At 38.4% G+C, this 72,089-nt stretch overlaps 3 protein-coding genes and 1 non-coding gene across 4 annotated transcripts; 1 reads left to right on the top strand and 3 right to left on the bottom strand.

The window, feature by feature from the left end:
• Positions 1-41,906: 41,906 nt before the first annotated feature.
• On the bottom strand, positions 41,907-42,967 carry LOC143552282 (uncharacterized). The gene is made up of 3 exons (XM_077042548.1): positions 42,813-42,967; positions 42,560-42,751; positions 41,907-42,504 (listed from the first exon to the last, which is right to left on the bottom strand). The coding sequence occupies exons 1-3, from the start codon at positions 42,965-42,967 to the stop codon at positions 41,907-41,909; spliced, it is 945 nt and encodes a 314-aa protein (XP_076898663.1).
• Positions 42,968-46,185: 3,218 nt separating this feature from the next.
• Positions 46,186-47,196, bottom strand: LOC143552281 (uncharacterized). Its single transcript, XM_077042547.1, has one exon. It carries the CDS (start codon positions 47,194-47,196, stop codon positions 46,186-46,188), a length of 1,011 nt encoding a protein of 336 aa, XP_076898662.1.
• Positions 46,706-46,810, top strand: LOC143552288 (small nucleolar RNA R71). The gene has a single exon (XR_013138624.1). It is a non-coding gene; the product is annotated as a small nucleolar RNA R71 (small nucleolar RNA).
• Positions 47,197-53,043: 5,847 nt separating the features above from the next.
• On the bottom strand, positions 53,044-53,553 carry LOC143552280 (uncharacterized). The gene has a single exon (XM_077042546.1). The coding sequence runs from the start codon at positions 53,551-53,553 to the stop codon at positions 53,044-53,046; it is 510 nt and encodes a 169-aa protein (XP_076898661.1).
• Positions 53,554-72,089: the final 18,536 nt, after the last annotated feature.

Below are 72,089 nucleotides of genomic sequence, written 5' to 3'. Positions count from 1 at the left end.
ATGGATATAATAGGCGTTCTCAGATCTTGTAACTTAGGTGGAAAAAGTATGTTAATTTTAAAATCACCCACCTGAAAGAATTGCACTTACATTATTTGTTAAATCAATCTGTTTAGGGATCTTTCGGTTCCGTTTCTATGTGCATAAATCTTTCAAGTACTTCACATAGGTGGGAACTTGTTTTATGGCATCTAAAAGAGGAATGTTAATTTTAACCTGTCTAAACGTTTCCCACATTTCTTCCTGCTGTAGGCCCTGTTTAGTTGCCATATTCGCCTTTGATGGTGACAACAAGGCATCGGGATAGGGGACGGTTTTAACCTTCCCCTTATCCTTAGCATTGTTGTTACCATCCTTCAGAACCGGTTCATTTATTTTTATTTCACTTTTATTATTTTCAATTAAAACCAGTTCTGGTTCGTCATCGCTGACGACTGTCTCATCAATATCTTCCACCACCCCATCAACCTGAGATGGTGGACCCCCAACCTTATTATCATACTTTTTCCCATTTCTTAAAATGCTTACCTGATTGACGTTTTTCTTTGAACTTGAACTCGAACTGAAGTGCTGCGGGTTCACTGTAGTATCACCCGGCAACTGACCCGCGTTTTTCTGCAACTTTGCCATGTCTGCTGCGAGCTGACCAATCTGCTTTGACATTGCTTCTGCTGACTTGTCTCTCAACTCGAACTGTCTCTGCGTTACCTTCTGATTATCAGTCACGCCTTTCAACAACGCATCTAAATTTGAATGTATTGACTCGTCTGAACTTCCCAAAATACCCTTCTGCTGATCCTGATTCTGATTACCCGAAGAACTATTACCTCGGTATCCATCTCTGTTATAACCTCGACTATTACTCTGACTGTTCGAACCCTGCTGATAACCGCCCTGGCGGTAGCTGTTTTGTTGTCGGTTCTAACTGGACCCTAGAAAGTTTGAATTCGACTGACTCGACGCGTTCCCATATCTGAAATTCGGGTGATTCCTTAGGCCCAGGTGATATGTATTTGAATTGATCCCTTGGCCCTTAGAATCCCCGTACGCGTAACCAAGGTTGTAAAATTCGTTAGGCCGTCCTAGGCGGTCGACTGGGGAGTTGCGAGTACTCGGGAGTAGTTGGGGATTACTCGGAAAATACCTACGGAGTACTCGGCCAAGGCGGGAGTACTCGATCTAGGCGGGGAGTAATCGAGGAGTACGTGGCCGCCTACTCGGGAGTTTTACAACATTACGCGTAACTGACTTCCTCCTCGTCGGGGTACTCGTCATCATCATCAAAACTGGGGCAATTTTCTGACTTATGCCCCAACTCGCCACAATCTGCACAAACCGGGAATTTCACACCAACCTTACCAACCTCTTTCTTCTTCTCTTTTCGATAACCCGCGAGTTCTCGTTCCAGCTCTGCAATTCTGTCTGACTCGCTCGTGGCTGATTTAACCGATCTGGTAACACTAACTTTTCATCTTCGTTCAGCAGCTGCTTCTGACTTGGAATCCTCACACATAAACTCAAGGAAATCCCAATAATCCTCTTCTAATTGGTTCAATAACATACCATTACACAACGATTTCAAATATTTTCTGTCTTCATAAGTCAACCCGTCAACAAAGCACTTAACCAACTCCCACAACTCAATCTGATGGTGCGGTCACTTCCTGATCATCTCCTTATAACGAATAAACGCCTCATGAAAAAACACATCCGGTAACTGTGAAAAATGTCGAATCTCCATCCGGGCTTTGTTAGTCTTTGACTGCGAATAGTACTCGTTGAGGAAACCCGTTGCATCTCAGCCCAGCTCTCAATACTGTGCATCGGTAGCGAGTTGAACCAGTGTTTTGCTTTGTCTTTTAGTGAAAACTAGAACAACCGCAAACGAACTTCATCCTGATCATAAGTACCATCACCGATAGACCCGCAAATGGCTGAAAAATCTGACAGGTGTGAATACGGGTCTTCCGATCCCAGTCCATGAAAATAGGGAACTATGTTGATGTAAGACGGACAGGATTTAAATGTCAGTTGTCCCGACTCGTGAACCTGTGGGACAATCGGTGAAGCACCATTTGAAATGGCCGGTCTGAACCGACTGTTAACACCCTGAACCGGAGGCTCATAATTCTTTTGTCTGGCCCTCGGTTCCTCAAAACCTCCTCGATTAACCTGAATCGGCTGTCTTCGTTCCTCCCGATATCTTCCAATACCACCTCTATCTTGATCTCTCCTCCACCTGTTACCTCTCACTCTAATCGGTTCCTGAACCTCTCCAACCTCTTCAAATTCTTCAATCCGAATACCCTCATCTCCATTTCTTGGTTCTCGTTCCTCCTCACCCCCCTCTTCTTCATCTTAAGTGTGAATACCGACATGATCAAAATCTCTAATAATCGGTTGTTCGTGACGAGGGGTGGGGTATTGTTAGGGGCTGATGGCCCGGGTCTATTAAGGTTTCGGTTTCGGTTTCTGGATTGTCTAGCTGAATTTTGTGGTTGTGGATTGGTGTTTATCGGTGGTGGCTGGTCATTAATTGGTGGATTTTGATTATTTGGTGGGTTAGGTGCGGGTTGGAAAACTTCGGGTGGTGGGTTTTGGTTTTAATTCTGGTTCTGGTTCTGGTTCTGACCTTCCATATCTGACTGTCTGATCTGAGCTCGGTTCTCCGATCTAAACGTTCAATCTCTGGCTCGTAAATCAGTAGAGAACCTCTGCCTGAATTGCAGGTGTGCATAAACCTGTTACATGCACAAACAACACTCCCCGCGTAAAATGGGAAAATAAAACTAAACTAAAATTAAAAACAAAAACTAAACTAAACTAAACTAAACTAAACAAAGAAATCAATTAATCACAAAAACACTAAGCGCACTAACTCCCCGGCAACGGCACCATTTTGGTGCTAGACTGTCGCTATCTGGTAAAAAACAATTAAATCAGTGTTCTAATCACCTTAAGCTAGTCAGGGTAAGTTGGGTGTCGAACCACGAGGAGTATGTGGTCAGTGTAAAGGGAAACCGATTCCCAACATTATGAAGTAGTTCAATTAAAAGTGCTGATCACACTAGCAAATGATTTAGTTTTAATATTGATTAAACAAGTAAACAACTTTCAACCAATTAACAAAGACAAATCACACCTAGGGTTCAAGCAAGTAAACTATCAGCCATCTCATGCAACTTACATATTAACTATCAATAATCAGCACAGATTGACTAACTAGATAAACCTTAGGCATCCACGCTCGCTAACACACGGCACTGGTTATCAAACGGTCTCTGCCAGTGTGACTCAACTAAGGGCAAACGTATGCTTCATCATATTCAACTAGTCAAAACAATCTTATAAGCAATTATCATAACAACTGGCACACTAATCGTTCTAACCGAAATAAACCTAACCTGACTGAGTGCACAATAATACTAGACATCAATACTCATAGATGAATCAAAGATGGTTACAAATAATTCGTTCTTAATACATGAGAAAAATTGTTAAATACAATACTCTACATCCCGGGCATGACTCGAAGGATCTAGCCACGTCTCGGCATCTCTCGGGCTTTGGTTATGATGTGGTAGAACATGTATGATGCCTTGATATGATTGGAAGTGATAGTTCTCCTCCTTGCTGCTCTAAAAATCGCCTGGAAAGTGAATCCTGGATCTAGGGTCGTCCAAATATGATATATAAAAGAAACCCTAACTTTCACGATTCTGGGGACCATCGTGTAGCGCGATGGTCTCTTGTCCTGGTCCATCGCGCTACGTGATGGACCAAAAGTCAACGCCTGGTCATAATTTAATGGGCATCTCGTAGCGCGATGCCCTGTCTTCCACACCCATCGCGCTACGCGATGGGTGGCTTCACTCAGCTAATCCATAAATGTGCCTTGGTTTGCGTGCTGGACATCCTGGGTCTTTATTTCGTGCTCGTACAGGTCCAAATTAAGTGCATTAAGTACCTGTGACCTGAAACACAATAAACACGTATGAAGTACCAAAGTTCCTAAACTAAACGAATAAAATGACTAAGTTAACATACTAATACATGTACAAATAAACCAAACGTCACAGCACTCCATCATCCCAGGTTATCTAAAACCACCGTCTATCATCAGCTGATATACATAAATTCGTATATAAAAATTTCGCAATAAATGACCAAGCACAACGAGTAACAAAAACTTAGAATACCCTAAACCAAACCACTAGCAGCAGGCAAGTGAACCTATTGGGTGTAGTATTGCTATGGGAAGACCGGGAATATCGAACCCTATAGACACTTATTAAATTAACGAGACTTGTTCTAAAAGCTAATTAAATTAATAATTAAGAAAATATTGTTTTTAGATTTTTATTTATTTTATTTTAAAACTAATAATTAATTAAACTAATTACTTAATTAAATTAAAGTAAACTAGAAAATTAAGTTACCAAATAAAAGATTTTAATAAATTCAAGTATGAGAAAAGCTTACCTAGGCATGGAATCCAAATTGTGTCGACTCGGGCTTTTATCGGTTACGGAAAAATGCTACAAGAACTATGATCTAAAAATACGAAAGCCTAGGAAACCTAATGGATCCCTAATTACCCTCAAGGTGTCACCTAAGAGGAAATCCTAAACATTGTGTAAACACCGGCTTATTGGTTCATCTATCAGTTCACCAACTACGATTAATTACCCAGAAAACAACTAATTCATCCGTTTCACTATCTCAATGCACCTAAGTACATGGGGTGGTCTATGAGCATTCTAAAGGACACAAGTAAACAATGAAATTAAGGCAAAAATAGGCAAACCTCATGTCAGATAATTTAACCAAAAACCCTAACAATGGAAACAAACACGACAACTTATCACTCATCGGATATTTAAGCAAGTATTCAATTAAACTATTAATTATTAATCAAAATCAGTTCCTGTGATCCACGAGCTCAACAAATCATAAATGAGTCATAAACACAAAGTAAACGGCCTAACATGCAATCTATAATCAACAGACAATTAACTAGAAAGCATGTGAAACATTCAAGTGATAATAAACCTGAAGTAAAAACACATGAACACATCTGTCACACTCTGACTCAGGGCCTAGGCGTGACACCTGTAGTTGGTACCTGTTTTGAAAATGTATCAGAGTTGCGGGTTATTAGCGGAAGTCTTTGATTATAATAAAATATTAATTTATTTTGAAAATCTCTTGGATAATAAGTATCCAAGTATTTTTGGTTTACAAGCCTTTATTATTGTTTGCAATATTTTATTTATTTAAAACTGAGCCATCTCCATCTGTGAGCATCTAACTCCCCGAATGACTAATATGTCTTGCTATCCGTACTATGCTTGCTTTCCTGTAATGAGGGGAAATATACGTCAGCGATATGCTGGTGAATCGTTGACTCTGAAAATATTTGACTGACAAGATAGTTTTGGAACAAACTCAGCAAAAACGTCTCTTATTTCTGGGAACTTGTGCCACTGCCATACACACACAATTATGGTTCTCCAAGAACTAATTCCCATTGGAGAACTTTCGTTATGACTGTTTAGCCTGCGGCCACGTAGCCATGATTGTAAGACTAGACAGTTATGTTTGGATCCAGACACATGTGTACTCGGTCTGAGTTGCTTTTATTATCTACCTTGTGACTTAGGGATCATGTAATCCCTTAAAATTTAAAGATCAAGCAACCTCATATTTGACTGACTGTACCTGTTTATCTTAATGACTGACTGAAAAAGGTTTAACGTATTCACCTGTGATTGTCTTTTCTGAATGATGTGGTGATCTCGTTTGAAAACCTTTGTGAATGATGATTGACCTATAATAAAATTTGTTTGTATAAATACCTGGATCATCTTTTGATCCAGCTACAGACCTTTAGTCTGGTTTTGATAGCTTTAAACCTTGACTGATCATTTGTTTGAATAAAATATTTAGACCCGTAGTCTTTTCATTTATTTACAAATCATGTGCTAAGTTTCTTTTTCATAAAAAAATATCTATTGATAGGTTTCTTCTTCAAGAAGAAACATTAAACGACTATAATTTTTGTATGCAAAACTTTGCGTTTCTTAATCACGAATAAAACTATATCCCTTACATGTGATGTTTCTTAATTGTGAAGAAACTATTTCTGACTATATCTTCTTATATGTAAAAGCTTATGTTTCTTAATTATAAAGAAACATTATTTTATGCATAAATCTTTTGTAAGCATATTTATGATCAAGGTTTGGGCTATACCCCTGACTAGGGTCTAAGCCAAGTATAATAATAATAATAATAATAATAATAATAATAATAATAATAATAATAATAATAATAATAATAATAACAACAACAACTTAGGTAGAATCCCTACCTTATACTGGTATTTGGAGTTAAACGCCTAAGACTGATCGAGCAGCACTTCTATTATACGTCGTCAGTTGCCGGGGAAACTAAACTTTAGAACTCTGAAGCGGAATCCAACAAATAAATTTCAAAAGCTATGGTAAGCCACTATCACTACCATTAGTCGATAATCACTACCACAAAATTACTATCACCACCACCCTTATCTTAGGGAACTTTTTACATAATCCACCACCCTCATATTTTTCTGTTTCTTTATATTTGTATTCTTTGATAAAACCTTAGGAAGTGTATCTAAATTCTATATGGGAGATCATGTGTTTATATATGATATGAATTGTGTACAAGTGTGAATCAATGAATGGTGGCAAGGGTAAACCAAATCACGTGGCAGTAAACAAACAAATGTGGCTCTCTCCTAAACTAGTTTCTTCATTATTAAGAATCTACATATAATAACTATAAAATATGGTAAATTATTATTCTTTCAAATGAAAGAATGTGACGTACAATTGGCCAGTTCTTTTTTTTTTAGCATGGTTCACAAATTTTAAACTTCATCATTATCCATTATTTCATTATAAATTCATATAAGATCAATTGTATACGTGATATATATATTAATTGATTATATATTTATTTTATCCTAAGTTTTTAAACGATGTTTGATTTGCTTGAAAAGCCTAAACAGTTGTTACTTCTAATACGCGTTAAAGTAAGAGTAATATAAACCAAAACAATTGTATTTACCATTTATTTATACCCACTTTCTTTTATTTTTCTTTCCAAGTGAGATGGAATTTTCCTACTTCCTTTATATGAGATGCTTAATTTTTCTTATCTCATTTTTCCCATTACTTGTCTTGTGAATATTTTTAATACTTCATCTTTCAAAGTTGGCATTTTTAGCCCGAAATATTATGAGATTTTCCGAGATGTTACATCCTCCCCACCTTGGAATGAATCTCGTCCTCGAGATTCGCTGTGGGTATCTTCTTTCTTGCTGTCTTATGATTAGATCATATCTAATCCGTTTCTTGAGTTTAACTCTAACTGTTGAAATTCCTTGATTTGTTGAGTTTAACTCTAACTGATTACATCATTCAAGATTATAATCTTGAATGATGTAATCAGTTAATGGTTCAGAATATCATTAGTAATTGTAAATTGCTAAACACAGTGGTCAGTTGTGTTTAATTATTTACCTTACCTTTTGTATTCTAAACATTTTCTGATGTTAACTAAAATGCCTCTTGAATTCAGTTTTTCAAATCCTTTCAACTTAATAACTTTCAAGATACTTCTACTTGTTTCACGTTATCCTTTGCTTTATGATTTTAATGGATTTCTTCCGTTTATATCTAACGATTATTTATTTGATATTTTGAAATTCACTTAATTGATTTTCTTTGAATAAAGATATACTCCTTAATGCATTCTTATCTTTATTTCATTTTTCTATAGATGATGGGCTATATTAACTATACAGCCTTTCGAATCTATCTTTTTAATGAATATAAGCATTCTTGTGCAAAGACACAATCTGTATGCTAATCTTTCTTTATTTACATTAGGGATTTAAAACCTTATTTCCGTTACAAAACTTCTCGTTTAAAATGAGTTTTACAAGAAGTTTATAAGAGCTAACTTAACTATTAGTTATTTCAAATGCCTTAGAATCTCATCCATTCATTTAGCATACTCTTATCTGCTTCTATTCTTGACCACCAGATGCTTCTTGCACGTTTAACATATTTATTCTGGCGTTTCCTTTCTTGGTTCTGCTTCCACTTGTATTATTTATCTTTTTCAGGCACTCTGTGCTAAAATGTCCACTCTCTGCACAGTTGAAACATACAACTGTCTTTCTTCTACAGTCTTCTTTAGAATGACCAACTTTCTTGTAGAATGTGCATGTGGCTAATGGATAAGTTTTGGGGATATTAGTTGATCTTAGACATCTCCCATTGTGTCTCTTTCCACAGTTCTGGCAAATTGGTCTTGTAAATTTAAATGACCCTTTCTCCTTTTCTTTATTTTTATTCACTCTCCTTACCTCCATTTCTTTTTTCCTTTCGCTTCTCATTCTTATCTTCCTCCTGATTTCTGATAAGACCATTCATGAGATACCAGCCAATTACATGGCTGAGTCAACAGTTTGAGGCAGATTGGATCTCACCATGTCTCTAATCTCTCGAGGCAGTCCCCATATGTATCGGGTCACTTTGTTGTATTCAGGTGTTACCATATGTGGTACCAGTCTACAATACTCATGAAACTTAGTATTGTATTCTCTGAGATTAGTGCCTTCCACTTTGTGATTTAAAAACTTGGTTTGTATAAGATCTCTTTCATGCATGGGACAAAATCTTCGTATTACAAGCTCTTTGAATGCTTCCCATCCCATTTGGTACAAGATTTCTCTACCCTTTGTCATGATTAGGTCATTCCACCATTCTAGAGCTTCACCCTTGAACAGTTAAGATGCGTACTGAATCTTTTGAATCTCAGTACATTGACTTATGATGACGATAGACTCGAGCTCCTCAAGCCATCGTAATGCTAATATGGCACCATGATCGCCATAGAATTCTTTTTGTCCATAAACTTGGAAATTCTTGAAATTACAACCTTGAATAACTAACTTGTTCTTGAAATTACGATTGAAATTGTTATCAGCGCTAGAACTATGAACGCTTTCTTCATGATCAGCAGGATTTTGGTATGGATGAGGTCTAACAGTTTTGTTTGAATGCAGAGATTTACTTTTATGTGATCCCCCTTTCATTGCATCGACGAGAGGAGGTGATTGCATTATGAATCATTTCTTATACTTTGACCATAAATTGCTCAGGAATCTCCTTTGCATGTTCTGATACTATTCTGTTGCTTCTTTGATTTGAAGCTTTATCATTGTTCTCTTGATTAATTGGATTCGACATTTCTATAAACAGAATTTATTTAGTATGAAAGAAATATTTTATCGATAATAAACATTCGTAATAATTGTGTGATACTGAAACAGACGATATAAGTATGAAATATCTATTAATGTTAATATCATAACGATTTTGTCATATTTCGAGAGGATTTTTCTTTTCATAATCAGCTCCTTTTTTTATGTCATTTTTCTCATATAAAGCACAATCTCAATGCTTTCTCTTTGATTGAAGAATGATGTTAGGATAATCGGGTGAATGACAAATTCATGTTTCTCATCACCACTATGTGATTTTCTGAATATCTTTGTTCTTGAATCAACAGACTTTGAGAATTTCTCTTAATTCTCTTTCTAAGTCTTGTCTTATTAAAATATTTTATCTGTTGTGGACTTGGAGCAAATTATCTTTTGAAATCTATCCACCTGGACCTTTCCTTAATCCCATTGATGGATCTTATTCTACTTCCAATTATATCAGAGATATTACTAAGAAAATTTGTGCTTTCTATTCTTGACATACTACAATAAAATTTTAAAGACAAGTTCAATATTCGGGGAAATTTAAAACATATCTTTTATTCATATTATTGTAGTTACAAGAGTACACAAAATTATTATAGCTATACTTGTTTATAGCTACTACCCTTCTTATTATTTATTTCTTCCAGCGGATAATCAATTTCTTGATCTTGTTGTCCTTCCTAGCATTCTTGATCTCTATTTCGTTGAGCATTGATTCGGCTATTTTTAAAACATCGACTTCATAACATGTTGAATCATCTCTGATGTACATTCCTTCATAATCTGTGCTTCGGCGTTTGTTTTGAGGATGAGCAAAGTATGGATCCTGATTCGTTGGGTAACTATAATATTCCTGACCCTGAGGATTTTCTTCCTGATTGGTCATTATTCCTTTTTTCCTTTGACTTTATTGATTTCTGGAATCTACTTGATCCACTTGATCTTGTTCCCTGCACATCTTGTCTTCGAATGATATGGGCTAGTAGAATGTTGGAATCGAAGGATATGAATTTTCCTCCATTGAGGTCTGATATGAGTCTTCACTACTAGATATAGGGATTGGAAGTAAGGCTGTCCCTATACACCTTTTTCCTTTACCTGACGGAGGTCGAAATGATCCTTGGCTGGATTGACGATCAGACATCTGTACGATGTTAGATTGGGAATAGGATTGTGTTCCTATTTTATCCGTCTAGTTTATTATTTAGTGATTGTATGTAGATACTTTTAATCAAATACCTATCAGTATCGGTATGATAAGATTGAATCTTATGTCTAATTATTCAATAACTATATATGTTGATATTCTCAATTGAATACCAATGCCTTGATTATAATCTTAATTCTTTTCAAAGCCTAGGTACAATCAATACCTAATTCGCTAAGAACGATGGCTCTGATACCAACCTGTCACACCCTGACTCAGGGCCTAGGCGTGACACCCGTAGTTGGTACATGTTTTGAAAATGTATCAGAGTTGCGGGTTATTAGCGGAAGTCTTTGATTATAATAAAATATTAATTTATTTTGAAAATCTCTTGGATAATAAGTATCCAAGTATTTTTGGTTTACAAGCCTTTATTATTGTTTGCAATATTTTATTTATTTAAAAATTGAGCCATCTCCATCTGCGAGCATCTAACTCCCCGAATGACTATTATGTCTTGCTATTTGTACTATGCTTGCTTTCCTGTAACGAGGGGAAAAATACGTCAGTGATATGCTGGTGAATCGTTGACTCTGAAAATATTTGACTGACAAGATAGTTTTGGAACAAACTCAGCAGAAACGTCTCTTATTTCTGGGAACTTGTGCCACTGCCATACACACACAATTATAGTTCTCCAAGAACTAATGCCCGTTGGAGAACTTTCGTTATGACTGTTTAGCCTGCGGTCACGTAACCTTGATTGTAAGACTAGACAGTTATGTTTGGATCCAGACACATGTGTACTCGGTCTGAGTTGCTTTTACTATCTACCTTGTGACTTAGGGATCATGTAATCCCTTAATATTTAAAGATCACGTAACCTCATATTTGACTGACTGTTTAAGATAAACAACCCGTTTATCTTAATGACTGACTGAAAAAGGTTTAACGTATTCACCTGTGATTGTCTTTTCTGAATGATGTGGTGATCTCGTTTGAAAACCTTTGTGAATGATGATTGACCTATAATAAAATAGGTTTGTATAAATACCTGGATCGTCTTTTGATCCAGCTACAGACCTTTAGTCTGGTTTTGATAGCTTTAAACCTTAACTGATCATTTGTTTGAATAAAATATTTAGACCCGTAGTCTTTTCATTTATTTACAAATCATGTGCTAAGTTTCTTTTTCATAAAAAAAGATCTATTAATAGGTTTCTTCTTCAAGAAGAAACATTAAACGACTATAATTTTTGTATGCAAAACTTTACGTTTCTTAATCACGAATAAAACTATATCCCTTACATGTGATGTTTCTTAATTGTGAAGAAACTATTTCTGACTATATCTTCTTATATGTAAAAGCTTATGTTTCTTAATTATAAAGAAACATTATTTTATGCATAAATCTTTTGTAAGCATATTTATGATCAAGGTTTGGGCTATACCCCTGACTAGGGTCTAAGCCAAGTAAAATAATAATAATAATAATAATAACAACTTAGGCATAATCCCTACCTTATACGGGTATTTGGAGTTAAACGCCTAAGACTGATCGAGCAGCACTTCTACCATACGTCGTTAGTTGTCGGGAAACTAAACTTTAGAACTCTGAAGCAGCATCCAACCAATAAATTTCAAAAGCTATGGTAAGCCACTATCACTACCATTAGTCGATAATCACTACCACAAAATTACTATCACCACCACCCTTATCTTAGGAAACTTTTTACAAAATCCACCACCCTTATATTTTTCTGTGTCTTTATATTTGTATTCTTTGATAAAACCTTAGGAAATATATCTAAATTCTATTTGGGAGATCATGTGTTTATATATGATATGAATTGTGTACTGGTGTGAATCAATGAAATGGTGGCAAGGGTAAACGAAATCACGTGGCAGTAAACAAGCAAATGTGGCTCTCTCCTAAACTAGTTTCTTCATTATTAAGAATCTACATATAATAACTATAAAATATGGTAAATTATTATTCTTTCAAATGAAAGAATGTGGCGTACAATTGGCCAGTTCTTTTTTTTAGCATGGTTCACAAATTTTAAACTTCATCATTATCCATTATTTCATTATAAATTCATATAAGATCAATTGTATACGTGATATATATATATTAATTGATTATATATTTTTTTTATCCTATGTTTTTAAACGATGTTTGATTTGCTTGAAAAGCCTAAACAGTCGTTACTTCTAATACACGTTAAAGTAAGAGTAATATAAACCAAAACAATTGTATTTACCATTTATTTATACCCACTTTCTTTTTTTTTCTTTCCATGTGAGATGGAATTTTCCTACTTCCTTTATATGAGATGCTTTATTTCTCTTATCTCATTTTTTCAATTACTTGTCTTGTGAATATTTTTAATACTTCATCTTTCAAAGTTGGCATTTTTAGCCCAAAATAATTATGAGATTTTCCGAGATGTTACAACTTCCAACAAACTAATCAAGAGTTTTATTTAACCAAAATCCAATAAAAAATTTTTGAAAAATGTTTAAACCCTTAATCAATCAACAAAACATCAATCCAAGCCTAGATAAAGTAAGATTTAGTCAACAATCATGTCTAACAGAAAGAACTCAATGAAATCAGTAGCAAACATTCAACCAAAACACATGAATATGCAAAAGAAAACGTTAAACCAAACCCGGGACTCGCATAAACTTCAAACTCAAGCTCCGGCTTCAATCTCACAAACTCCAAGCTCCTCCTTCTACAAAATCACCCTAGAAGTTGTGACGGCCGGAAGACTTCGTATATTTGTCTAGGGTTGTAAAAATTGCTTAAATAGGAGTTTCCAAACATTTTGCCGACATAAGGGTCCCCCCCCCGCATGGCGGGGAACTAAGCTTACTCCCCTGCAATTCGCAGCCGACAAAATAGTTGGGTTGGGCATTTCCCTTCTTCTAGGTTCCCCGTGCATGGTGGGGATCTTGGCTTACTCCCTCGCAATGCGCGAGGGGATTCTTTACCAGATTTTTTTTATTTTTTTAATTTGCTTTCCCAATTTTCGTGCTAATGATATAATCAGTTGTTTCAATCCAAATTGATCATGCCAAGCGAGACCAGAAATTCGAATCGGCATGATCGATGGCTTTAGTGAAAAGGTCAGTAAAGCTATTGTCGGATGAACTATCTTAAGCATGCATCATCACATTGTACAACAAAGTTGAAAAGATTCAAACCGAAACTCGACAGCTGATGCTGTATCCATCACTTGAGAGAAGTAGTTGGACGAGGTGAGTTTGAGAAACGCTTGACAAGTTGTGGTTGAGCCATTTGAACAAGGTTGGCATTGTTGAAGCACAAAGTACCATATGAATCATTTCCCTTGAAGTTTGTCCTCCCATGTCGCTTACGAAAGACTCGAATCCGCCATCGAATGGTTTAACATCAAATAGCAAAGGCTCTTCTCCAGGGTACAACCACTATCTAGGTACCTAATACTATTGATACACCTCCTTGATTGGCCCTCATGCACTAAGCGTTTAATTAGACATGGGTTCCCGAGATATTTTTGTCTCGGAAAGGTCAACCGTAATTGACAAAACTTGATTTTATTTCCTGAAAACAGTTTATTTCTTGTTGAATCATCACTTGATAAAAAAATAATCCTTAGGAATCCAAGTAAAAACTTATACCTTGGTCTTGGCAATTTTGAACTTTTCTTTTCTTGTTTTTAGAAATATTTTTGGTGAATCTCAGACTTTACAGTCTTAGGATCCTTTTTGATTTTATCCTTCTTATTTTTCCAAAAAGGTTTATTTTTGAATTTTACTTTATTAACTTTGGATCTCACATTTACTTCACTAGGTTCACTATTAACTTGATCAGTCCTTAAATCTATGCTACTAAAAGCTCCTTTTGGAGACTGACTAAGCTGCCTTTGAATATCAAGTTGTTGCTTGAACCAGTGCTTGAAATGCCTTGCAAGGTGAGAAGAGTAACCATAAACAAAATAACACTTTCTCTTGGGATAACTGCAATAGTTATCAGCATTGTATGACTGACTGAACTGTGGAGAAGAAAATGGATTTGATAAGTGATATTGTTATATATCTTGTCTAAATTGAAACCTCTATCATTAAAAGCATTTGCATAATATGTTTCAATATTTTCATAACACCCATAATACTCATCAGAACTATAAGAATGTGGATAGCATGGTAGGTGATCTTTGGAAGAATGAATCATGATTATGAGTTACATTAAATTTTTTACCATGATCATCAAAAGCATTTGTGTAATAGGACTCAACATTTGCTTGTTTTCTATGACCATAGTAGTTACCATATGCAAAGTTGTAAGAATGGGGATTCTTTCTTTGATTAGTTGTTTGAGAAAATGATTTTTTGCAATATGGAGGAACATACTTACTAGAAGTACTAGTCTGATTTTCATTTTCAAATACTTTGTTTTTAAATGTATCGTCATTAGTCTCAGAACTTGATGATGAACAACTTGGTGCGTTCATATCAACAGGGTCACTGAAATGTACACTATTTTCAACACAAGAATCATTTAACAAATTAACACAATCATCATATGAAATAATATCAACATTTTCATCCAAATATCATGAACGATTCCAACATCAACATCGTCACAGTCAACATTAACATCCACACATGAGTTTAATGTATTTTTCATGGAAACAGAATTATTATCAGTACAAACATAGTTGACATTAGATTTTTTTGAATTTACGTCACACTCAAAAAGTTAATTTAAAACGCCATTTTTATCACAACTCATGTCATTCTCCAATGACCCACTTTCTTCTACACCACCTGCTGAATAAGATGAAGTACTATTAGAACTAACTGGCTCACTTATTGGATCAATGGCCAAAGATACTGTAGGGACGAATATGTTAGTCTTTGGTACATGATGAATTCAATAGACCATTTCGTCTTCGGGTGAGGTGTTGTGATTAAAGTGGGGTAGGGATGTATAATTATCATTGAAAGGTGGTGGAATTGCTGCATGCTCATATCCCAAACCCGTCTTTTGTTTCACACCCATTTGTGCTCCAATAATACCTATCAGGCACATTTCAAACTTGTCTACGGTTATCTTTCTTTGTGAAAGATCTAGTTCTAGTTTCTCAATTTTAGCATTTAATTTAACTATTCGTTTTTCGTGAAACTCAACTAGTTTATTAGACTTAAATAATTTTATATTCAAGTTTGCCATTTCGTCATGATGAGTTTTAATTCTAGTAGAGTATATCTTATCAGCTTTCTTGTATTCATCATTCTGATGTTTAAGGCATAAGTTTTCTCTAATTAATGTGGCAAATGAGTTCTATAGCTTTCTACTCTATCTATGCAAGCTTGAGAGTAAAGATGTGTGTACCTCGGGAGGGGACTCGATTTTCTTACTTTTATTTTCTTTACCACCTGAGATCACGTCTTGAACAAATGGCATTTTAATTTTATTATTATTATTATTATTATTATTATTATTATTATTATTATTATTATTATTATTTGAGAGAGGGAAAAATCGCGTTTTTTTTCCTATGAACAATAACCCGACTACTACAGTATTTTTCTTTTTTTCTTTTCTACAGTACATGCGACTCTATTTGCTGTAGTTGACGTGATTCGAGTAGCTACAGTACGCGCGACTCAAGTTGCTACAATATGTGCGACTCGAGTTGCTATAATGAATTTTTTTTAATTTATTTTATTTTATTTTTTTTTGAAAAGATAGCACCTAAACTACCAATGAAGTCAAAAAAAATTTTAGTCTAAAAATCACTAAATCGGGCTAGATCTGAGTTTTTTTAACCAAATCTGAAATATACATAAAACTTAAAAACACCAAAACACGATTTTCGAGTAGATCTAAGGTGTAAAGTACTCAAAAAGTAGTGAGTAACACGAAAAACAACTTCAATTCTAACAAAACTAAAATCAAAATCCAAAGAGTATCCAAAAACCACAAAAAGTTGAGCCGAAAGCTCTGATACCAAATGTAGGTCCTATATAATGGATCTCACAACTTACCCGGATCAATCTGTGTTGTTAGTTTGTAGAAATCACTAACAACACTCGGATCTTGGATCTTAGTTTTCAAACACACAAAGAGAGTGTATGCCCCCCCTCCCCAAAAACCGGATCTAACAACAATATTCTTGGATCAATCTCTCTAGGGCTAGCAGAAATCACACTAGATGAACCGAGTCGGATCTTGCTTGAGTTGTTTATTTCGGCTTAGAGAGAAGGTAAAAAGGGTGAGAGTTGGTAAAGAGATAAGATTCTGTAAAAGGTTATATTTTGCATGTCCATGCTTCTCTATTTATAGGAGAAGCATGGCATGCTATCAATATATTATTCACAGCCCAATAGGCTTTTGTTCAAAAGGCCTCGGGTCCAATACATGAGAAGTTACAAAGATGATAAAATACATAACATGGACAATACAAAAGACTATAAATATATAAAATAGGGCCTAACAATCTCCCTCTAGTCTTTAGTATTGTATCTCATATTTGTCTCTAGTCGGTCTCGTACTCCAGAGCGCCGTCTTAAGGTAGTGGAAGTTCAACAAGCTTTGTGGACGAACTTGTTGAAGGCTTCAACTATCTTGTCGGTATTCTATTTCCCGTGATCCTTCAGAGTGCACAAAGGAGAGTTGTGTAGCTTCAGGACATCCTCCTTGCTGAGGCCCATCAATTTATGTTCATCAAACACACGTAGTGGAAGCATGGTTCGACAATGGATCACGGCTTCGCCTGTTTTATTGTCGAATACCCAGCAAAGGAAGTCGTGAAGGAGATTTAGCTCGAATGGCTCTCCATGATAGACCGCACGACCTTCCTTGGGCATCTTGTATCTCCACATTCTTCTGTGCTTGCCCATTACTGGATCAATTTCTATTGGATGCTTGTACATCCGACCTTTGTTAAGCTCAAAGTTGGCGTACCTCCTATCCTCGATTCTCGATCCATGTGGCGCTTGAACCAGCCCTCCAACTTCTTTTCGCCAACACCGTCACCTATAGCCCGTCTAAAGTAGTTCATGTCGAGCTCGAGTAGTGTATGCATTTCAGTTGAATGCAAGTAGTTAATGTCCCCGTTTACCCGTCGCAACACCCACGACTCGCTATCAACATGATATTTGGCATAAGCGATGAACGCATCGTCGTGGTAAGAGTAGTTGCAGCAGCGAGCGCTTCCACGACTTGTTACACAGTGCCATTTCTTATTCATTGATTTTGGCACATGTAGCAAGTCTACTACAGGGGCAATCACGGGTTCAGCTTCAGGAATAGGATCTCTGACATCTTGTACAGGCGTGTCAGGACGAGAGGAGTAGTTGATTCCATCGTCCTCGTCAAAGAACCCCTCAGGAGATGAAATGGTACCTGTAAAGTCACCTGTATTAAACAAAGCATTAAATTCATCCACCAGTGCAACGTCCCGATCTCTTACTCCTTTTGAAGCCTCGGTAGTAGAGGGGTCTTCATGTGGTTGATCATCTTCTGGAGAGGTTTGTGTATCCGCTCCATTACCACCTTCTACTCCAGTACCACCATTTCCTCCTTCACCACCATATCCTTCATCATCATCATCATCATCATCATCATCATCATCATCATCATCATCATCGTCGTCGTCGTCGTCATCATCATCTTCATCATAACTATCATGAATGTTTTCATCATCATCTTCCTCATCATCCTCGTCATCTTCCTCCTCCTCCTGTTGTACCGTGGCCCTTGTAGTAGACCCTCCAACCTCCAGAGGGACAGGATCGGTTTCTTGTGGCACAAGTATCCCCACAGTTTCTTGTCCTTCTGAGGCTGCCCCTATCTCTAAATCAACTACAACACTCGGACCAGCAGACGGTTGCTGTCCTTGAGTATGCTTCCCTTCCCCTGACCTCTTCCGACTACAAAACATAGAATCAAGACGGTCCTCGAGCATATTAAAATCATCATCACGTATACCGATCAACTCCAAGGCCGCTTAATATTTGCTCATTATTTCTTCATTTATCTTTAGCTATAACTCTTTCAAACGTTCTTTGGCAGCAAGTTTGGTCTTCAGGGACTCAATCTCGGTTCTGAAATCAACTTTTTCATAAATAAGCATACCGAGAGTTTAAGATGACCCTTGTTGGCTCTCCAACATTTTTACTCGAGCATCAATAGCTCCTACTCAATCCACCACATCCACTGTCGTCTTCAGATTGGTATCTAGTATTGTTTGAAGAACTAAGGCAGATGGTAAGCTTCTCTCCTAGGTCGTCACCCTATCCCCGACCTTTGACCCCTCCACACGATGACTAGCAAGTGACAGTGATTGATCATTCAACAATTTTTGTTGAATGTCAGCTCGCTTTTGGAGGGTCTCGATCCACCCTCTTTGACTCTCTATTAGGGCATTGTCCAAATCCCACTCCTCCTCCAGCTTGGAAACACGCGCCAACAAACTCATTTTCTCCTTTCCAGCCTCCACTTCTTTCTGATTTTGAGCCTTAATATACTCAAGCAATCCACGTTCATGCTCTGCACATTTAGCATTTGATTCCTCTAGTGCAACGATCCTGTCGAGGTTAGGATCAGCGTATACTGGGGACTTCTTGTACTTCCCGCTCGATAGGGGTTTGGGTGTGAAGAATGTGGGTTTAGAAATGGTAGGAGGGGTGTATATTGGGTAGGTGGGGCTCTGGTTTGTAGTGCTAAGGTTATATATTAGGTAGGAAGTGGTGAGGTTATGGTTAATGGTAGGGTTATTGGTTGTCTGGGGTTATGGTTTCAAGTTGGGTTGTGGTGGTGGTTTGTGTTGTTTGGGCGGAGGGTAAGGTTGAAAATGTTTGTGACTAGAAGGTTGTGATTCTTAAAGGTGATATAAATGTTCATGATTTGAATGGTGAGGATGTGGGTGGGTCAGGTGAGATAGGTTAGTCAGTTTGTGTTGTGGTTGCTTGCTGGGAGAATGATTGATGGAAAGTTGAGGTCTGTACGGTTTTCTGTGGTGGTGATGGTGGAATATTTTCAAGTAATGTTTGCAATGGTTTGTTGGGTAGGTGATGTTTCGGGTGAGGTAACCGGTGAGTCATGCAATAGGGTCTTTGGTGGTTTGGATTTGGTTTTGGCTTTTGTCTTGGTTTTGGGTTTGGTGTAGATTGGGATATGTACTTGTTTAGCATTTAGGCCAGCTAGGGTTTGGGCTAAGGCGGTTGGTGAGGCTATGTGTGGGGTCAGGTAGGGTAGAAGGTTTACATGTGGCGAGAATCTTGATGACTAGGCTCAGGGCCTTCTTGGAGTTCCCGACCTTTCTCAAATGTTTCAACGGCTGAACGTCTTCTTGCTCAGCTTCCTCCTTAACTTATTTGGAGAACACACCAGCAGAAGGCTTGCTAGTGGCCTTCCGTTTCTTCAAGTTGTGTCTCTTTGTTGTCATTTTCTCGGGCTCTTCATCGCTTTCAGTTTTCTCTGTTAGTGCACGGAGTTGGTGTTCGCTGCTGTTAGAATAGACTAGGGATAGTTTAGTCTTTATATTTAATATAAAATGGCTCATTCGCTAAGCATGTTTAGTGAATGAGGTCCATTCGTTAAAGACTAAGTTAATTTGTTAATGTAAGAGCCCATTCTTTACTACAGTGTAACGAATAAAGGCTCATTGGTTAAACTATACCCATTCGCTAAGGGTGTATAGCGAATGGGAGGTTATTCAATTCGCTATGGAAGACCTCATCCGTTAGGAGTGTCTATCGAATGAGAGGCCACATTCGTTACTACAATGTAACGAATGAGTGTTGACTATATATAGCCCTTCCATAGTGAATTAGCATAGAGATCTGTGCTTATTTATGTGTTTATGTACTGTTACCAAGCCAAATTCTCTCCATGGCTAATGTAATCCTCCATTAACGTATTGAATAAGATCTCAGTTGAATGTATTGATTAACATGAATTGACGCATCGGTATTGCGACTAGATCCAAGGCTTAAATAGCGTTTTACAAGTGGTATCCGAGCAATTTGAGCCGTGGATCTCGTCGCAATACCACTTGTAAAACGCTATTTGAGCCTTGGATCTAGTCACAATACCGATACGTCAATACGTGTTAATCAATACGTTCAACTGAGATCTTATTCAATATGTTAATGGAGGATTACATTAGCCATGGAGAGAATCCGACATGGTAACCGTACATAAACACATAAATAAGCACAGATCTCTATGCTAATTCACTATAGAAGGGCTATATATAGTCAGCACTTGTAACACCCACAAAGTTTAGGTCCAAATTTGACAAGTTTATAAAAGATAAAAGACCAAAAATAATCATGAGAAAGGTAATAGGAAAAGGTTTGATAAAGAAAAGGAAGTATATTATGTTAAGGGAATAAGTAAGAAAACTCCATCCCATATGGAAGGTGGGAAAGAAATAAAACCACTTTATAAGGAAGGAGTTTTCCATGGTAATGTTCTTATGGGGCTAACCACTCTCACTAGTCCTAGTGGAGGGTGCGAAGCACCCGACGCGCACGGACATGCACATGGAGACGGAATCGGACTCGGGCGATGGGCGTAATGTGGCGTTTTGATGGCGCACTTGGCACTTTGCACGCTCGCATCGCCGCGAGCCGCATAAGGGCCGCTTTGGTATTTTTGAACTATGGAAGATCGACCAAGAAGTGACAAGATACTAAAGTTCAAGGACTAAAAATAAAAATTCTGATTTCCAGACCCATCGCGCTACGCAACGGGTATACAAACTAGATAATCGCGCTACGCGATGCAGTTTCCCATGAGTTTAGAAAAAGGGGCGTCGCGCTACGCGATGGTCCAGAAGGAAGTGGGTATCGCGCTACGCGATGACCCATTTAAGTAACCGGATCAACCACGTGGCAATCTCTGGTGGATTGCGGCGTCGCGCTATGTGATGGCCAGGGGAAAACCCCATCGCGCTACGCGATGGTGGTCAAAACTTTGCCTATAAAAGGGGGCTACGGGTTTGAAGTATTTTCATCCCAAAAACACCTTTCTTTACACACACATAACCTAGGGAAGCGTTCCCGACGATCGTGAGGTTCTGAGACTCTGATTTCTCGTAAAACGTGCATGAATTGAAGTACTAACGCTCTATCGAGTGGTTAAACGAGTTTGAAACGAGGTTCTGATGGTTTAAGTAGAAGTGCTACTTGTACATGGCATAGGCAAATCATAATACCCGCGTAAGGTGGGGATTCTGTTTAAGTTATTATTTTATTATTATTTTATATAGCTTAGACCCTAGTCAAGGATATAGTTTATACCTTGATCAAGTAAGTAAGTGAAATATAAGCTTTCATAAGATAAGATTATTGATGAAATGTTGCTCTTTATTTTTATAAAGATATTACTTATGAAAGAAGAAACTTGATATATACGTTTCTTCAAGATGAAGAAACATAGCATATAAAAGTTTTATAAAATGAAATGAATATCAAGGTAAAGGTTATGCAAATGGACTTAAGGTCTATAGCTAGATTGTAGATCTAGTTATTTATAGAATGTTATTCTCGTACTATAGGTCCGAGATAAAGATCAGACATCTGTTGGTGAAAAATCTGGAAATCAACAAAAGGTGAATACGTCCAAATATTTTTATAGTGTGAAATGTTTTATGACGTGAATACGTCTATGTACCGTATATTTTGAAAAGATAGTTACTCTTTAAAAACTATGGACTGTTATCCATATGTAAAAGAGTTATGGAAATATTTTGCATGAGGGTTGGTTCAAATCCGCTAAAACGTTTTGATACAAGGTAGTACTAAACACTCAGGCTAAAATACACATGTGTCTGGATCCTTACATATATGTACTGTAGTGGGCACACTACAGACATACTGACCATGAGGCAAGTGACTGTCTCTAGGGCGAGTGAAGTCCGATTATGTGGTTTGTGCGTATGTTTAGTTCCGATGAGATGGAATTGAGACCCACTAAGTCGTTGAACACTATTGGTGTTGTGTCATTACGAATTGTGAAAATGTTTTATTGAGTCAGCGTATTCACCAGCATATAGCTGACGTATTTTCAAACTGTTTTCAGGTAATCAAGAGTAATGTATAGAGATGGATATACCAGTGGAGATAGAGGATCACTAGGCATAGAATGCAGCTGGTGGCTTAGCTAATTTTGTAATGAAGCATATATATTAAACTTGTTCTTAAACAAGTAATTTTGTAAAACGATCAAGGGTGTTTAAATCCCTTTTGTTATGAAATTAAATATTTTAAAATAACATTTTCTGCTGCAAACTTTGATAAATTGACAAAAGTGGTACCAACTGTGAGTCACACGCCTAGGCTCGAAGGCGGGGTGTGACAGCACTCATTCGTTACACTGTAGTAACGAATGTGGCCTCTCATTCGTTAGACACTCCTAACGGATAAGATCTTCCATAGAGAATGACTTCCCATTCGCTAAACACCCTTATCGAATGGGTATACTTTAACGAATGAGCCTTTATTCGTTACACTGTAGTTACGAATGGGCTCATACATTAATGAATCCGCTTAGTCTTTAACGAATGGACCTCATGTAACATTTAGGGTTTTACCGTATTTGTTTAATTTTTGTTTTATCATTGTACGAACCTTGTTCGGATCTTAATCCATAATAATACTTTGAATTTATGAGTAATTAAGTTTTCCTATATTCACTTATGCCCCCTCATACTTTATAATATGGTTATTTCTTATTTATTTCATAAAAGGTTCATTAATTGGCCAAATATCAAACTACAAGGACCAAAATTGTCAAAATTGAAAAGTTCACCTATTGGCATCCGGGGCACCGCGCGACGGGGCTTCCATGGTTGGTCGCGTGGCGTGTTGGGCGGTCTGCACAGATCTTTAGTTTGATTTCCTTTCCTAGCTCGTTTTTGGCATATAAATCGTTTATTTTAGGCATAAATCAGGTGAATTAAGGTCCAAGAAAAGGATTCTAACTAAAATGCATATCCATATCCTTAACTTACTAATCAAGCACGAAATATCTAGCTTATTTCATTGATATTCTCATTAAAATCATATTTTGTTACTTAAACGAGCAATATCATCATATTTGATTCGTTTTTGCAATCTCTATATAAACATATCATTCAAACCTTCCACAAACTTTACCCTAACCCTAAGGAAGCCTCCTCAGCCATCACCTACCTCTATTCATCGCCAAACTCTTTGGTTTTTGCTTATTTGTTGAAGATACAAGCTTTTCGTTTGACTTTGCTTACGTGCGGACTTTTGACTCATCGTTTTTGTTGATTCTTTCACTTTCTGGGTAAGTTATAAACTGAGTAATCATTCATACATATTACCTAGTCAATAAGCTTCAATGAATTTTGGTGGTTGAAGGGTGTTGACTGGTCAATTCGTTTAAAACTCGTTAAATGGCAAAACAGTCAACAAATTTAACTTTACGTTTTCTTATACTTCTAGTCGGATTCAACGTTCGGTCCGTAAGACTTTTATTCTCGTAATGAAATTTTAAGGCTACTGACCAAAACCCGACTTCCGAATCGCTGTTCGGATTCTGGTCAGTACCAGCTCGCTTAAATCTTAAATCTAACATAACTTGAGTTCTAAACATCCATTTGGATTGGTTCCAGCGGCAACGAGTTTGTTTTTACTTATATTATCATATCTCAAAGTTTCAGGTTCTGATCATTTATCTCGTTTGACGCGTAGTGGACGATTCGTTTAAATCTTAGTTCGTTTATCATATTTATCAATCACTTGCCTTAAATCTAAGGTGAGTTTGATCATTTCCATTTTTATCTACTATTTTAAAATGTTTTGAGGATATGTGCATTCTTATTCATATTTTTTATCATATATTATGCACAAACTCGCAAACATAATCATTGTGTGCATATCAATTAAATGTTATTTGCTAATTGCTACTTGTTTAATTGTTTACCTTATCGCATTCGAAGAGGTCCAACATATTCTCATATTAGTATGATCATACTACCATCTTAGTAACCGAGCCCGATTCGCTTGCCGAAGGTAAACCAACAATCTCAATAATTATAATCAATGCCCGATTCGCTTGGCAACGATTAAATGGCACACTAGCAAGTCTTTGGTTTGTATATGGTTTATTATGGTTTGATTGATTATTACCACATATGTTTATTTGCGCATTTAACATTTATCATTTTTTATTTATTTATCATATATATAATTGTTGTGTTAAAATCTGATAATCATCTCACTCAACATGTGTTGTTGACAAACTCTTTTATTTTCTACACGTATGCAGGTTGCTTTGAATTGAAGTTTGGCGTGAAAAAGACACTAAGACAAGACCTTAGGTTTTAATGAAGACAATTGTTACTTACGTTTGTATTCAGTTATTTGAATTGTTTTGTCATATTTGTAAACTATGTGTACTGTTTGAAATAAAATAATTAATTAGATATTGTCACATTTTATTTATAATAGTATCTTCGAGTTGTGAGCAATCGGATCACACCCCGGCATTTCCGCCTTAGGTCGAGGTGTGACACCTCATTCGCTAAACATGGTTAGCGAATGAGCCATTTTACATTAAATATAAAGACTAAACTATCCCTAGTCTATTTGATCAGCTACAGACACCAAATCCATTCACTAACATCCTCGCCCTCTGTTCCAACAATCTCCCCACTCTCTTCACCAAATTCACCAATATCAGTCTCTGTGTCACTAAACAAACCAAACTTCTTCCCTGGCAAAGCTCCTCGATACACATATCCCTTGCCTTTGGTCTTCAACATCACATTGAATACCATCTGCTTAATCAGCTTCACATGATGTGGCTCAGATGGAGGCAACTCTTCACCCTTCTCATCTACCTCAACAGTATACACGGGTCTCGGGGTGTCCGACATCATATCATCTAACAACATCTGGACAAATTGGGGATACATCATCCAGGTGTTGTCAGTCGAGGCGTTGGCAATCATACACAAAAATATTAGCCTAGAGTAGTTAAACTGCACCCGGTATGTCAATGCAGCCATCACTCCCACTCAGTTTGTCCTAAGGCTATCAAGACAGACAATGTACAACGATATGGAACAGTGATCTCCAGTAGGGTGGGAGGTGCCTCTTCTCCAGAGTCTTCCATACGATATCATACCCCATCTCTTCTACAAACGCTTTCAAAACTTCTCGGTCACCCTTTCCAAAATGATGCTCTGAAGCGTCTTTGAGGCTAAGAGCTCGTCTGATGTCCTCTTCTCTGATCGTTAGGCTCTTTTCGGCAACCGTTGCGGTTAGAAACGTTGAGTCTATTGAGCCTTTTGTGTTCGTCCAAAACTCCTTTACCCATCATGTATGAATAGCTGGGTTGGCTGTAATAGCATGTACCGATGGAGTTTTCTTAAGCCCTTTGATCATAGACGTGAAAACTCTGTGCTACTTCTTCTTTAGCAAATCAAGCGGACGATATAAGTTATGTTGCTAAAAATTAAACACAATGATCATTAGTACATCATTATAAAGTGTCACAACTCGCTATAGCGGAAACACGAGGCGTGAAGGATTACGGTAATCACAGCGCTTGGTTAATTGAGAGTACTTAACACATGCGCCACACATATTTTATTATAACTTAAACAAGTATGACTTGGTTTGGGCTCTAGGCCACTATTACATTCATATAAACTTATCAAAACTATGTACGTCTTCTTAATCTTCCAAAAACTAATTTTAACGATTTCAGCCACTTACTTAGGCATCCTGACCTGAAAACATGGTTAAATTTAAACGGTCAACTAAACGAGTTGGTGAGCTCGCAGGTTTAAAAATAAGCATAATGAAAACCAATAAATATATTAATATGCAAACCAATGTAATACTAATAAACCCACAACCCAAAGCCTGACGTATGTTACCCCGGTTTTGTTATACCGAAACAAAACGGATTGGACAGATTACACTATTCATTGCGTACTGTGTTGGAGCGACCAACCATGAACAGGGGTTTCAAACCCAGTAGTACTACCCGTAAACCCAACGGCTCTTACGAGTTAATTGTTTGTGCAGGGGATTTCACAATTGGTATATCACGGCTTATTTACGCATTACATTTTAACTCTGTTAATAAGATGCAGATAATATAAACTTTTATTCCATGTTTTCCCCCATATTATAAAATATTTAAAACTTTAAAAGGGGTCGCAAAACTCACTTGTTAATGAACGAGGCTCGGTTATCAAACTGAGGTTGAGAACAAGATGTTAATTAAATTCCTACATTTTAACATATAATCTAATGAACTTTTTGAACTTAAAAAAAATATTTCTCGACTCAAAAACACGACAAAATATGAATGACTCGAATGAACACTTAAACACGGCATACGGACGATTATTTCGGTTTACATTTTTATAAACCGTTCATATCTCACAAGATAAAATTTTACATAAAGTTGGTTTTTGAAAAGTTATATGGTAATGCCGATTTATTTTTCTTGTATGAATTCGGTTCGTTCGGTTCAAGTTTAAAAGTTATTTAAGTTTTTTTTTAACAAACATAATTTAGAATTTTATTTTTATAAAATGATATTGTTTATTTCAATTCATTAAAGTCAGTAAATAATTGACCTATTTTACAAAATCTGTCTTTAAATTTTTTTAAAATCATTTTTGATTAAAACATTTTTTTTAAACAACTTTAAATAAAGTTTTAGTAAATTCATAAAAATTGATCAAATGACTTGTAAAAATTATATAAAAATTTATAAAACCATATAATCATTTTAAGTTTCTGTAAAAATAATTTTTCTGTTATTTGGAGTGTTTATAACCTGTTTTCTTTATTTATGTCATTCTTATATGTAAAATAAGATAAAAATTAAAAATAATACTTTTAGTGACCCAAAAATTATAAAATTTATTTCGGTTTACTTAAATACTGAAATAGAGTTACTTAAAAATTTCAACTCATTTTACAATTTCTAACATTGTTTTATAAAATTTGCCTTATTTTGTAAATATAATCGGAAACAATAATCAAAACAATTCCAAAATTTATAAATTTTGGTTTCTGAGCTTATTATTATATATAAAAACTAAGGTAAAATTTACAGATTTTTCTATATTTCAATACTTAAATTTATGATTTTTCTATAAATTTTAGCATTATAACGGTTTATTTTCGTTAAAGGTCCATAACACATTATACCAAAACCACTACTTCAATTTTCTCAACAAAGAGCATCAACTTTCTGACCAAAAATCATAATTCTCTGAAAGAACCTTTTCAACTAAAATTTTAATATCAAATTTGATAAAGTAAACAAAATATCTAGTATTTGGTTAAATTTTGACATACCCTTGATTTTTGATCTTCTTGAACTATGATGATCTTCCAAACCCTTATTGAATCACTCTTGTAAACCACCTATAATCAATGGTTAGTAACATGCATACATATACATATATATATATATATGATTTAGCCTTTAATTTGTATGTGTATTAATCTTTTAATGTTGTTGTTGTACTGTTTGTGTTATATAAATAGTTTAGTGTTAAAAACATTACTTGAACTTAAAAGAATATTTTGATACACACCACAACTCAAGATCATTGTTATAAATCAGTTTCAAAATGGTTTAGATCATGATTTTAACAAGATTTTTGCAACAATATCACCATGCACATACATGATGTTATATATTGGATACAAACTAAGTTTAAAGGCTTATAAAAACACAAGGGTAGTTTGGTTCTTACCTATATCAGAACAAGGACATTTGAAAACATGTTTAAAATGATGAAAGAACTTCAAGGTTTAGTGTGAAAGTATGTGTTATATTGAAAAGTGAAAGTGAGTTTACATGAGGGAGATCTCGGCATCTTGAGGGTTTTTATAGGAAAATTTGTGAGTGTTTTTAACAGGTGTCAAATAGTAGTAATATGGCCCTTAAAATCTTAATTAGTGGCATTATTAGGTGTCTCACTCATTTAATATTGAGTTAATGGAATTGTGACTAGGATAGTTAAAAATATATGCATATATATGATTATATAGAAGGTTAGGTTCTTGACTTTGTTTAAGTCATAAATAGTTAAGGGTTTCGGACTTATAGAACGTTTATATTATTATTCGGAACTAATTTTAGGTGATTAAAAATAATAATTAATCAGGATGTTACAATAAATTTTTGGTTCATAAAACGTTTAAGCGAGTAAAAACCGATAATGTGTTTGAGTCTTGAAATATGTGATAACTTCAAATGTAAAATTTTAAGTTTCAAGGCTTTAAATCATATATATAACATCATATTATAATCATTGATCATTTATAAGGTGTGCAAGTGGGTTCGGTACACGAACAATCATCATAATTCATATTTAAATACTATACATAGTTTTTTTTTTAAAATCACTTCCAAATATGATATCTATATAAAAATCCAATGTGTATGATTTATATGAGGTTCTAAATATTTAATTTCCTTTTAGTTTGGCTCTACAAGGGCATTCTAATTATATAATTAATAATACTATACTAAGATTGCTATTTTACCTTGAAATTTTTGACGAGCTTCACATTCTTTCTTTGTTAAAAGAATTTCGTCCGAAATTCATTTTGAATCATCTTTCTGAGACTTATTCTTAAACAAGAAGGGATATTTATGATGTGCATCGGATAACCCTATAACAATGACCCTCACAACTAAGCTTTAAATATAATACGAAAATCCTAAAACCACACACAACCGGCAAGTGTACCGATCGCAAGTAGTATAGACTTAGGAAGTCCGAGTATTGAACAATTGGACATGTAAGGACGCTAACGATCACTAACCCTAGACAAGACCTACCTAAGAATAATATTTAATTGATTTTTGATTTTTAATTACTTAACTGGACTAACTAGACTGACTGACAAAAGTTACCAAAAATAGAAAACTTAACGGGGAACTAACTGTGTTAACTTCGGATGGAGAAAAATGTCTACCTAGGTCTGAATCAAACTGTAGGCCTAACAAACTAATGGATTGGATGACTTCAAGACACCGGTTCCTAAAGATGACACGACTAAGGATCGCTCGGGCTCACTGGATTACCTCTCGGTCTCACTCAACAAGCCTTAACTACTCAAAATCGACTAAAACGACCAAACCGGGAAACAATTGTTAACGTGTTCTAATGTTGACTCCCCTCTCGGTCTCACTAACACTCGACCCTAATGGCAATGAATACTACACAACCAAGGATAGAGGAACAATTCAACTTAAACCAAAATCGATCAACTAGTCGCTCAAAACACCTAAACCTGACAAGAAACAAACTCGCTCTCGTGCAATTCTTATTCTAGCATGCAAAGGCAATGAGACAACCCTAACTTGTTATCACATCTCGGTCTCTAAGAAGGTGTCCAACCGCTGTACCTTAACCTCAAATTCACGCAAAAAAAACCCTACGGTTGTACCTACCGCAAACAAACCCTAAACACAAAGTCTAGAATCAAACAATGCACCGATCAATCAATACCAAAATTTCCAGCCCTTAAACACAACCTATTTCATGTCTAAATCAAACTTTACATTAACAAATCAAGTCTATCAATCAAACAATCCAACAAGCTCATCAAACACTAACAATAATCATCATTCCTATGTAGAACTAACAAGTTTAGCCTCTAATCATATTTGGACAGCCATGAACACTTAATAAAAACATCAATAAACTCATCCCAATCATCTTAACAATCATTCAACAATCAATAGCAATCATAAACAAGTCAATCTCTAACACAATTGCAAAACTATGTATCAATTGATCAAGTAAAATAATATGATGAACAATGTTTAAGGAGAAAGGATATGAAGTTGATTCCGGGCTGTTCTTGGCTGCAATAATCGATGGTAAATGATCCCGAGACTTGTCCTTGCCTTCTTCTTCCTTCCCTAGCCGTCACAAGCTCCAACCTTGGCTGCACAAAACTTTCTCTGCTCTCCTCTTGGCTGCTGATTTCCGATCGGAATAGGGTTGAATGGGGCTATATATATATATATATATCAATCAATCAATCATGCCCAGTAAAATCCCACCGACAGCAAAGCTATAAGTAGGGTCTGGGGAGGGTGGGATGTAGGCACACCGTACCTCTATCCAAAGGAATAAAGAGGTGGCTTCCAGAGAGACCCTCGGCTCTAAGTACATGTGTATGAAGCAAAATAAAGGAAATCAAAGTTTAACAGTTATATAAAAACTACTACTAATTATAATAATATTAATAATAAGATCACAGTTTAACAGCTATATAAAAGCTAATAATAATTGTAATAATAATAATATATGTAAGGGAAATACCATTATGGTATGTGTAAGACTTGGGCCTCCATGATGAATATGGGCCGGGCTTTGAGCTTGATCTTGAAATCGTATGCGTAAAAGGCCATAAAGCTCCTCGAAAAGCTCGGTTTTTCCTTCCTTTAACCCATAACCTACAATATGAATAAGATTATGTAAAACCTATATAAAACAAGTAAAAATACATAAAATATAATATAATACGTAGATAAAAGGCGCGAAAAATACGTGTGTTTTACAACACATCAAATATCCCCACACTTAAGACTTTTTCGTCCCTGAAAAAGAGTACTACACAGGATCATATCCGAGTTTTAACCGACCACTCTTGGTTTTAATTATTTATTATTATTAATAATATTTTTTTTTCTTTTTAAAGTATTAGAACAAGTGACCCGTTACCAAAATATTTCTTCCAACTTTCACCTAATAAGCTAGATCAGGTCGATTGCCGGAATTGCTGTCCACTTAAACCCATGCCCCTAATACTTACTGCGACAAATAAGGCGTGACAATTCTATTAGTTTGTATGACTAAGTGGAACCCACACCTAAAGGCCCTGCTGCCACTTCACCAATTCCATTATGGTTTTACTGGGCCGAGTCACCCCAACTTGACCCATTGCCACATGATTAAAACATTTCGACTCATATACAAACTATAAACTCTAGCTCTCTTTCAAGTGCACGCAATTGCAAATGCATTCTTTTTTTTTCTCTTTTTCTACCTTTTGGCTTTTTGCATTTTTTTTTGAATACTCATAGTACATAGCATTGCATGAATAGAAACAAATACAAAAGATAAAACAACTAATATACAGACGATCATGTGACTCGAGGCTTGAGTATGACCCGGCTTTTCATTCCAGTCCTGTCACGAGTTTAGTTAAACAAACAAAACCCCTAAGATGTTTCCCACTAAAGTCAGGCCATTTAAAAGGTTCAATTAAGTCAACAACCAAACCACCCTTTCATTCTCAAAGGCTGAGCCTACCGACACATCGATTATTGAGTCTAAACCGTTCGGTTACCATATATTACGTGCGGGTCTAATGGGCATTGTTCTTATTTATTATATATATATATATATGTATATTGAAAACACCAAGAATTTGTAAAATAACAACTACTCGGTAATAATATCATTTCCTTTTTAACGTAGAGAAAACGAATTTCAAGGGACTATTTTTTTCAAATTTTTCAATTTTTTTTTTCAAAAATTTTTACAACTAAGTAAAATAAACCCCATCCCCACACTTAGAACGAAATCGTCCTCGATAAGAACAAAGAAAAGAAATAAAAATAAAAATTAAAATAAAACAAAAAATTAAAAAGAAAATATACAAGACTAAAACAAAGAACGGGTTACTCCCCTGGTTTGTGTGCAGAATCTTCAATAGCTGAGTAGTAACCAAACGACCGTATAGCATTACATTCGCGGCCGCAACCTCGAGAGAACCTATTCCAAGACGCCATCGTAGCTACCATGCGCATAATATAACCTGCAAAACTCAAACTCGCTCGCATGTAGCGGCGTACAACACGGAAAACAAAAACATAAAGAAATAAACATATTTTTATGTTTTTGGTTTTTATAATTTTTTTTAATTTTTAATTTTTTTATTTATTTATTTTTTTTCAATAATAGAACACCCCTTAAATCGACCGACTCGAATGGAGATTGAGTACGAGCGGTTTCATCTTGGAACATCCTGAAATAGACAAAACAAATAAAACAAATAGCACAAACATATAACAAAAATACAAACTCTACAACTCAGGCAGTCTCCCAAGTGGTGCCTCCATCACGTCTACGTCTCGGAGAGCGAGTCAAGGTAGAATACCTCGACCGTCTGATCAGTCATCGGCTCGCCAATGTAGTGCTTCAGTCTATGACCGTTCACCTTAAACTTCCCGCCTTTATCTTCTATCTCAACCGTGCCATACAGGAAAACCTCAATGACCGTGAACGGTCCCGACCATTGGGATAACCTCAACCGGGAATTATACAATAAGACCAAATCCCCACACTTGAACTGCTTGTTACCCTTCAACTTTCTATCATGCAGTTCCTTCGTCCGCTCCTTATACCTGAACGACTGGGCATAGGCGTGATCTCTCAGCTCCTCTAACTCGTGCAACTGGTGGAACCGAGTGGCCTCCGCGGCGGACATATCAAGATTGACCCTCTATAGGGCCCACGACGCACGGTGCTCTAACTCAACAGCCAGGTGGCAGGCCTTCCCATAAATCATCCGAAACGGTGTGGAACCGGTCGGAGTTTTGTAGGCTGTACGGAAGGCCCACAACGCATCATCCAACTTGTAGGACCAATCCCGACGATTCCAGCCAACCGTTTTCTCAAAAATACGTTTGATCCCTCGGTTACTCACTTCTACCTGCCCACTAGTCTGTGGGTGATAGGCATTTGTAAGCCGATGGGTGACCCCATAGCGTCGCAACTCCTTCTCCATCTGCGCATTGCAGAAGTGAGTACCTCTATCACTGATCAATGCCTTCGGGACACCAAAACGAGCAAAAAGGCTCTTGAGAAAACGGAGTACAACTCGGGTATCATTAGGGGTAAGGCCTTGGCCTCAACCCACTTCGAGACATAATCAACAGCCACAAGTATGTACTTGTTCCCACGCGAAGATGGAAACGGTCCCATGAAATCAATGCCCCACATCGAAAACCTCACAAACCTGAATAGCATTCTGGGGCATTTCATTTCGCGAAGAAATGTTGCCGACTCGCTGGCAACGATCACAACTCCTCACAAACGTGTGCGCATCTTTAAAAATCTAAGGCCAATAAAATACACAATCAAAAACCTTCTTCGCTGTCAAACTCGCACCGTGGTGACCTCCTGTCGGTCCAACATGGCAATGGCCCAGAATCTGCCATCCCTCCTTAACGTCCAAGCACCTCCTGATCAACTGGTCAGCACATATACGAAAAAGATACTGGTCTTCCCAAAGGTAAAACTTAATCTCAGCAAAGAATTTCTTCTTTTGCTGGTAAGACATCTTCAGGTAGTACCCGCCCGCAAGATAGTTCGCGAAGTTGGCGAACCATGGGAAACCCTCATCCAGAGCTGAAACAAACATAAGACTCTCTGTCGGAAAGTGGTCATTAATCCTGACCCCTGGCTCTCCTAACTCAGCTCCCTCAAGACGCAAAAGATGATCGGCCGCCACATTCTCGGCCCCCTTTTTATCACGGATTTCAATATCAAAATCTTGAAGCAACAGGATCCATCGGATAAGGTGTGGCTTAGCATCCTGTTTGCTAAAGAGATAACGAATGGCAGAGTGATCTGTGTACACGATCGTCTTGGACAGAACAAGATAGGACCTGAATTTATCGAATGCAACACCACAGCTAAAAGCTCTTTCTCGGTGGTGGTGTAACTCTCCTGTGCATCATTCAAGGTCCGGCTAGCATAGTAAATCGGATGGAAGTGTTTATCCTTCCGCTGTCCAAGAACCGCTCCGACTGCGAAGTCGCTCTCATCACACATCAACTCAAAGGGAAGCGACCAGTCGGGAGCAATCATGATCGGGGCGTTAACGAGTTTGTCTTTTAAAAGATCAAACGCCTCGATACACTGCTCAGAAAACACAAACGGGACATCCTTCTCCAGAAGTTTGGTCTTGGGTCTCGCGATTTTAGAGAAATCTTTAATGAACCGACGATAGAACCCAACGTGACCCAAGAAACTCCGGATGGATCTCACAGAAGTGGACGGGGGAAGATTAGAAATGGTCTCGACCTTCGCTCGGTCGACCTCTATCCCCGCACTAGAAATACGATGCCCCAAAAGAAATGGTCCTTAACTTCTCCCAGTTAAGGACTAGGTTGGTGTCAACGCATCGGGCCAACATTCTTTCATGGTTGGAGAGACAATGATCAAAAGAGCTCCCAAACACAGAAAAATCGTCCATGAACACCTCCATGGAGTCCTCGATCATGTCATGAAATATAGCCACCATGCACCTCTGAAATGTGGCTGGAGCGTTACACAGTCCGAACGGCATACGTCTATAGGCAAACGTGCCGTATGGGCATGTAAACGTGGTTTTCTCCTGGTCATCGAGAGCAATCGGAATCTGAAAGTACCCGGAGAAACCATCCAAGAAGCAGTAGTACTGCTGACCTTCCAAACGCTCCAGCATCTGATCAATGATAGGTAAAGGAAAGTGGTCTTTCCTCGTGGCATCATTCAGTCTGCGGTAATCAATACAGACTCTCCAACCGGTCACAGTCCTATTAGGAATGAGCTCGTTCCTCTCATTGGTGACGACAGTCATGCCACCCTTTTTAGGAACCACTTGGACTGGACTAACCCACGAAGGGGAAAATGATCCCCGCATCAAGGAGTTTTATGATCTCCTTCTTCACGACCTCCTGCATCTTCGGATTAAGCCGCCGCTGCGGCTGAATGACAGTCTTGAAATTATCCTCCATGAGGATTTTATGCGTACAAAACGAAGGGTTGATACCCTTAATGTCGATAATCTTCCATGCAATGGCCTCCTTGTGCTCTAGAAGCACCCTCAACAATCTCTCTCTCTCGACCTCCGTCAAAGCAGATGCAATAATAACCGACAACTTCCTCTCCTCATCCAAAAACGCGTACTCCAGATGGGCAGGCAAATCCTTAAGCTCTAAGGAAGTAGGGGGCTCTCGACAGAAGGTCGGTCCATCGGATCGTCTCGTACGATCCCAGCAGACACTTCAGACTCAGGGGTATGTAACTCGGTGTCATCCTCCATTGACTGATCGGTCATGGCAACCATCTCAATCTCCGAAATTTCCCTATCGAGAATCTGAGTGTCGGAGGCAGATCCTCCACAGATCTCGCTGAAAAACTCCCCAACATGCTCCAAGATGGTATCGATAAAGTATAAGGAGTCATCAGCAGACTTGGGGTGTTTAAGTGACTGTCGAACGTCGAAAGTGAAGTTCTCATCCCCAACTCTCAAGATCAACTTACCCTCGCAGACGTCGATCAACGCCTGTGCAGTGGCAAGGAATGGTCGGCCTAAGATCAGTTGTACACTATCATCATCATTCATGTCCAGAATGACAAAGTCCACTGGGAAGATGAACTTGTCGACACGAACAAGCATGTTCTTGACCACCCCTCGAGAGTATTTCACAGAACGATCAGCAAGCTGGATACTCATCCTGGTAGGCCTCGGTTCGCCTAAGCCCAACTTGCGATACACGGAATACGGCATGAGATTAATACTGGCACCAAGATCAGCCAACGCATGAATAACCGTATCATCACTCAAGATGCAGGGAATCGTGAAACTCCCTGGATCGGCCATCTTTTCTGGTAACTTCCTCTGTAAGACAGCAGAACAACTAGCACTCAAAGGGATGGAAGCTACCTCAGCTAACTTCTCCTTATTCGAAAGAATATCCTTAAGGAACTTCGCATGTTTAGGCATCTGAGTGAGTGCCTCAAGGAATGGAATATTAAGGTGAAGCTGCTTCAAAATATCAAGAAATTTAGAATTCTGCTCTTCATCTCTGTCTATGCGGAATCTCCCGGGATATGGCACTCTAGGTTTGTAGACTCTCGGTGGCTCACTCGGTAACTGCTGTCTCTAAGCCTATGCTAAACTCCCTGGGTTGCTCCTCTGATGCACCTAGGCCGGTGGAGACTCCATCTGAATCTCCTCATCCACCTGCTCCTCTTCAACTACTGCAGGCTCCTCGACGACTCCTCCTCTAAACCTCTGCTGAATCACGGGCTCATCTCGTGCCCCTGCACCGCTCCTCGTCGTCACAGCTTTTGCGAATCCCTTCGGGTTCTGCTCGGTGTTACTCGGTAGCGTACCATGCGGCCTCTCATTCAACCGACTCGCTATCTCTCCCATCTGCCGCTCAAGACTCTGAATCGACGCTCCCTGATTCCTCATGAACTGCTCATGCTCGCGAAACTTATCCTGCGTCTTTTTATGTCGGGAATCCTCTCGTGTCATGAGCTGTGACAACATCTGCGTCTACTGCGCCATCATGTCCTCCAAAGTGGGCTTCTTCTCCCCACTGCTTGCTCCCTCATCAGCATCCTGGAATAGACTCTGATGCTGCTGAAAACCGGACTGATTACCGCCCCTCCAGTTGGAATTCTGGTTGCCTCTCCATCCCGAATTATAAGAATTGAAAGAATTTGGGTTTTGGTTTGGATTTCGTATGAAGTCTACGGCCTCCTCCTGCGAACTGACTGGGCACTGAACGGTATCATGCCCTCCTTTGCATATCTCGCACAGCTTGCTCTTCGTCTGCAAGTCCTTCACAATCTGCGCTAACGCCTCTACCTGTGCCGTAAGTGCGGTGGTCGTGTCCACCGAATGCATGCCGCGTGATATGGAGTCGACGGTCTTACGACCCTTGGCGGGTGGTCGCTGGTATCCACTAATAGCTAACCCGTTAAACAAAGCGATGCACTCATCCGGGTCCTTCGTCGTCAGCAAATTTCCTCCCGCCACCGTGTCAAGCATGTTCTGTGTCATGTATGTCACTCCATTATAAAACTTTTCGACAACCGCCCAATCTTGCAAGCCGTGGTTCGGGCACAACGCTAATAGATTTTTAAAATGCTCCCATGCCTCGTAGAAACTCTCGGTGTCCTCCATCTGAAAAGAATGAATCTGGTTACGCAGACAAGCGGCCTTAGCCGGAGGATCGTATTTCTCAAGAAATAGGGTCTGCATGGCAGCCCAAGTAGCTATGGAGCCCTGTGGGAGGGACTGAGCCACAGACTCGCTTTATCGATGAGCGAGAACGGAAAAACGCGGAGTTTCACAGCGTCTTCGGATACGCCGGCAAGATGGAAGATGTCGCAGATACGCGTGATGCGAGTGAGATGATGATGCGGGTTTTCGTGAAGTAACCCGTGGAACTGAGCAGAATGAGAAATGGTGTTCAAAATATTCGACGGAATCTGCCAGTTCGTGTTAACTCTAATGGCGGGTGGTGCGATGCTGGATCTCGCGCCAGCATTGGCCGGTCGGGCCCGGTCTGCAACTGTCCTCCTCGGTGGTGAATTGTCGCCCATGATCCTATCCCTATCGTCGGAGTCAACGGATGAAGAAGTAGATGATGGTGAAACGGCGCGACGTCTCTCACGAAACTCTCTCTCTCTGGCTCGAGAAATGCTTCAGTGTCGGGTGGTCCTTGAGATCGAATCTATCGCGTAAAACTATAATTAGAAATAAAATTAACTAAACTATTCTAACAAATAAGCAAAACAAAACAAAAATAATTACAAGTAGCACACAAGGTAAGTCCTAACTCGAGTCGCTCTCAAAACGCCTAAAACCGTGTCCCCGGCAACGGCGCCAAAAACTTGATGTGCTTCGGATAACCCTATAACAATGACCCTCACAACTAAGCTTTAAATATAAAACAAAAATCCTAAAACCACACACAACAGGAAAGTGTACCGATCGCAAGTAGTATAGACCTAGGAAGTCCGAGTATCGAACACGTGGACACGTAACGACGCTAACGATCACTAACCCTAGACAATACCTACCTAAGAATAATATTTAATTGATTTTTGATTTTTAATTACTTAACTGGACTAACTAGACTGACTAACAAAAGTTACCAAAAATAGAAAACTTAACGGGGAACTAACTGTGTTAACTTCGGATGGAGAAAAACGTCTACTGACGTGTGTGAATATATATATAAATTTGGATAAAAGTTCCACACAAATCAGGTTTTGAAAATAATAGGTTTTCAACTACGACTAAACCACAACGAAAGGCAAGTGTACCTATCGTTTGTAATAAAGCGTCGGCAAGAACCGAGTGTCAATCCATGAACACGGCTAATTTTTTTGATACTAAATCTTTGTAATTGAAAAACCAAACAGCTAGATCAAAGTGAAATTTTAAGCTAATTAAACTAACATACAATCAAACAAGGCAAGTAAAAAGACAAAAACAATCAATCCAACAAAACTACCTAGACATGAATCCACTCCACCAATATGATTAAATAGCAATGATATGGTAAAACATCATGAATCTAAATATAAATACTAGATTACAATCAAGCAACCTAATACTAACAAATAATCATCATGATGGGTTTTCAATCAAGAAATAAACATAAACTAACTTGTTTGTCAAAACAACAAAGTCTCATAACCATGGAAAGCTAGCATGAACAACATTCTAACCACCTAAAATTACACTAAACTAGCTAAACTCATGAATTAAACATCAACTTATGAAACTTTAACTAGCAAGTCATCACCAAGTCAAGAATCATAACAACACTCATCAATTTTCCAATATCAAGTGTAGGGTTTCATGCTCATCAACAATATTATAACCAAGCTAATCTTTACTAGTCATTTCAACTTAGTAATGTAAACAAAGAAAGTGAGCATTCAAAGTTTACAAACAAACATCTAGAACATAGTTTTCCAATATGAATGCCTAAACATTTGTAAGACTAACAAGGTATGCAATTCTAACAAGCATGAACACCATCAATATCAACTCATAACTTCAAAATATTCTTGAAAGAAAACCAATTTACCATAATCATGCATAGATAATAAATCACATTAGTAAAAGCTTCAACATTGTCTAGATAGTAAAGGTATTTAGCCCATAAAGGTTAATACAACAACAATCAAAAGAACAGGCAGCTTACAAATCATGTTTAAGAACAAATAAGTGTAAACTGGATGAACAAAGATTGAAATTATGGAATGGATGATCTAAGGATGATGAAAGCCTTCCAAGATGCTTGCAAATGAGTTGAAGTCACCAAATGTTTTGAGAGTTAGAAACAGTGGATTAAAACTCTCTGGAACCCCCCCCCCCCCTTTTTCTCCTACGTGAACGGCCTCTCTTTATATTGTAAAAAGGGAGACATGATCATGTTTGTAGAGAGACATGGTCATGCTCAAGAAAAATCTCGATCTAAGCCTCCAAATGGTTCTTTTGTCTTCTCGATACTGCAATATCACATCTTCAAGGAGTGTACACATGTGCCTAATGGTTAAAAGAGTAATCAATAGTGTATGCAGCTGGCTTAATGCTGAATATAGGAACCACGACTTCTTTTGGAGAAAGGGCAGGTTTGCTAAGAAAGTAATAACATGATCATGTCATTTGAAAGACATGATCATGTCTTCTCATGAATGTTCAATTCCTTTAGTAGCCCCTCCATAAATTCCATAATTCAACAACAACCCCTCAACAAACCCTGGAAATTCACAATTCGATATATATGTATATTTTTCCATTAAATTCCCACCAAAGTGTGTAAAATAAGGTAAAAGATGTGCAATAATTTTTGAATAAATTTGGGCACATCAAACATCCCCACACTTAAACTTTTCTTGTACTCAAGCAAATGAAACAAACTCCATAATAGCAAGAATAACCCGTAAGCAATAATCATTCAAAGTTTTAAAGGATTTACAAGCAAGCACTATATATATTTCCAAACAAGCCTAATAAGAATTAAGACATAATCTAGAGAACATTACAATTTGTCATCACATTCCCACCTTGCAAACCTCACAATGTTCAGTCACACACTCGGCTATATTTAGTGATCATGCGTGTAATAGTGCATGTTGAGAACACTCGATGCCAAGACGATGACTAAGCAAAGCATAGGCTTGTTTAAGGGTCAAATCAAACCGACACATACATGGCATAAAACACGAGTACTCGAGGGTTGTAACTTGGCTTAGAGTTAGGGTGAGGAATTTTGTTTTGGAAAAAGTGGCTAAACGGCTAGAAAATCCGGAACTAAGTTAGCAACAAAACGAAATCTAACTAACTAAATCAAATGGTTTAAACGGGCCGAGAGCTAACGAACCAAAAATTGCTCTTTGAAATCAAGTTTCACCTAATATATGATGAACTATCTTCATAACTTCTCTTTTTTTCTTCCAAAGTTTTTTTTTTTTTTTGCCATATAAGTAATAAATATTTACATACAAACTTTTTACCTTGGGAGAAAGCATTGTGCTTCTAAAGTTTCCAAGTGAATAAAAATACAACAAAAATGAAATACAAAAAAAAATAACTAACTTAGCCGAACCGGATTTCTAACCAAAAATGGGTAAAAATATAAAAGGCTATATGGCTAAGTGGCGATAAAAATAGGGTGAAATCATAAAAACACGGGAAAAGGCCAAACATGGGCTACTAAGCGGATAATGTGTGTAAGGAAAATATAAGTGGAAAAATGGCTAGACAAAGGGTTTATCCTAAATTCCTCAATGGTTTATGCCATGTATATATATATGGTTTTAAAATGCAATCCCAAAAACAAGTTCTACCTTACGATAATCACCCGGCTCACTCAATTGCCCGCAAAAACATGAGAAAAAAATCTGATGAGGCCAACTCACGGAAACGGGCGGAATGGGTAACTTTTGCAAGGTAAGAATGTGAATATGTTTATCATGCATAAAGGTATGTCTTTTAAAGATTTTTGGCTTGAATGTCTTAAAGATTTGTGCTTTGACAAAATAATTAAAGTTGAATTAAAATTGCTTAATGGTTATTATTTGCTACAAAAATTAGGAGTTTTGCAAAAAATTTAAGTTTGGACAAACAAAATTCGTAAAATTCCCTCCCCACACTTAAATTGTGCAACGCCCTCGTTGTACAACAAAAAACTATAAAAGTAAGTGCAAAAGAGAGAACAGAAAACTCCCCTGAAAAATGCAAAACTGCCAGACTATAGACCCGGTCAGATCCAAGTGAAAATCCGGCAACGCCAATTGTGCAAATAAACATCCACAACATGCACCTGCAATAGAGCAAGACAAAACAAGCCACACCAAACAACAAAATACACAAACACAATCCATACCATCATTCCAAATAGCATCCATCACAAACCAAAGTCATGACCAAAAGTCTACACAAATCAAACATAAATAAAATCACAAAATCTACAAAGATAGCTTAACTCTTCGAAAACAGACAAGAATAAAACACGCAAAATCTACAAAGTCCTAAACATGCTAAATTTTGACGGAGTCAATAGCTAGACTCACACTCCCCACACTAGATCATGGGGTGGAGGTCGACAACCTCCAAAACAGTCTCAACCGGCTCACCCAAATAGTGTTTCAAATGGTGATCGTTCACCTTGAAGATGCGTCCATCCTCATGATCAATCTTAATGGTACCGTATTCGAACACCTGTCTCACACTAAAGGGGCCGGACCATCGAGATTTCAACTTCCCGGGGAATAAACGAAGGTGAGAATTATAAAGCAAAACACGATCGCCCGCTTGGAATTGTTTGTGGTCCTTCAACCGGGCATCATGAAGCTTTTTGATCCTCTCCTTGTAAATCCGTGAATTCTCATAAGCTTGGCCTCTCAACTCCTCAAGCTTATGTAACTGACCCATCCTGTTTTTACCCGCGCATGCAAGATCAAGATTTGCACTTTTCAATGCCCAATATTCCTTATGCTCGAGTTCAACAGGGAGATGACACACTTTCCCGTACACCAATTTAAACGGTGTCGTACCAATCCGTGTCTTGTAGGCGGTACGGAAAGCCCACAGTGCGTCACAATTTCTCGGATCAATCCTTACGGTTCTGACTAACCGTTTTCTCCAAGATCCTCTTGATGCCCCGATTCGTGACCTCAACCTGCCCACTCATCTGCAGGTGATATGGTGTAGAAAAGCGATGATGGACACCATACCGGGACAATGCCTTTTCCAACTGGGCATTACAAAAATGTGTCCCTCGGTCACTAATCAGTGCTTTGAGGGCACCAAAGCGGGAGAACAACTTCTTCAAGAATTTGACCACCGACCTAGCATCATTTGTGGGCAAGGCTTGCGCCTCGACCCATTTTGAAACATAATCAACGGCCACTAGGATGTAACGGTAGCTGAAAGAAGTCAAGAAAGGTCCCATGAAGTCGATGCCCACACATCGAAAACCTTGCAGACCTGAATCGGTCGCTGGGGCATCTCATCTCGTGATGAGATGTTGCTCGCCCTCTAGCAAGCATCACAAGACTGCACCATGTCATGAGCATCACGGAAGATGGTTGCCCAGAAAAAACCGGCGTCAAAGACCTTCTTCGTCGTGGATGTGGCTCCATGGTGTGCTACGGTCGGGCCTTCGTGGCAGTGTTTCAGGGTCTTTCGAGCCTCATCACCATACACACACCTACGCACGAGCTGATCGGCACCAACACGAAACAATTAAGGATCCTCCCAAAAATAATGCTTCACATCAGAAAAGAATTTCTTCTTTTTCTGGTGAGTCAGACCCTTAAGCACGATCCCACTAGCAAGAAAATTCGCAATGTCAACGAACCAAGGGTGATCCTCATCACGCGTCTCGATATGCATGAGGAACTCGTGGGGGAAATTGTCATTTATGTGGACCCCCACTTGTTCCGATGAAGCTGAGCACTCAAGACGGGAGAGATGGTCGGCAACGACATTCTCAGCACCCTTTTTGTCATGAATCTCAATGTCAAACTCCTGCAGCAATAAAGTCCAAGGAATAAGTCTCGGCTTCGCATCTTGTTTACTGAACAGATAACGAAGGGCTGCATGATCCGTGAACACAATGGTCTTAGAAAGGACAAGATAAGACCGAAATTTATCGAATGCGAAGACAACAGCAAGGAGCTCCTTTTTAGTGGTCGTGTAATGCTCCTGCGCATCGTTCAGTGTCCTACTCGCATAATAAATTGGGTGAAAGTGCTTATCTCGCCTTTGACCTAAGACCGCCCCGAATGCAAAGTCACTAGCATCACACATCAACTCGAAGGGTAAGGACCAGTCGGGGGAAACCATGATAGGGGCATTCACCAATTTCTCCTTCAGAAGCTCGAACGCCCGAAGACATTTGGAGGAGAAAACAAACGGGGCATCTTTCTCAAGGAGTTTCGTCATCGGGCGGGCGATTTGGGAAAAGTCCTTTATGAATCGCCGATAAAATCCCACGTGACCGAGAAAACTCCTAATAGACTTCACCGAGTTCGGTGGAGGGAGCTTCGAAATGGTGTCAACTTTGGCCCGATCAACCTCAAGCCCCGCCTGTGAAATCTTATGCCCTAACACAATGCCCTCCTTCACCATGAAGTGGCATTTCTCCCAATTAAGAACAAGGTTGGCCTCCTCACATCGGGCCAACATTCTCTCCAAATTTCTCAAGCAATGATCAAAAGAACTCCCGAAAACAGAAAAATCATCCATGAAAACCTCCATGGAGTCCTCGATCATATCATGAAAAATCGCCATCATGCATCTCTGAAATGTGGCTGGGGCATTACACAGTCCAAAGGGCATCCGCCGGTAGGCGAATGTGCCATAGGGACATGTGAATGTTGTCTTCTCCTGATCCTCACGAGAGATGGGGATCTAAAAGTATCCCGAGAAACCGTCAAGAAAGCAATAGTACATCTTTCCCGACAGTCGCTCCAACATCTAGTCAATGAAGGGGAGTGGAAAATGGTCTTTCCTCGTGGCATCGTTGAGTTTGCGGTAGTCAATGCAAACTCTCCATCCCGTGACGGTACGCGTAGGAATCAACTCGTTTTTCTCATTTACAACAACCGTCATACCGCCCTTTTTCGGGACGACCTGCACCGGGCTAACCCATGGGGAATCAGAGATCGGATAAATCAATCCAGCATCGAGAAGCTTGATGACCTCTTTCTTCACAATGTCTTGCATATTAGGGTTGAGACACCGTTGGTGCTGCACCACGGGTTTGTAATCCTCCTCCATCAAGATCTTATGGGTACAAAAGGATGGACTGATCCCTTTTATATCCATGATCTTCCAGGCGATCATGTGCTTATGCCTCTTCAGAACCGCGAGCAACTTCTCCTCGCTCGACAAACTAGCAAAAATGATAACAGGAAGGCGGGACCCATCCTCTAAGAAGGCATACTCAAAATGGGACGGGAGCTCCTTAAGCTCAATAGATGGTGGTCCACAACAGAAGGTTTTGCCTTAGGCTCGGAAACGCGATCAACATCCTCAATCATCTCTAAACAATCAGGAGGCTCGTGGTCCACACCACAGACCAACTCCTCAAATAGAGGTCCACTGACCAAGTCAGAAATCCCTCCATCACACAACTGAGTATCCAAAGAGTACTCCTCACACGTGTCATGTATGTGCTCACAAACGCAAGAATCGACAGTATCAATGTATAGCACGTCATCATGATCATGTGGGTGGCGCATGGATCTCCCAATATCATAGGTCACCTCCTCGTCTCCAACTCTAAGAGTGAGTCTGCCGGTGAAGACATCAATGAGAGCTCTAGCAGTGGCTAGGAAAGGTCGACCTAGGATGAGTGGTACATTTTTATCCTCATCCATGTCCAAGATCACAAAGTCAACAGGAAACACAAATTTGTCAATTTTCACAAGCATATTCTCAACTATACCTCTCGGGTATTTCACTGAGCGGTCGGCAAGCTGAATGCTCATGCGAGTAGGCTTAGGCTCGCCCAGGTCTAGCTTTGCAAAAACAGAATAAGTCATCAAGTTAATGCTAGCACCTAGGTCGGCTAAAGCGTTACTAACCACAAACTACCGATCAAACACGGAATGGTAAAACTGCCCGGATCGGTCATTTTTTTTGGCAGTTTATTCTGAATGACCGCTGAACAATCCTCATTCAATGTCACACAAGAAAGCTCCTCTAATTTCTTCTTATTCGAGAGGACCTCTTTCAGAAACTTATCATACTTAGGCATTTCTTTCAACTCATCGAGAAATGGAAGATTAATGTGAAGCTGCTTAAAAAGTTCTAAGAATTTCCCGTACTGCTCTTCCATCTTCTGCTTCTTCAAACGGCCTAGGTATGGAATTGGAGGAACATAAGTCCTGACTGGCTCACTGGTTTGTGCGGTACTTTCTGGGGTTAACCTCGGGTGCACCTCACTAGGAGTCTCAGTCTCGATCTCATCGGCAATCGGTTTTGGTGTGGAAACCGATGCATCAACAGGAATGGTGGATCTACCACTCCTCAGGGTAATAGCCATAGCCTCGGCATTTGGATTAATCTCAGTGTTACTCGGAAGGCCACCCTGTGGTCTCGTAGAGAGGAGTTGAGCAATCTGTCCAACCTGATTCTCAATGGTCTGAATGGACACTTTCTGATTCCTCAACTCGAGATCGTGTCTCTGGAGAGTCTCATCAATCTTCAGGTTCCTCTATTTAGCCAGTTTATTTGAGGTCTCGGTTTTAGCCAAAAGCTGAGTCAAAATATTTTCAACACTAGACCCACCACTAGACTGACCACTACTGCTGGAACCCTGAAACTGAGGCTTTTGCTGGTAAGATTAGTTCTAGGGTTGATTCTGGTAATTTGGATTTCGGTCAAACCCCGGTGGCTTTTGATTTTGATTCTGATTTTGAGAGCCACCATTATCTTTCCAGCTGAAATTTGGGTGGTTTCTCCATCCCGAGTTATAGGAGTTGTTGTAGGCATTGTTTTGGCGGCCCACAGAGTCAACATCCTCCACCACCATGGCCTGCTGGCACTGAATGGTCTGGTGTTTCTCGTCACACACCCCACAACGAGAGCTAGACTTAGCCAGATCGGATTGCATCTGGTCAAATCTTTTGGTCAAGGCTTCTAACTGAGTGAAAACAAGGGTATTAGAATCGACATGAAGAACACCCTTAGTGGAAGGAATACTAAGAGGCGGATTATATGCGAAACTCTTCTTAGCAGCTCGCTCCAAGACATCCAACGCCTCGTTGGGAGTACACCTACCGAAATCTCCTCCCGCAACCTGATCAACGGCCTGCTTTTGTGCTCTGGATAAAGCATCAAAGAACGTACGACACTGAAGACCGCGACTCAAACCGTGATGAGGGCATTTTCTCAACAAGCCCTTAAACCTCTCCCATGCAGCATGAAGTGACTCATCATCATCAACACGAAAACCAGTGATTTTTGCCCGGTATCTTGCGGTTTTATCGGGTGGGAAGTACTGAAGAAGAAACTGCTCAACCAATTGGTTCCAAGTGGTGATGGAACCGGAAGGGAGTGCCTCTAACCACTCCAAGGCAGCCCCTCGAAGTGAGAACGGAAAAAGTCGGAGTCTCACGGTATCATCCGTACACCCTTGAATTTTGAATGTTGCACATAATCGAAGGAATTGCGCAACATGAGAATGAGGGTCCTCGTTCGAGAGGCCATGGAAAGAAACGGAGTTTTCAACCATATGAATAATACTCGACTTGATCTCGAAACTCATGATAATCTCGGGCTCCGTGACACCGCTGCCATAGCCATCGAGGGACGGCGTGGCGAAGTCATCCATGCGACCTTGATTGTTCGGGTCCGCCATTTCTTCAACCCCAGGATTCGCGTCGTCCTCCACAACTTTGTTTTCAATGACCTCGACAATCTCACGTGCTCTCCTCCTCAAACCTTCTCGAAGATGTCGCTCGGGTTCGGAAAGGGGGAAACAAGATCAGGACCGGGTGTGGTGGACATGCATCACCCGAAAGTAACGCGGAATGGAAACAAACAAGACACCGAAAACTGTCTAAAAATATAACTAAAATAAAATAAAACAATATGAATAAAAATGAAATAGACTAAAATAACATAGAGCAAAAATATCAACAAGGCAAATCAATTACTCGTATTGTTTTCAAAAGTAAAACACCGTGTCCCCGGCAACAACGCCAAAAACTTGACGTGTGTGAATATATATATATAAATTTGGATAAAAGTTCCACACAAATCGGGTTTTAAAAATAATAGGTTTTCACCTATGACTAAACCACACACGAAAGGCAAGTGTACCTATCGTTTGTAATAAAGCGTCGGCAAGAACCGAGTGTCAATCCATGGACACGGCTAATTTTTTTGATACTAAATCTTTGTAATTGAAAAACCGAACAACTAGATCAAAGTGAATTTTTAAGCTAATTAAACTAACATACAATCAAACAAGGCAAGAAAAAAGACAAGAACAATCAATCCAACAAAACTACCTAGACATGAATCCACTCCACCAATATGATTAAATAGCAATGATATGGTAAAACATCATTAATCTAAATATAAATACTAGATTACAATCAAGCAACCTAATACTAACAAATAATCATCATGATGGGTTTTCAATCAAGAAATAAACATAGACTAACTTGTTTGTCAAAACAACAAAGTCTCATAACCAAGGAAAGCTAGCATGAACAACATTCTAACCACCTAAAATTACACTAAACTAGATAAACTCATGAATTAAACATCAACTTATGAAACTTTAACTAGCAAGTCATCACCAAGTCAAGAATCATAACAACACTCATCAATTTTCCAATATCAAGTGTAGGGTTTCATGCTCATCAACAATATTATAACCAAGCTAATCTTTACTAGTCATTTCTAACTTAGTAATGTAAACCAAGAAAATGAGCATTCAAAGTTTACAAACAAACATCTAGAACATATTTTTCCAACATGAATGCCTAAACATTTGTAAGACTAACAAGGTATGCAATTCTAACAAGCATGAACACCATCAATATCAACTCATAACTTCAACATATTCTTGAAAGAAAACCAATTTACCATAATCATGCATAGATAATAAATCACATTAGTACAAGCTTCAACATTGTCTAGATAGTAAAGGTATTTAGCCTATAAGGGTTAATACAACAACAATCAAAAGAACAGGCAGCTTACAAATCATGTTTAAGAACAAATAAGTGTAGACTGGATGAACAAAGATTGAAATTATGGAATGGATGATCTAAGGATGATGAAAGCCTTCCAAGATGCTTGCAAATGAGTTGAAGTCACCAAATGTTTTGAGAGTTAGAAACAATGGATTAAAACTCTCTGGAACTCCCCCCCCCCCCCCTTTTCTCCTACGTGAACGGCCTCTCTTTATATTGTATAAAGGGAGACATGATCATGTTTGTAGAGAGACATGGTCATGCTCAAGCAAAATCTCGATCTAAGCCTCCAATTGGTTCTTTTGTCTTCTCGATACTGCAATATCACATCTTCAAGGAGTGTACACATGTGCCTAATGGTTAAAAGAGTAATCAATAGTGTATGCAGCTGGCTTAATGCTGAATATGGGAACCACGACTTCTTTTGGAGAAAGGGCAAGTTTGCTAAGAAAGTAATAACATGATCATGTCATTTGAAAGACATGATCATGTCTTCTCATGAATGTTCAATTCCTTTAATAGCCCCTCCATAAATTCCATAATTCAACAACAACCCCTCAACAAACCCTGGATATTCACAATTCGATATATAAGTATATTTTTCCATTAAATTCCCACCAAAGTGTGTAAAATAAGGTAAAAGATGTGCAATAAATATGAATAAATTTGGGCACATCATCTACCTAGGTCTGAATCAAACTGTAGGCCTAACAAGCTAATGGATTGGATGACTTCAAGACAGTGGTTCCTAAAGATGACACGACTAAGGATCGCTCGGGCTCACTGGATTACCTCTCGGTCTCACTCAACAAGCCTTAACTACTCAAAATTGACTAAAACGACCAAACCGGGAAACAATTGTTAACGTGTTCTAATGTTGACTCGCCTCTCGGTCTCACCAACACTCGACCCTAATGGCAATGAATACTACACAACCAAGGATAGAGGAACAATTCAACTTAAACCAAAATCGATCAACTAGTCGCTCAAAACACCTAAACCTGACAAGAAACGAACTCGCTCTCGCGCAATTCTTATTCTAGCATGCAAAGGCAATGAGACAACCCTAACTTGTTATCACCTCGGTCTCTAAGAAGGTGTCTAACCGCTATACTTTAACCTCAAATTCACGCAACAAAACCCTTCGGTTGTACCTACCGCAAACAAACCCTAAACACAAAGTCTATAATCAAACAATGCACCGATCAATCAATACAAAACTAATCAACCAACGTAAGTGGTTTAAGCAATGAATTACCAAAATTTCCAGCCCTTAAACACAACCTATTTCATATCTAAATCAAACTTTACATTAACAAATCAAGTCTATCAATCAAACAATCCAACAAGCTCATCAAACACTAACAATAATCATCATTCCTAGGTAGAACTAACAAGTTTAGCCTCTAATCATATTTGGACAGCCATGAACACTTAATAAAAACATCAATAAACTCATCCCAATCATCTTAACAATCATTCAACAATCAATAGCAATCATAAACAAGTCAATCTCTAACACAATTGCAAAACTATGTATCAATTGATCAAGTAAAATAATATGATGAACAATGTTTAAGGAGAAAGGATATGAAGTTGATTCCGGGCTGTTCTTGGCTGCAATAATCGATGGTAAATGATCCCGAGACTTGTCCTTGCCTTCTTCTTCCTTCCCTAGCCGTCACAAGCTCTAACCTTGGCTGCACAAAACTTTTTCTGCTCTCCTCTTGGCTGCTGATTTCCGATCGGAATAGGGTTGAATGGGGCTAGGGTTTCATTTTTTTTATGTTATAATATGTGTAAGACTTGGGCCTCCATGATGCATATGGGCTGGGCTTTGAGCTTGATCTTGAAATTGTATGCGTAAAAGGCCATAAGGCTCCTTGAAAAGCTCGGTTTTTCCTTCCTTTAACCCATAACCTACAATATGAATAAGATTATGTAAAACCTATATAAAACAAGTAAAAATACATAAAATATAATATAATACGTAGATAAAAGGCGCGGAAAATACGTGTGTTTTACAACACATCAATTTACGCTTAATCTCGTATTTTCTTTCCCATGTATACTCTGTTCCTCGACGGAGTTCCATCTAACTTTTACAATGGGTATGTTACTTCTTCTGAGTCTTTTAACTTCTCCTGCTAGGATCTCCATGGGTTCTTCCTTAAACTAAATTTTATCGTCTATACAAATTTCCACAAGTGGTATAATCAAAGATTCGTCGGATAAGCACTTCTTCAAGTTAGATATATGAAAAGTGTTGTGAACACCACTGAGATGTTCTGGAAGATCTAGCTTATAAGCTACTGGACCAATTCTCTCAGTTACTTTGAATGGTCCAATGTATCTTGGGTTGAGCTTACCACGTTTTCCAAAACAAATAATACTCTTCCATGGTGATACTTTCAACAAAACTTTATCACCAATTTAAAATTCTAAGGGTCTTCTTCGAACATCAGCATAACTTTTCTGTCTGTCCCTTGCAGCTTTCAACTTTTCTTTAATTTGGATGATTTTATCGGTTGTTTCTTGAATGATCTCAGGACCCGTTAATTGACTATCACCGATCTCATTCCAACATCATGGAGACTGACATTTTTACCCATAAAGAGCTTCAAAAGGTGCAGCTTGAATGCTTCAATAATAGCTATTGTTGTACGAGAACTCAATCAATGGAAGATGAGTATCCCAATTACCACCAAAATCCATGACACAAGCTCTTAACATATCTTCCAAGGTCTGGATTGTTCTTTCACTTTGTCCGTCAGTTTGGGGATGATATGTAGTGCTCAAATCTATACAAGACCCCAAAGCTTCTTGTAATGATTCCCAAAAATTTGATGTGAATTGACTATCCCTATTAGAGATAATGGAGATAGGCACTCCATGTCTTGCTACAGTTTTATCCACGTATAATCTTGCAAGCTTATCCATCTTGTAACTTTCACGAATCGGGATAAAATGGGCAGATTTTGTTAAGCGATCAACGATTACCCAAATAGCATCATAACCACTAGATGTTTTTGGCAACTTGTTCACAAAATCCATAGTGATTTGTTCCCATTTCCATTGAGGGATTTCTGGTTGCTGAAGATATCCAGGTGGTTTTTGATCTTCCGCTTTAACTTTTGAACAAGTTAAACATTTCCCAACATAGGTGGCGATAGATTCTTTCATACCTGGCCACTAGTAGAACTGCTTAAGATCTTTATACATCTTATCTTGTCCTGGATGAATTGAATATTTAGACTTATGAGCTTCGTCCATAATCAATTCCCTTAGGTTTCTACAGAACCCATAAATGATTATTTAAATAAAGTGTTTCATCTGATTTAGGTTCTAATTTCTTGGCTTCTTTGTACACATGTTGTTCCCATAGCTTATTCTGCTCAAGAATTTCTTTCTGTGCATCACGAATTTGCGCCTTGAGACCTGTTTGAACTATCATTCCTAATGTACGTACTCGAATGGGTTTAATCCTTTCTTTTCGACTTAATGCATCAGCCACAACATTTGCCTTTCCTGGGTGATAACGGATTTCACAATCATAATCGTTAATTAACTCCACCCATCGTCTTTGGCGCATGTTTAACATTTTCTGATCTAGTATATATTGGAGACTTTTGTGATCGGTATAAATAATGCATTTAGTACCATACAAATTCCAAGTCATGAGTTGTGTAGTTTTTCTCATGCACTCTAAGTTGGCTAGATGCGTATGCAATAACCTTGTCTTTTTGCATTAACACGCAACTAAGACCTTGGTGTGACGCATCACAAAATACAACAAAATTATCTAATCCATCGGGGAGAGTTAAGATCGGCGCTATACACAATTTTTGTTTTAGTAGTTGAAAAGCTTCCTCTTGTTTGGTTCCCCAATCAAACTTCTTGTCTTTTTGGGTTAAAGATGTTAACGGTTGGGCTATCTTTGAAAAGTTCTTGATGAAACGGCGATAATATCCGGCCAAACCCAAAAATTGACGTATTTCAGTTGGCATTTTAGGGGCTTCCCATTTCTTGATTGCTTCTATCTTCGATGGGTCGACTTGGATACCTTTTTCATTAACAACATGTCCAAGGAATTGTACTTCTCTTAACCAAAAATCGCACTTAGAAAATTTTGCATTCAACTTCTCGTTTTTCAATAGCTCCAAAATTAAGCGTAGGTGACGTTCATGATCTTCTTTGCTTTGTGAATAGATTAGTATGTCATCGATGAATACTATCACAAATTTATCTAAATAAGGTTTGCAGACCATATTCATAAGATCCATGAATACTGCTGATGCGTTGGTTAAACCAAATGGCATGACCAAAAATTCATAATGACCATACCGAGTTCTAAAGGCAGTCTTCGGTATGTCATTCTCTTGAACTCTTAATTGATGGTAACCTGATCTTAGATCAATCTTTGAGAATAAATGGCACCCTAAAGTTGATCAGAAAGATCATCTATTCTTGGGAGTGGATACCGGTTTTTAATTGTTAACTTATTTAACTCTCGGTAATCTACACATCCTCATGGATCCATCTTTCTTCTTTACAAACAAGATTGGTGCTCCCCATGGCGAGAAACTTAGTCTTATGAATCCTTTATCCAACAGTTCCTGTAATTGATCTGACAACTCCTTCATTTCGGATGGTGCTAAACGATAAGGAGATTTAGCAATAGGTGTTGCCCCTGGAATTAGATCAATTTGAAACTCGACTTGTCGTGAAGGGGGTAATCCAAGTAAGTCGTCTAGAAAGACTTCTGGATAATCTCGAACGACTGGGATTTCATCAATCTTCTTTTCTTTAGGCTTCTTCTCAATGACCTCGACTAGAAATGCTCGAAATCCATGACTAAGGTATTTTTGAGCCTTCATACACGAGGTAATACCCAATCGTTTTTCTGAACTTTCACCATAGATTAAATGAATTTCACCATTGGGAAGCGGAATCCGGACAATTATTTCTGAGCATACCACTTCAGCTCGATTTTCAGACATCCAATCCATACCGACAACCACATCAAAACTTCCAAGTTTGACAGGTATAAGGTTTATCTTAAAGATTCGATTATCCAAATTTAAGGAACAATTTTGGAAAATTTTGCTAGCTTAATCTCTATACCGTTAGCTAATTCTACGGTATAAGGTTTACACAACTTATCAGAATTTAAGTCTATGACTGGTCTAAATGTAGTTGAAACAAAACTCCGATCAGCTCCAGTGTCAAATAATATAGATGCATAATGATTATTAATGAGAAACGTACCCGTAACAACATTAGGGTCAACATGAGCTTCACCTGCTCCCAAAACAAACACCCTTCCTCGAGCCTGGTTTGCAGACGAACCAGCTACTTTATGTAACTTTGGGCAAACATTCCTCATGTGGTCCTTACTACCACATTCATAACAATTTCCAACTTTTCTACAATCTCTTGCAAAGTGACCTGGTTTTCCACATTTATAACACAATCCTTGTAAACAAGTACAAAATGATGATTCTTGCATTGAGGGCATTGTGGAGCTGCCACAGAGGTTTGACCGGTTCCTGATGTCACAGCCTATGCTTGAACCGGAGCCTTCACCTGCGCACCAAAGTTCTTAACCGTTTTGGCTTTCTTCTCACTACTTCCAGGACCCGAATCAAAAGTAGTGTTACAACCAGAACCTGCTTTTTGCAATGCACCTGCCTTAATCAATTGATCGATCAAACTTCCTGCTAAAGTAACGGCACTTTGTAAGGTTGCAGGATTTGACGACGTCACCATTCCTTGAATTTGAGGAATTAAGCCATCGATATAGCGATCAATGCGCTTAGATTCAGGTGTTACCATGTGAGGCACTAAACGAGCCAATTGATTGAATCGGTTGGTGTATTCTAAATGCTCAGCTCCATTCATTTTAAGATTCCCAAATTAAGTTTCCAAACGTTGCAACTCATTCTTTGAACAGAATTGCTTGAGAAGCAAGGCTTTCAAATCATCCCATGTTATCTTTTCAACCTCAACTGTAAGACCCCGAATCCCGGGAATCCTACAGTTGGTACTCATACATAATACTTACAAAAATACTTAACTCAAAAACAGTTCAATCCATTAAAATAACCAATTCAGAGTATAATTCAGCGGAAAACCATAATTAATAAAACAAGTTCCCAAAACCCGAGAATTATGCCAAAAACCAATTTAAATGTATTTAACAAAACTTTAAAAATAAATGTTCAATATTTAAAACTTCCGTCTACGTATGTCCTTCACCGTCCAACTAACTTCATGCACGTCCAAGCAGTAACGCATCCTCCTCCTAACCTGAAACTCACACTAACATGCACACAAAGTCAGCTTGAGCTGAGTGAGTTCAAGTTTTAATAAATAACATCAATAATAATAATCAAATAGTCATTCCAAGAGTTTTCAAAATAATCAGGATATAACAGTTACGCCAAATAAACGGGATATAACAGTTAGGCCATCATCAACAATAAGTAATCATCCTTATATATATATATATATATATATATATATATAAACATCATTATAATTATATATAAACATCCGTATAATTATATCCCTACATATATTTCATCCAAGTAATAACACCAGGGTTGAGCACACATACAACCCAAACACGTAACATCTCATCCAAGAAATAACATCAGGGTTGAGCACACGTACAACCCAAACACGTAACATCTCATCCAACGTATGCAAACACAAAGTAGGCATACGTAAACATCCTTAGTCGATAACGACTAATTAACATCGCCAATTATTGGCCATACAATAATATATATACAAATATACGTACAAACATACCATACATCATCCCAAGGCCTGCCCTATACAAGTAATCCCATACAAAATAATTTAAACGGTTCATCAAGCAAAATCACTTAGGTGTGCATGCTAGCCCAAAACTTGAAAAGAGTGAAAAGGGGCATCATGAACTCACGTGACATAAGGCACGAATTCACCACGAGCTAGAGAACCCTAAGTATCCCCAAAACTCAAATGCCTGCCGGTAAACATACAATCATCACAAATGACATCGAAAGGACTCGTTTATCCTATGAGACGTCCTAACATGGTTCGAGTTACCTAAAGCCTCGACCTCATCAAACTCAATCATAACAGCCCCCGGGGCCCTACATTCACCAACACAACCCTTAGATACTCTCGGGAATAAAGAATTCTCAAATTACCCCACCGAAGCACTAGGTGACACTAGCACGCGCGTTTAAGAGTTGTTTAGGCAATTAACATCCAACTCAGCCCCGTGTGGACCCAATATGATAAATTCACAGCCAATAAGTCCACACGACGCTACACGAGTCTAATGGGTCGGTAACTCGCAAGTACAACGCACCAACTATTCAATAAACGCAAATGTGCGTTGTGCCGACCCATTTGAGTAACCGACAACCAATTCAGCCCCATAACTTATAAAAATAATTTTTCAACAGCCCGTGCATTAAACCAAGTTCACCCGAGCTGAATTGGTCATTAATCACTCCAACCCTCGCGTTAAACGCAACAATCTACAATTCTAGTCAACCGAACACTAACATTCAAACTACAACTAGTTGACCAATCAAACGAACACCAATGGACATGATTTTAAAGTATGTTATATGGGACATACCTAGGAAGATTGTGGTGCAAAAACCTTAGCCGAAACAGCCCCGAAACTGCCCAATTGGACAGCCACCCGGTAAGCCTAAAAAAAGCGGTTTAACAATCAATAAGCGAGTTATAATGACCAATTAAGGTGTAAAAGACTTGTAGGGATGTAGGGCTAACCTTTAATTGGAGTTTTACACCTTCACCTTGGCTGAAAAAAAGAAAAACGGGGGCCCTAGCTGCTGCTCCTACCTGAGATCGTCCAGCCATGGGGGCTTAGGGTTTTTTTGTTATAAAAACATAAATGTTCCATTCTAGCCCCTCAAGTTTGAGTAATGCAACGACTAGGATGAAAAGTTAATTAATTTAACGTACTGGAAAGGCGATAAGGTCTCTGAGGAATGCCGGATAATCTCGAGAAATATACATAGCTTACAAACTTTAAATCTTTAAACTGAAAATTAACGGGTGTTACAAGTCCACCCCCCTTAAAATGGGATTCGTCCCCGAATCCCGATGCGACAGGAACAACTGCGGATAGAGTTTCATCATCCAATCTTCGGACTCCCAATTAGCCTCGGAACCCCTACGGTGCCTCCACTGCACCTTCACCTGCCTAACCACTTTATTCCTCAAACGCCTTTCCTGACGATCAAGAATAGCGATAGGTTCTTCAACGTAGTTCAATTTACTATCAAGCTCAATGTCATCAAGAGGCACATGGGCCTCCTCATCTGCTAAACATTTCCTCAAATGGGACACGTGGAAAGTAGGAGAATCCCCGCGAGCTCCTCGGGTAATTCCAATCTATACGCTACCTCACCAACATGAGACAATATACGAAACGGACCAATAAACCATGGACTAGGCTTCCCCCTCATACGAAATCGAACAATACCCTTCTAAGGAGAAAGTTTCAACATAACCCGATCCCCAGCCTCAAATACAATCGGTCTTCGCCTTTTATCTGCATAGGACTTTTGACGATCCTGAGCGGCCTTCATAAACGCCATAATCTTATCGAGCTTCTCAGTCGTAGCCTCAACTACCTCCAAACTACCCAACTATTTCTGACCAATGGAACCCCAACAGACCGGAGTCCTACACCTCCTACCATACAACATCTCAAACGGTGGCATCCCAATCATGGCGTGATAGCTGTTATTATAAGAGAACTTGACTAATGGTAAGTACCGATCCCAACTACCACCAAAACCAATTACGCAAGCTCGCAACATATCCTCGAGAGTCTGAATGGTCCTCTCGGATTGACCATCCGTCTACGGGTGATAAGCAGTACTGATGAGAAGTTTGGTACCCATCTCCTCATGAAATTTCTTCCAAAAAACTGCAGGTAAAACGCGTATCCCTATCCGAAACAATAGATACCGGCACCCCGTGCCTAGAAAGGATCTCACGAATAAACACCTCGGCCAGCTGCTCAGAATTAAAAGTTTCTCGAATCGGCAAGAAATAAGCACTCTTAGTCAATCTATCAACTATCACCCGAATGGTGTCATAATTACCCCTAGGAGTACGAGGCAGTTTAGTCACAAAATCCATCGCAAGATGCTCCCACTTCCACTCAAGTATTTCCAAGGGTTGAAGTTTCCCGAAAGCCTTCTGGTGCTCAGCCTTAACTTGCAGACACGTCATGCACTTACTCACGTACTGAGCCACCTCATACTTCACTTCTGGCCACCAATAATTTTTCTTCAGGTCTTGGTACATCTTGGTCGCGCCCGGAAGAATGGAATAGCGCAACTTATGTGCTTCATCCAATATTTTATCCCTGAATCCCCCATACCTGGGTACCCATAAACAACAATCCTTATATTCCACCCCGTCACCGACGTCTTCCAACAATTTTTCCTTGGCCCCAAATGCGCTCTGACATAATCCATTCCACCTGTAAAGCTTCATTCTGAACGTTGGCTATCTGTTTCAAAATACCTGGTTTAAGAATGAGCTGATAAGATTTCACGCGAATAGGCTTCGGTCTCTCCTTCCGACTCAACGCGTTGGCTACCACGTTAGCCTTACCGGGATGGTACATAATCTCCAAATCGTAATCCTCAATCAATTCCAACCATCGACGCTGACGCATATTCAGTTCCTTTTGTTCGAAGAAATACTTTAAGTTCTTATGATCGGTATAGATAACACAGGGAACACCGTACAAGTAATGTCTCCATAACTTAAGCGCAAACACAACCGCCGCCAGTTCCAAATAATGAGTAGGGTAATTCGCCTCATGAGGCTTTAACTGCCGTGAGGCATAAGCCATGACTCGGCCTCGCTACATCAGAACTCACCCAAGCCCCTAATAAGAGGCATCAGAATAAACAACCAGATCGCCAGTGCCATCGGGTAACACTAAAATTGGAGCATGCGTCAACCTGCTCTTTAATTCAAGAAGAGCCTCCTCCTGCTCGGTACCCCAAACCAACTTAACACTCTTCTTGGTCAACTTGGTCAACGATGAAGCAATTTTCAAAAAGTCGGGAACGAAGCGGCGATAATACCCCGCCAAGCCCAGAAAGCTACGGATTTCGGACGGAGACTTAGGAGATTCCCATTCGTTTACGGCTTCCACCTTTGCAGGGTCAACCAAAACACCACTCGGGTTAATAACGTGACCCAAGAACTGAACCTCGCGTAACCAAAAAGAACACTTAGAAAATTTCGCAGAGCTTGTTATTTCGCAGAGCTTCCAAAACTTTTGTGAAATGACCGGCATGATCAGATTCGCTTCTGGAATACACAAGAATGTCTTCGATGAACACAATAACAGAACGATCAAGCATCGGCCTACACACCCAGTTCATGAGATCCATGAACGCAGTCGGTGCGTTGGTCAAACCAAAAGACATCACGAGGAATTCATAATGCCCATAACCAGTGCGGAGGGCAGTCTTAGGGATATCTTCCTCACGAATTTTCAACTGATGATACCCGGACCTATGGTCGATCTTCGAGAACCAACTAGCTCCTTGGAGCTGATCAAATAAGTCGTCAATCCTCGGCAGAGGGTACCGATTCTTCACAGTGAGTTTATTCAGTTCACGGTAGTCGATGCACATCCGCATGCCACCGTCCTTCTTAACGAACAGGACCGGAGCACCCTAGGGTGAGATGCTCGGTCGAATGAAGCCCTTGTCGAGAAAGTCTTCCAATTGAGCCATAAGTTCTTTCATTTCATTCGGTGCTAGACGGTAAGGGGCTCGAAGAACGGGTTTTGCGCCCGGCACAAGGTCTATCTGGAACTCGACCTCGCGATCCGGCGGCACATATGACAAATCATCTGGAAAATACATCCAGGAAATCCCGAACAATAGGAGCATCACCGACGGTAGCCACCTCGGTTTTCACGTTTATAGCATATGCCAGATACACCACGCATCCCCGCTGCATCAGTTTTCCCGCCTTAAGCATGGATATGATATGTGGCGTCAAACCATTCCGATCACTGAAGATCGTAGTTTGGGTCCCATCCGGGGCCCTTACACGTACAAGTTTATGACCACAAACGATCTGAGCATCAACGCTTATGAGCCAATCCATCCCAAGCACCACATCGAAACAGCCAAGCGGCATCAAGTACAACCGCACCGGAAATCTATACCCAGACAACTCGATAGAACAACCTTGAATAGACCTAGACACGGAAACGGACTTTCCTACAGCGACCTCAACCTCAAACACATCGACTACGCGCTCGGGTGATTTATTCAACAAGGAATAGAAAGCGGTAGACATAAAACTTCTACTGACACCCGAATCAAATAAGACCGATGCCTATAATTCATCAAGTAAAAAGGTATCTAGGATAACATTACGCTCCTACTTAGCTAACCGTTGCACATACATTCTTGAAGGAGCGAGGAATTTAAGCGGTCAAGTACCAAGGAACCCAGAGTGACAGCATGCTACGCCTCAGCTAAACAATTACGCGCAAAGCGTTTGAGAGGATGGGAAATGAACAGGGGAATTTAAGGAATGAGATGAACTTTAACGCTAACGACGCGAGAGTTAGCCATATCCTATCCCTACAAAGACGAAACCCTAACATAGTCAGTCACAAGTAGTATTTAGAACATGGAAGCTAAGGGTAAACTGCTAATAACGTTGATCAAGTGTTATTAGTCGTTTACTTCTCCGGCCCGTCCTAAGCACCCCCTGCTCCTAACCATATTAGCATCCTACCAAACACTTAAACGATTAATCATATTCGGGAAACTTTAAAATTCAAAGGAAACAATTAAAGTTACCTCTTGGCGTGCAGCTACTTGCGGTGGGCATACTAGTCTTTTCCCTTACAGTTCGAGTCCAAGCATTCGGGAATGCTTGGATCCCTCGAACCATGGCTCTTATACCAACTTGTAAGATCCCCAATCCCGGGAATCCTACAGTTGGTATTCATACAAAATACATATAAAAATACTTAACTCAAAAACAGTTCAATCCATTAAAATAACCAATTCAGAGTATAATTCAGCGGAAAACCATAATTAATAAAACAAGTTCCCGAAACCTGGGAATTATGCCCAAAACCAATTTAAATGTATTTAATAAAACTTTAAAAATAAATGTTCAATATTTAAAACTTCCGTCTACATATGCCCTTCACCGTCCAAATAACTTCATGCACGTCCAAGCAGTAACGCATCCTCCTCCTAACCTGAAACTCACACTAACATGCACACAAAGTCAGCTTGAGTTGAGTGAGTTCAAGTTTTAACAAAATAACATCAATAATAATAATCATAATAGTCATTCCAAGAGTTTTCAAAATAATCGGGATATGACAGTTAGGCCAAATAAACGGGATATGACAGTTAGGCCATCATCAACAATAAGTAATCATCCTTATAAATATATATATATATATATAAAGATCTTTATAATCATATATAAACATCCTTATAATTATATATAAACATCCGTATAATTATATATAAACATCCGTATAATTATATATAAACATCCTTATAACTATATATAAACATCCTTATAATTATATATAAACATCCATATAATTATATCTCTACATATATTTCATCCAAGTAATAACATCAGGGTCGAGCACATGTACAACCCAAACACGTAACATCTCATCAAGTAATAACATCAGGGTCGAGCACACGAACAACCCAAACAAGTAACACCACATCCAACGTATGCAAACACAAAGTAGGCATACGTAAACATCCTTAGTCGATAACGACTAATTAACATCGCCAATTATTGGTCATACAATAATATATATACAAATATACGTACAAACATACCATACATCATCCCAAGGCCTACCCTATACAAGTAAGCCCATACAAAATAATTTAAACGGTTCATCAAGCAAAATCACTTAGGTGTGCATGCTAGCCCAAAACTTGAAAAGAGTGAAAAGGGGCATCATGAACTCACGTGACACAAGGCACGAATTCACCACGATCTAGATAACCCTAAGTATCCCCAAAACTCAAACGCCTGCCGGTAAACATACAATCATCACAAATGACATCGAAATGACTCGTTTATCCTATGAGACGTCCTAACATGGTTCAAGTTACCTAAAGCCTCGACCTCATCAAACTCAATCATAACAGCCCCCGGGGCCCTACATTCACCAACACAACCCTTAGATACTCCCGGGAATAAAGAATTCTCAAATTACCCCACCAAAGCACTAGGTGACACTAGCACGCGCGTTTAACAGTTGTTTAGGCAATTAACATCCAACTCAGCCCCGTGTGGACCCAATATGATAAATTCACAGCCAATAAGTCCACACGACGCTACACGAGTCTAATGGGTAGGTAACTCGCAAGTACAACGCACCAACTATTCAATAAACGCAATGCGCGTTGTGCCGACCCATTTAAGTAACCGACAACCAATTCAGCCCCATAACTTATAAAAATGATTTTTCAACAGCTCGTACATCAAACCAAGTTCACCCGAGCTGAATTGGTCGTCAATCACTCCAACCTTTGCGTTAAACGCAACAATCTACAATTCTAGTCAACCGAACACTAACATTCAAACTACAACTAGTTGACCAATCAAACGAACACCAATGGACATGATTTTAAAGTATGTTATATGAGACATACCTAAGAAGATTTTGGTGCAAAAACCTTAGCCGAAACAGCCCCGAAACTGCCCAATTGGACAGCCACCCGGTAAGCCTAAAACAAGCGGTTTAACGATCAATAAGCGAGTTATAATGACCAATTAAGGTGTAAAAGACTTGTAGGGATGTAGGGCTAACCTTTAATTGGAGTTTTACACCTTCACCTTGGCTGCAAAAAAGAAAAACGGGTGCCCTAGCTGCTGCTTCTACCTGCGATCGGCCAGCCATGGGGGCATAGGGTTTTTTTGTTATAAAAACATATTTGTTCCATTCTAGCCCCTCAAGTTTGAGTGATGCAATGACTAGGATGGAAAGTTAATTAATTTAACGTACTGGAAAGGCGAGAAGGTCTCTGAGGAATGCCGGATAAATCCCGAGAAATATACATACTTTACAAACTTTAAATCTTTATACCGAAAATTAACGGGTGTTACATCAACCCATCCTCGAGTCTCAAGTTCAGTATTCCACCATGTCAAGGCGGAGTCTTGCATACTACAAGCTGCATAAGTGACTATTTGATCATCCAAACATTTACTAACTCGAATTACTGTTTCCATCCTTCCTATCCACTTTAGGATTCCCACGGCTCCCCAGTACCATGAAAATCAAGTGGTTTGAAACCCGTAAAGGTTTTATAAGAACAGTTCTTCTTTCCTGAGAATTCACCATATCAAGGTTAGTACATTCTTTAATATTATTCTTGTATTATTGTTTAGAACAATGATACATAATATCTAATGCATTACCTTCATTTTTGTTATTGTTATCGTCGTTTGCTTTATCATCCTTTCCATTTTCATTGTTCGTCTTACCGAAACCTTCCGCGATAAGTCCCGTTTGAATTTGTGAGATAATACTAGGAATGGCTTCAGCAAGTTGTTGAGCTATGATTTGAGAGATATTAGGTTGATCTCCCCGTATTATTAACAGATCTTTGCGGTGAATGTGGTTTCTGACCCTCGCTTAGAGTAATCCTTAGTTTTGGAGGCACATTTCTATACATCAAAAGTAGACATTGATTTAATACACAACCAGAACTTTCCCATTTCATTAACATAAAATATATACAATGATTACATGGGATTTTAAGACTACATAACTTTAAACATAACAAACTACATAAAAAGAGTCCTAAGGATTCGAGCATATCTCGCTCAGAATCCTACTAAACAAAGTAAACCAACATAGCAGCCAAAGCTAGCACTCCGATAGAAACACAAACCATCCAAAGTTTTCACATCTCCGATTGGATTCCAACAACAGTTTGGTGAATCACAAAGACATCTTGATCAGTCAAATCTATTCTTCCACTGGTATCATACATCATGTCTCGATGAATGTTCAACCTCATCCTATGCTGATCCAACACATTTCGGATCCCTTGCTTATCGGCTCGCTCAGCATCGTCACTAGCGTGCACCAGTACGCCCATAACCGCATTAGATGGTCCTCCAGCCTCCCTAATCACAACTCCATGAGTATTAGGCGCACCGTCCAATCTTCCTCGAGGTCCAATAGTCTTTCAGAAACCCACGTCGAACTGGTGGAGTCGGCTGCGCTGCAGGGGCAACCGGAGACAGTGGTGAAGCCGGGGGCATAGGCGGCTATGGCGGGGGTAGAATCGTATTCGGTGATCTAGCAGTATCTTTTGAGTTAGAGTTGTTCGAGTGAAGAGATCCCATAAGCTCGGAGCTATCAATACTGTCGTCACTACTTAAGTTATTCTCAGATGGTTCACCACTATTAGAAGCGAAAACATGAACTCGTTGCGGAGTGAATTTTGCCTTGTAAGCACGAGCAGACATATTGTGACTATAAAAATTATTAAGGTTAGTTATAATATGCTTAATTATAAAATCGTACTCAAGAAACTAATTAATTTATTGGATATGATCTTACAGTTATAGCCTAGGGTTCTCTTAACGGAACTAAGGGAACTCTAGTTCTCTATAACCAAGGGCTCTGATACCAAATCTGTCACACCCCGCTATAGCGGAAACACGAGGCGTGAAGGATTACGGTAATCATAGCGCATGGTTAATTGAGAATACTTAACACATGCGCCACACATATTTTATTATAACTTAAACAAGTATGACTTGGTTTGGGCTCTAGGCCACTATTACATTCATATAAACTTATCAAAACTATGTACGTCTTCTTAATCTTTCAAAAACTAATTTTAATGATTTCAACCACTTACTTAGGCATCCAGACCTGAAAACATGGTTAAATTTAAACGATCAACTAAACGAGTTGGTGAGCTCGCAGGTTTAAAAATAAGCATAATGAAAACCAATAAATATATTTATATGCAAATCAATGTAATACTGATAAACCCACAACCCAAAGCCTGACGTATGTTACCCCAGTTTTGTTATACCAAAACAAAATGGATTGGATAGATTACACTATTCATTATGTACTGTGTTGGAGCGACCAACCAAGAACAGGGGTTTGTCAAACCTAGTAGTACTACTACCCGTAAACCAAACGGCTCTTACGAGTTAATTGTTTGTGTAGGGGATTTCACAATTGGTATACCACGGCTTATTTACGCATTACATTTTAACTCTGTTAATAAGATGCACATAATATAAACTTTTATTTCATGTTTTCCCCTATATTATAAAATATTTAAAAGTTTAAAAGGGGCCGCGAAACTCACTTATTAATGAACGAGGCTCGGTTATCAAACTGAGGTTGAGAACAAGATGTTAACTAAATTCCTACATTTTAACATATAATCTAATGAACTTTTGGAACTTAAAAAAAATATTTTTCGACTCAAAAACACGAGAAAATATGAATGACTTGAATGAACAATTAAACACGGCATACGGACGATTATTTCGGTTTACATTTTTATAAACCGTCCATATCTCACGAGATAAAATTTTAAATAAAGTTGGTTTTTGAAAAGTTATGTGGTAGTCTAAAGTGCTTACAATGCCGATATATTTTGATTGTATGAATTCGGTTCGTTCGGTTCAACTTTAAAAGTTATTTAAGTTTTTTTTTAACAAACATAATTTAGAATTTTATTTTTATAAAATGATATTGTTTATTTCAATTCATAAAAGTCAGTAAATGATTGACCTATTTTACAAAATTTATCTTTAAATTTTTATAAAATCATTTTTTATTAAAACATTTTTTTAAACAACTTTAAATAAAGTTTTAGTAAATTCATAAAAATTGAACAAATTTTTTAAACAACTTTAAATAAAGTTTTAGTAAATTCTGTAAAAATAATTTTTATGTTATTTGGAGTGTTTATAACCTGTTTTCGTTATTTATGTCATTCTTATATGTAAAATAAAGTAAAAATTAAAAATCATACTTTTATGACCCAAAAATTATAAAATTTATTTCGGTTTACTTAAATACTGAAATAGAGTTACTGTAAAAATTTCAACTCATTTTACAATTTCTAACATTGTTTTATAAAATTTGCCTTATTTTGTAAGTATAATCGGAAACAATAATCAAAACAATTCCAAAATTTATAAATTTTGGTTTCTGAGCTTATTATTATATATAAAAACTAAGGTAAAATTTACAGATTTTTCTATATTTCGATACTTAAATTTATGATTTTTCTATAAATTTTAGCATTATAACGGTTTATTTTCGTTAAAGGTCCATAACACATTATACCAAAACCACCACTTCAATTTTCTCAACAAAGAGCATCAACTTTCTGACCAAAAATCATAATTCTCTGAGAGAACCTTTTTAACTAAAATTTTAATATCAAATTTGAAAACAAAATATCTAGTATTTGGTTAAATTTTGACATACCCTTGATTTTTGATCTTCTTGAACTATGATGATCGTTTTGAACTATGATGATCTTCCAAACCCTTATTGAATAACTCTTGTAAACAACCTATAATCAATGGTTAGTAACATGCATACATATATATATATATATATATATGATTTAGCCTCTAATTTGTATGTGTATTAATCTTTTGATGTTGTTGTTGTACTGTGTGTTATATAAATAGTTTAGTGTTAAAAACTTTACTTGAACTTAAAAGAATATTTTGATACACACCAACTCATGATCACTGTTATAAATCAGTTTCAAAATGGTTTAGATCATGATTTGGACAAGATTTTTGCAACAATATCACCATGCACATACATGATATATATAGGATACAAACTAAGTTTAAAGGCTTATAAAAACACAAGGGTAGTTTGATTCTTACCTATATCAGAACAAGAACATTTGAAAACATGTTTAAAATGATGAAAGAACTTCAAGGTTTAGTGTGAAAGTATGTGTTTATATTGAAAAGTGAAAGTGAGTTTACATGAGGGAGATCTCGGCATCATGAGGGTTTTTATAGGAAAATTTGGGAGTATTTTTAACAGGTGTCAAATAGAAGTAATATGGCCCTTAAAATCTTAATTAGTGGCATTATTAGGTGTCTCACTCATTTAATATTGAGTTAATGGAATTGTGACTAGGATAGTTAAAAATAGATGCATATATATATATATATATATATATATATATGATTATATAGAAGGTTAGATCTTGACTTTGTTTAAGTCATAAATAGTTAAGGGTTTCGGACTTAAAGAACGTTTATATTATTGTTTGGAACTAATTTTAGGTGATTAAAAATAATAATTAATCAGGATGTTACAATAATTTTTTGGTTCATAAAACGTTCAAGCGAGTAAAAACCGACAATGTGTTTGAGTCTTGAAATATGTGATAACTTCAAATGTAAAATTTTAAGTTTCAAAGCTTTAAATCATATATATTACATCATGTTATAATCATTGATCATTTATAAGGTGTTCAAGTGGGTTCGGTACACGAACAATCATTATAATTCATATTTGAATATTATACATAGTTTTTTTTCTTTTCTTTTTTTTTTAAAGATCACTTCTAAATATGATATCTATATAAAAATCCAATGTGTATGATTTATATAAGGTTCTAAATATTTAATTTCTTTTTAGTTTGGCTCTACAAGGGCATTCTAATTATATAATTAATAATACTATACTAAGATTGCTATTTTACCTTGAAATTTTTGACGGGCATCACATAAAGTTAAACCAAAGATAAGACATAATAAATATATACATGTTATACACATTTACAAAATATATACACAATTGAGTAATGAGGTGCATTACTAATTTTAGTTAATTAATTGTTTTAAGTAGTTAGTTAATTGATTTTACTCATATTATAGTGATTTGTCATTTTTATAAGTTTATAAATAGTTACAGAAGGTTAACAGTCTTTATAGTCCAAACAGTCCAAAAACTATGAAAAATGTCCAGGTATAAACAAATCGCATCGCAAGGTGAAAGAAATCGCATCACACATGACATTTTCAGTCGCATCGCATGAATCATGCGATGCGATTCAAAATGATATTTCAGTCGCACCGCATGAGTCATGCGATGCGATTGGAATATGACTCCAGTCTCATCGCATGAATCATGCAATGCGATTGTACTCCCATGCGATTTAAATTTCCTATGCGATTCGTTTTCCCCTTTTGTGCGATGCGACTCAAAAGTCCTTATAGATCAAAATCTTTCTCTTCTTCATTGAACTTAATCGCCCATATTCGAATTGCATATCTGTACAATATCGTAACCAAACTCAAACTATAACTTGGTCAATCGAACTTGAGATAGTTCGATGAATCCAATAACCTAACAACCTATATAGAAAATTAAATACCGCCACCTCAAAAGACTATTTTCCATTACCATTCATTGATCAAATAATTGAAAAACTTTTGGGACAAAAATATTATTGTTTTTTGGATGGGTATTCGGGTTATAATCAAATTGCAATTCATCCCAATGACCAACACAAAACCACTTTTACTTGTCCATATGGCACCTTTGCTTTTAGACGGATGCCATTTGGATTGTGTAATGCCCCGGCTACTTTTCAAAGATGCATGATGAGCATATTTTCAGACATGGTCGGGGATTCACTTGAGGTTTTTATGGATGACTTTACTATTTTTGGTTCAACTTTTGAGTCTTGTCTCAATGATTTAGAAAAAGTTTTAAAACGTTGTGTTGAGACAAACTTGGTGTTAAGTTGGGAGAAAAGTCATTTCATGGTACAAGAAGGTATTGTGTTGGGTCATGTGGTGTCAAGTAGGGGGATGGAAGTTGATCAAGCAAAAATTAGAGTAATATCATCTTTGCCACCCCCGAAAAATGTCAAAGGGGTGAGATCGTTTTTGGGACATGCCGGGTTCTATAGGAGATTTATTAAAGGTTTTAGTGCAATTTCAAAACCTTTATGTAATCTTCTATTGAAGGATGTCTCCTTTGAGTTTACTAATGAGTGTGTGCAAGCGTTTGACAGTTTGAAGGAGAAGTTAGTGCAAGCACCAATCCTACAATCACCGGATATGTCAAAGCCGTTCGAGATTATGTGTGATGCTAGTGATAGCACGGTGGGAACGGTTTTGGGTCAAAGAGTGGACAAAAAGCCGGTGGTGATCTATTATGCAAGCACAACTTTATCCGAGGCACAATTGAATTACACCACCACCGAAAAGGAGTTGCTTGCGGTGGTATATGCCTTAGATAAGTTTCGCTCGTATATTTTGGGAAGTAAAGTTGTGGTGTACTCGGATCATAGTGCGGTGCGTTATTTGATGGAAAAGAAATATGCGAAGCCACGTTTGATTCGTTGGGTATTGTTGTTACAAGAATTTGATCTCGAAATTCGTGACAAGAAGGGTTGTAAGAATGTAGTTGCGGATCATTTGTCGCGAATTACCCTTGAGGGTGTTGATGATCCGAAAGAAATAAATGAGAAATTTCTGGATGAACAGTTGCTTGTTGTTTCAACCGCCCCTTGGTATGCTCATTATGTCAACTATTTGGCCACGGGGGCGATTCCGGAATTTTGGTCAAAGAAGAGAAGGCAACAATTCGCAGCTCAAGTTAAGCAATACATCTGGGATGAACCGGACCTCTTCAAGATTGGAGCAGACCAAGTAGTGAGAAGATGTGTACCCGAGAATGAAGTACAGGAGATTTTGAAACATGCCCATTCATCGGCATGTGGTGGCCATTTTAGTGGTTCTAAAACGGGGTACAAGGTCCTTATGTGTGGATTCTATTGGCCAACAATTTTTAAAGATGCCAATGAATATGCTAGGCATTGTTTAAATTGTCAAAGAATGGGGGGGTGTATCAAAGAGAAATAAAATGCCTCTACAACCTATTTTGGTTGTTGATATTTTTGATGTATTGGGCATAGACTTCATGGGCCCATTTCCAAACTCATGTGGGTATCTCTATATTCTTGTTGCGGTTGATTACGTATCAAAGTGGGTAGAAGCGGTTGCAACAAGAACTAATAATCATTCCGTGGTGTGCAAGTTTGTTCAATCCAACATCTTCTCAAGATTTGGGATTCCCCGAGTTATCATAAGTGATAGTAGGTCGCATTTCAAGAATTTTGCATTTGGCAAATTGTTGAAACGTTATGGTGTGAATCACCGAATTGCAACACCTTATCATCCTCAAACAAGTGGCCAAGTTGAGTTTTCGAACCGACAAATCAAAGAAATTTTAATGAAGACGGTGCGAGTTGATAGAAAAGATTGGTCGATTAAGTTAGAGGATGCATTGTGGGCCTATCGCACGGCCTACAAGGCACTGATCGGTACCACTCCTTATCGGTTGGTGTATGGGAAGGGTTGTCATTTGCCAATGGAGTTGGCTCACCGAGCATTATGGGCAATTAAAAATGTGAATTCGGACTACAAGGAAGCTGGTGAGTTAAGGAAGTTGAAATTGAACGAATTGGAAGAAATCCGGGATGAGGCATATGAATGTGCATCGAATTATAAGGAGAAATTGAAGAGGGTAGATGATGCCAAGATAAGGAAACGCACATTTTAGGTCGGGCAAAAAGTGTGGCTTTATAATTCAAGACTCAAACTGTTTCCCGGGAAACTCAAAAGCAAATGGATGGGCCCGTATGTGATCACAAGAGTCGGGAGGTTTGGTGATGTGGAGATTGAAGACATGCAAAGTCAAGTTAAGCAAGTTGTGAACTGACATCGCCTTAAACCTTATTTGGAAGGAAAGGATTTGAACATGACTGACAAAGATAAGGTGAGTTTCCTTCTAAGCTCACCGGATGGCTCCATTTCATAAAGGAAAGGCTCAGGTATGTTGTATAAGGTAAATAGTTTTTGTTAAATATTTTTTTTTAAATTACCTTTCTCATGCGAGTGTGTTCGAACCAAGTGTGGGGAAGTTCTTAGGAATTTCTTCACCGAGTTGAGGATAACTCGGGTTTTTCATGGGGGTAGGGTAATTTAAATTTCTAATTGTTAGTGTGAGTTTGTCAATACGTTAGTTTGGTCAAAAAAAAACATATACCATGGACCACGGTGTAGACCGTGGCCCACGGTCAAACTAACGTAGCCCACGGTTCAGGTTTTGGCCACAGTACGGTGGCTTCTGTTCGTTTTGGTTCAACATCACCGTGGACCACGGTTCACACCGTGGCCCACGGTCCAAGCTGAAAAATTCGTTGACCTGGTCAACCGTGGACCACGGTTCACACCGTGGCCCACGGTGCGGCTCGCCCTGCTACGGTTTGACGGGTTTTAAAGGGTAAAAACGAATGTTAAAATTGTTTTACAACCATTTTTAGCCATAAACTTCACCAACCCTTTTCTCTACCTTCATACTCTATCTTTCAAACCCTAATATCACCATCACCTCTTCCAAGTAACCGCCAAAACCTAAGTTTGCTAACCACTTTGTGAGTGAATTTGTGAGAGGATTAACAATACAAACCTTATTCCCTTTCATTCTTAAGTTTTAACCCGATTGTGAGGGTTAGGGTTTCGAAAATTTCAAAGATTTTTGGGGTTTTCTTGTTTGCATGTGACAAGTGCTTGTTTATCACCATAAATATCAAATCAAGGTATGTTCATTATCAATTCTTTGGAATACATTGCAACAATTGTTAAGGTAGTGTTGATTTGTGTAAACCCACTTGCTTGTTGGTTATAATGGTTACAAATTATAGTTGTGGATAAAAGATAAATGCTTGAAATTGGTTATTTTTCATTGAAAAAATTGAAAATCTGAGTGTTTATTGAGGTTTTGTGATATTGATTAAGTATATAATGAGTTGATTATCCACAACTATGGTAACAAGCAAGTTTGGGGAGAAACATATTGAATTGATTTGGTTTTTTGGTGGTTTTTGTGTATAGATGGGACGAACTTTGGATAAAGGTAAAGGAAAGGCGGCATCTACAAGTGGTCGGGCCGCCCAAGCCAAAAGACAACGATTGCAAGAAGAGCAAGAGCATGTGCAAGTAGAAATTCCAAAACCCAACTGGAGGGGTGGGGTACTATCGAGTTATGTTGTAGAATGGCAGCCGGAGTTATTTAAGGAAACGATGAGCGGTATAAGAGAAAGGTTGGAAGGGTTCATGTGTGAAAAGGATGTGACCGACTCAGGGTTTGAAGCGTTTGGCTTGTTCGACAAATTCGAAGCATTAGGTTGGGAATCTGCACTCCAGTGTTACGACGGAGAGAGCACGGTGTTACATGACAGGGAGATTGAGGAGAGGGTATCTACCTTGAGGTGCCCACCGTTTAGGAAGGGTTCGGAGATTAAGTTGATCGATACTGTGGGCGGAACGACGGTGGAGATGTCTTTCGAGATACTCAATCAAATTGCCCAGTTTGATAGCAAGCCAGCCAACTTGTACGTCTACCCATCGGTCAGGGATT

The sequence above is a fragment of the Bidens hawaiensis genome, unplaced genomic scaffold (genome assembly GCF_021521415.1).
Source record: "Bidens hawaiensis isolate Kalapana, Puna unplaced genomic scaffold, B.hawaiensis_p1.1 tig00016836_1, whole genome shotgun sequence".
Classification (NCBI taxonomy): domain Eukaryota; kingdom Viridiplantae; phylum Streptophyta; class Magnoliopsida; order Asterales; family Asteraceae; genus Bidens; species Bidens hawaiensis.
This window is presented reverse-complemented; position numbering and strand designations above follow the sequence as displayed.

Excerpts from the sequence above, each read along its gene's own strand:
- LOC143552282 (XM_077042548.1), bottom strand. The coding sequence starts at position 42,967 with ATGGAGCCACATCCACGACGAAGAAGGTCTTTGACGCCGGTTTTTTCT. Across the intron at positions 42,752-42,812 it reads TGCCCCAGCGACCGATTCAG|CTACCGTTACATCCTAGTGG; the intron begins GTCTGCAAGGTT and ends GACTTCTTTCAG. Across the intron at positions 42,505-42,559 it reads TTGGAAAAGGCATTGTCCCG|GTTGAGGTCACGAATCGGGG; the intron begins GTATGGTGTCCA and ends ATGAGTGGGCAG.
- LOC143552281 (XM_077042547.1), bottom strand. The coding sequence starts at position 47,196 with ATGGCGGACCCGAACAATCAAGGTCGCATGGATGACTTCGCCACGCCG.
- LOC143552280 (XM_077042546.1), bottom strand. The coding sequence starts at position 53,553 with ATGGATTGGATGTCTGAAAATCGAGCTGAAGTGGTATGCTCAGAAATA.